The sequence below is a fragment of the Coffea arabica genome, chromosome 10e (assembly GCF_036785885.1).
Source record: "Coffea arabica cultivar ET-39 chromosome 10e, Coffea Arabica ET-39 HiFi, whole genome shotgun sequence".
Lineage (NCBI taxonomy): Eukaryota > Viridiplantae > Streptophyta > Magnoliopsida > Gentianales > Rubiaceae > Coffea > Coffea arabica.
The window spans coordinates 38,711,495-38,783,583 of record NC_092328.1 but is presented as its reverse complement, the minus strand read 5'-3'; the positions used below and the strand labels follow the sequence as shown (position 1 = coordinate 38,783,583).

At 34.3% G+C, this 72,089-nt stretch overlaps 2 protein-coding genes across 3 annotated transcripts; both read right to left on the bottom strand.

Annotated features, from left to right (window-relative positions):
- Nucleotides 1-42,505: 42,505 nt before the first annotated feature.
- On the bottom strand, nucleotides 42,506-44,484 carry LOC113712355 (uncharacterized). Its single transcript, XM_027235746.2, has 2 exons — nucleotides 43,668-44,484; nucleotides 42,506-43,165 (listed from the first exon to the last, which is right to left on the bottom strand). The coding sequence occupies exons 1-2, from the start codon at nucleotides 44,377-44,379 to the stop codon at nucleotides 42,534-42,536; spliced, it is 1,344 nt and encodes a 447-aa protein (XP_027091547.1). The 5' UTR covers nucleotides 44,380-44,484; the 3' UTR covers nucleotides 42,506-42,533.
- Nucleotides 44,485-48,735: 4,251 nt separating this feature from the next.
- Nucleotides 48,736-66,081, bottom strand: LOC113712354 (oxysterol-binding protein-related protein 1C-like). Of its 2 annotated transcripts, none has more exons than XM_027235743.2 (10): nucleotides 65,008-66,081; nucleotides 64,040-64,396; nucleotides 60,129-60,222; nucleotides 55,428-55,885; nucleotides 54,352-54,507; nucleotides 51,976-52,143; nucleotides 51,754-51,894; nucleotides 50,882-51,112; nucleotides 50,323-50,436; nucleotides 48,736-49,064 (listed from the first exon to the last, which is right to left on the bottom strand). In XM_027235743.2, the coding sequence occupies exons 1-10, from the start codon at nucleotides 65,608-65,610 to the stop codon at nucleotides 48,897-48,899; spliced, it is 2,490 nt and encodes an 829-aa protein (XP_027091544.2). In that variant the 5' UTR covers nucleotides 65,611-66,081; the 3' UTR covers nucleotides 48,736-48,896. The 2 variants fall into 2 exon arrangements, with proteins under 2 accessions (XP_027091544.2, XP_027091545.2); XM_027235744.2 differs by having other exon boundaries at nucleotides 55,437-55,885.
- Nucleotides 66,082-72,089: the final 6,008 nt, after the last annotated feature.

The window sequence follows — 72,089 nt, the reverse complement described above, 5'->3', positions numbered from 1 at the left end:
TCTCCAACTTAGAATTCAGCTGATGGTGCCCAAGGAAGCCTAGAAGAGTGTAAAGAAAGCTTTATGTCACTTCAATGAAGACTTTTTGACTCTCTTAACATCTTTATATTGCAAGAATCATAAGAAAGAGAGAGTAGTAGGCAAGAAGTAGTCTAGAGGTAGGTTTAGAACAAGAACTTGGTCATTTTCTTTTCTCTCATTAGGAGAGAAAGTCTTGTAAGGAGAAACTTGGAGAAATTTTTCATTGTACAACTCATTTTGGTGAAAAAATTGAAGATCGTGGGAGCTTGTTCATCTATTTGACTAAACTTTTCTTATCTTTTTTTACTTGTGATTCAATATGAGTTCATGCAATGAATCTATGAGATTATTTGTTTTATTTCTCATTATGAGTTAAACTTTTAGATCTAGGGAATAGATAAAACTTTTGGTATCATAACATGAGTTGAATGTGATTTATTCTTGTTACCTCTTATATTAACTTGTCCATTTATACATACTTATTACTTATTGTTACTTGATCACCAATAACAAGATTCTAGTTATTGTTACTCAATAAAAATTGGTAATAATGATGAAACAAGATAAATGAAACTTAAGGAGTAGGCTCACGAGAATAAAAGTACACTTAAGTGGATTTTCATACCATTTCATAAAGTTAAATGACTATATTTAGCTCTTTGTCATGAGAATAGGAAAGACTAAACTAGTTTAAATCACTACATCATGAGAATGAATTTTGATAATATTGGAAATGAATCCCCAGTTAAAGAAGAGTAGTAACAAGAGAAAAAATTTATTCACTTGTATTTTTGGACCATAAGTAGATTCTACACCCTAGAACTTAATATTTAGTGATTTTCTCCAAGTATTTCTCTTTATAAGCTTGTTAGTTAAAAAGTAGTAAGTAGTTTTGGTTGCTATTTCTTGCTCTTTTTTTATATCAATCTAAATAATAAGATAAGCTAAGGATCTAGTACTTGTATATTAGCTCCTCGTGGGATTGATCCGAATACACCTTAAACCACTAAGTTGGCATGTATACTTGCAGTAAAATGGGCATATGTTGGAATTAAACTTGCACACATAACTTAACTCATCAAGTTTTTGGCACCGTTGCCGGGGAGCGGTAATATTAGGACCTAGCGAACTTTATTAGTTTAGATATTTTGCTTAAGTTTTGGTGTAATTTATTTGTATAAATGTTTGCTTTTTATTGTGAAAGTGTTAATATAGTTATTTTTCTTCTTGTTTGTAGTGCATGCTTCGAGTTTTAAGAGTTGTTACTCCTTTTGATCTGAAAATTCAAACTGCAATAAGAAGACAAAGAAGGAGTGCATTACAAGCAGAGGAAGAAGCACAACATATAGAGGGAATCTCTATTGAATTGTCTTTCAAAGAAGAAATGATAGAACAAAAAGGAAATAGGCGAGCCCTTAGAAATTTTGCTCTACTGAGAACCCAAGGCTCTCAAACAAGCATCACAAGGCCAATAGTAAATGCCAAAAATTTTGAGCTTAAACTATCTCTCATTCAAATGGCTCAACAATCTCAATTTAAAAGTAATGCATTCCCAAAGAAGAGGTAAACAGTATTTTATATCGTTGTCATAAACTTGAAACCGGGGGTCATTTTAGCATGTCTAAGACCATATTTAAGGTATGGCAATCGGAATTTATTGGCCAACTATGTACGAAAATGTTAGCAAATTTGTAAAAAATTATGATGCATGTCAAAGAATCAGAAATATATTTGAAAAAAATGAAATACCCCTTACTACATTCTTAGAAATTGAATTATTTGTTGTATAGGATATAGATTTTATGGGACTATTTTCTAGTTCTTTTAACAATAAGTACATCTTAATAGCTGTAGATTATATTTCTAAATGGGTGAAAGCAATGGTTTCACCAACTAATGATACTAAAGTTGTACTTAGGTTCCTCAAGAAGAACATTTTTAATCGATTTGGTATACCAAAGGCAATTATGAGCAATGAAGGTAAGCATTTTTATAATAAATAATTTGATTTTTTGTTGCTTAAGTATGGTTGTAGGCACAAGATGTTGCTTCTATATCACCCTCAAGCAAATGAACAACTGGAGTTAGCAAATCAAGAGATCAAATTCGTCTGGGAAAAGACAGTGGTTAAGTCAAGAAAAGATTGGGCAAGGAAATTCAATGATGCTCTTTGGGGGTATTGAACAGTATTTAAGACACTATTAGGGATGTCACCAAATTGTTTAGTTTATGAAAAACTTATCATTTACCTGCAGAGATCGAACATAAGGCTTATTGGGTCATTAAGGTAATTAATATGGATTTTAATCTTGCAGGTGGAAGAAGATTGTTTGAGTTAAGCAAATTAGAAGAACATCGACTAAATGCTTATGAGAATGCTAATATATATAAGGAGAAGATCAAATTTTGGCACGACAACCATATTACCCGAAACGATTTGAGGTGGGCCAAAAGGTGCTTCTATATAATTCACGCTTTAGGTTGTTTTCGGGTAAACTTAAGTCGACATGCTTGGACCTGTTTGAGGTGATTCAAGTGTTTCCCTATGGAGCGGTTGAGATCATGAATGAAAAAAGGGAGAAGTTCAAGGTTAATGGGCAAAGATTGAAACCTTGTTTAACAGGTGAAATTATCCCTAAAGAACTCATTTATCCTTTAGGCGATTCATCTCCAACTTAAGCAAATTCACAAGTAAAGTTGAGCTTAATGACTTTAAACAAAATGTTTGTTGGGAGGCAATCCAATATTTTAGTGTTTTATTCAAATTTAGTGTGATTTTAGGATTTAATTATGTATTGATGTGGTTTTGTTATGTTTGTTTTTGTAGGAAAGTGAAATAGAAGCAAAGGTGGTCAAATGAAGTGAAAAAGGCAAAATTTGATCAAGGATCTCAACACCTCAAATTGAGTAATTGTGATTTTTGATATGTTAAAGGGAGTTAGAATATATGTTTAGATCATTTTACATGTATGTGAATTGGTTATTTTGACAAAAGAATGATCTAGAATATATTTTAAAAAAATGTGGTCATGCGCATAAATTTAAGTAAATAGCAGAAATTCTATACCAAAAATGTAGAAATGAAAATTGCACCCATAAAAATGCGTGCCAAGCTCGCATTTTTGGGCCACGTTTTAGGCAATCTTCAACGGAATTTAGTAAAACGCAGTCAAACTATGACTCTCCTTGTGTTTTACCCCGCATGTTACGCCTGCTCCTTTTAGCAAAAAAAATTGAAAATGTGGGCTAGAAAACACAAGTGACAGCTTGCGTTTTCAGTCTATGCGTTTTAGGTTCTGCAAGCATCTTGAAGAAAATGCATCCAGCAAAACGCGGTCCTCCTCGTATTTTATGGGTCGAGTTTTCCTTCTTTATTTAAAAAAAAAAAAACAGAAAATGCAAACTCATCATCTTCTTCTTCTCCCTACACACACCTATATTTTTCACACACAAATACACAAACTTCACAAAACATCCATATTACCTCATTTCCTTGCAAAAAAATCATCAATCCAACACTTTTGACCTTCATAGAGCCATTTTAACTAATTAAAATTTAAGAAAAACATTCCAAAAATCGGTTTCGAGAAGATTAAAGGTTAGGGTTTCTTAACTCTTGTCTAAACAATTGGGGATCAATTATAGGGTATTTCATAGGATTTTTTGCTCCATTCTCATCACCAAACATTTTTCTACTTAATTGAGGTAAATTTTTTCATCAAATCTTTGTAATTTAAAAGTTGGTACTATTCAATTTCCTAAGCTTTCCAACATCTTCTAATTTGAAATTTTTTATGATGATTATGGATGTTTGTGACTTCCAATATGCTTATTAAGGTTGTTTAAGCATGTTTAAATATTCAAATGTAGCAATTTGATGCTTTACTATTTGTTAAAATTCTACAATTTGCTATATTTGCATAAAATTTAAAAATTAGTTTGGATTGTTATTGAGTCTCTTTGATTGATATTTATGGTTAAAAAATGGTTGGTTCATGATGGTTTAACATGTACATTGCTTTTGGAAAGTAATTTTGATTAATTTTGTGATTTTTGGGGATAATTTTTGGATAATTTCACTTATTCATTGTGACGCCCCGAAAGGATTAGTGTGAGAACCGGAAAATTTTTATATATTTTTGAGATATTATTTTGTTTCCTTATCTATAATTTTATTGTGACGACCCCACCTCCCCCTAAGGCGTACCAAAGGGTTCGGCGGACCGCCTGCCCAACTCTCGCCAGGACTCACTCACTCGTAACACGTGTATACATCCATGGACCATAAGTAACATCGCAATTCAAGTTTAGAATTTACATTGATGAAAATCAAGGTACAAAGCCTCAATATATAAAACATTCTATTCGAGGAATAGCGCGAGTACAGTCAAAAGTCAAAAGTCAAAAACAACTAGACTATGCTAGTCTTTACACGTCTCACGCCTCGCTCGTACCCCCTGTAAGGAAAACAAATAGCGTGGTATGAGCTAAAAGCCCAGTGAGGTTCCAAATAGCAAATTGACCATTATTTATAAGTACAAGTTTTCGATATAGCAAAGTAACGAGCATGAAAAGTTCATAAACGTGAGCAATAACACGTCAAGTAGAAATCTCAAAAGGAGCGAGTGTAAAAGTTTTCAGAAGAAACAATAATCTAATAAACAATAATCATTCCAAAGCATAAGGATACGGATGGCTCTCAGGAGCCAACTTCCCATTTCATCATCAGGAGCTTGATCACGTAATAGTTGACACTCCGTCAACTTTCAAGTAAAGGAACCAATCCAGTAGAGCACCACTTACACTACTCTCCGTCCACCATTCACACCCCCTACTGGGCCCAAAATCCTCAATAAACACGGGTGGTAATACTCGAGTATACCGATTAGTCGAGGAGATATCACTCCACTCGACAAAATAAGAGACCCAGGGTTCGTTACCCAATCGACCAAGCCCTTGCTGGCTCGACTAGAGTAACTCGCCACAGGGTTTCTGGAATTCCAGGAAGTGCGCACATCATAAACAAGTATATCAAGTTGATTGCAATCAATAAACAAGTATATCACGTAAGGGCAAGTGCGATAAAGTACACTCTTGCCCTATCAATTCACGTATATAACATGTACTCATATTGGTCATGTATCAAGTTCAAGTATCTAGTGCAATTCGATATTTGAAAGCACTCACCACAAGATATAGTGCCTTTACTGGTCACTTTCAGGTTATACTCCGGGTTCGGAGTCCAAATCTGCGATAAAACTCAGTTTGAGAACTTTGAAACATGACTAAGATTCGAAACTTAGACGTTTCATTCAATAAAAATCAAGAAATTGGAATTCACTTAGAGAGTAGTCGTGAAACACTTGCTCGCCTTTTTAAACAATAAAACTTTGTAATCTTTATACTTGAAATTGTCATGCGAGTTGAAAGTACAAGGAAAACATGCTTCGAGCAATCATTATTTCATTTCTCAAGGGTACAAGTTCGGCCAAGTCCTTACTTATATACCTCGAAACAAGAAGACTCAAGTACCCTAGATGGTTCAAGTACTATTCATATCAACTCGACCCAAGTCGCAAGTGTATTTTTATAGTCCTCGAGCGTAAATTTGGGCAGCATGCCCTTTGTGTTTACCTAATTTTCCAGCCATTTAGGGTTCATTATTTTTCCTCAGCCAATCCCAAAGTCATATATATCATAAATGCAAGTCAATAGCCGTTCCATAGGCTCATAACATCATAAGAGTAAGAATCAAAGTAGTAACAAGTGCGGAAATACAATCTAGCAAAAGACAGATTTGACGGGCTTTGCGGAAATAACATATCCGAGGCTACGCTTATCGGATTGATACGCAGCTTATACCATTTTGAAACTAAGGCAAAGGCCTACAGCTTTCATGAAGAGCACTTAGTCTAATTTCCAGTGTAACCTGATCAAATTCCCAATCCATATAACCTGGTTTCAACTATTCGGCTAATCAACTGTACTGCATTCAAGTGACCATATCTCAGTCTACCGAGGTCCATTTAAGACGTTCTTGGTGGCGTTACAAAGCTAAGACAGGACACTAAAACTTTTATGTTTTGGACAAAGACTAAAACTGAACAGATTACAGTGAATAAACACCATCAAACAGACTAACTGTCCACGCGGAACTCTGGATTATACCCTAGAACAGCAAGGGTATTTTCGTCTTTTCACAAGCTACATTGCTCCGATTGAGCTGAAATTTTGTAGGCACCTATAAATACCATTCTATACAACTTTCATGTTTTGACCTAAGGCCAATTCGGCCTCTAACATGGAGCTACAAAACCGGACAGAAAAGGGGGAAAATTTTCCAGATTTTGGAATTTTTGGTCTCTAATGGAACTTTCTCAAATTTCTTATTCTAATCACTACCAAACAGCCTTATATAATCTTATATTCAACATATGCAACTGTACAACAAGTGTAAGCAGAAAATTATGAAACCCTAACTTGCTTATTTCATCCAAAATTCATCACAACCACTTGTATACCGTGAAATCAAGCCAAAAGTTAAAGCTGAAAAAAACATCTTAAAGCAAGATTTAAAGGAACAAGGATCATGATCAGATTTATACCTCAAAAACCAGGCTTGAAAGAGTGATACTTCACCCACTTTGAAATTTCTTAGTTCCTCAAGCTTCCCAACTCACACTTAGCACTTTAATCGGTTTGGAAATTTAATTTGTCACTTGGTTGGTTAGAATCAAGAAGAAGGAATTGTTTCTTGCTCTCACTTTCTCTCTCTCTCTTGGTCGACCAGCTGCTGGAAAAATGAAGAGGAAAGTGCAGAAAATTGGTTTAAGAAGGCTAGTTGATCACTTGGCCAAGAAAGTCGCCACCACCACCTTTCATTTTTCTCTTTCTTTTCCTTGCTATTTTTAGTCCACATTTTCGGTCAAGCTAGCTGGAAATTGAGAAGATATTTTGCTCAAATATCAATAAGCTTGTATGGTAAGAAAGTGGTGGTCAAGTGGTGCGTTCAATCGGTAGTGCGCGGGACCCGCTGGTTCGCGCCGTTTTTCTTAAAAACACACATACTAGGATTTTTACTTCATATTCACTAACCTTATATCATTGCCCCTAATCACATATTATTTCTCACTTAAAAGTCACTTTTAATCACCAAATTTGATCCTTGCTCAGTACCGAAAATTCATCCGGCGAAAAATCGCAAAAACCCTAATTTTGCTGCAATCTTGAAACCGAAGAGTGAAACCCTACTTTCTAGGTTTATTTACACTTATTGTAGAATGATTGGGTAGTAGGGCTTTAATAAATAGTAATTTTCAAATAAAAGGAAATTTAAAAAAAAACATGAGGGTTTTACAATTTCAGTGATTAAAATTAGGGTTTCTAGTCTTTTAAAACAAAATAAAGTTTTAAATCAAATCCAAAGAAATACACTTTAGTATCTTCTTTACAAACAACCTCCCAATATTCGGGGTGTCACAATCTCCCCTCCTTAAAAGAATTTCGTCCTCGAAATTCATACATGCACTTCGAATAACGTAGGGTATTTTCCTTATATATTCGTTTCCAACTCTCAGGTCTCACTATAGCCACTAAGTAACTATATAAATATAAATAGCATAAAATAGAATAACGCAAATCATAAACCTCTATAAATCATAAAACAGGGCAATACAACACATTCAATCAAAACAAGTCACATAACTTATAAAGCATTAACCCTAAGTATCGTTCAGGCACTACACTTAATCAAGGCTCGAAACACGTGAATAAGAAGGACCCCAAATCCCATGAATATCTTCAATATATTTCAAGTCCAAACTATTCGCATTCTCCATGCCTTTGCTTTTGCAATCCAAACTTATCCCAATATTACGCGAGATCTCGACTTATCGTAAAAGTGTCACTCTTTGGTATTCGGGGACAAGAATCCGAAAATATGATAATTCACCACTCAAGCTGGCCAGGCTCAAGAGCAAATCACCCGTATTAGAGATTCCTACCCAACATACATATCTAAGGTCCCCAACAATAAACAATTATTTCACACTTAACAAGCCAATCCCCACAGTCCGAGAACCCTCTCCCGGCACGAGCTCAATAGGAGCTCTGATACCATCTGTGACGACCCCACCTCCCCCTAAGGCGTACCAAAGGGTTCGGCGAACCGCCTGCCCAGCTCTCGCCAGGACTCACTCACTCGTAACACGTGTATACATCCATGGACCATAAGTAACATCGCAATTCAAGCTTAGAATTTACATTGATGAAAATCAAGGTACAAAGCCTCAATATATAAAACATTCTATTCGAGGAATAGCGCGAGTACAGTCAAAAGTCAAAAGTAAAAAACAACTAGACTATACTAGTCTTTACACGTCTCACGCCTCGCTCGTACCCCCTGTAAGGAAAACAAATAGCGTGGTATGAGTTAAAAGTCCAGTGAGGTTCCAAATAGCAAATTGACCATTATTTATAAGTACAAGTTTTCGATATAGCAAAGTAACGAGCATGAAAAGTTCATAAACGTGAGCAATAACACGTCAAGTAGAAATCTCAAAAGGAGCGAGTGTAAAAGTTTTCAGAAGAAACAATAATCCAATAAACAATAATCATTCCAAAGCATAAGGATACGGATGGCTCTCAGGAGCCAACTTCCCATTTCATCATCAGGAGCTTGATCACGTAATAGTTGACACTCCGTCAACTTTCAAGTAAAGGAACCAATCCAGTAGAGCACCACTTACACTACTCTCCGTCCACCATTCACACCCCCTACTGGGCCCAAAATCCTCAATAAACACGGGTGGTAATACTCGAGTATACCGATTAGTCGAGGAGATATCACTCCACTCGACAAAACAAGAGACCCAGGGTTCGTTATCCAATCGACCAAGCCCTTGCCGGCTCGACTAGAGTAACTCGCCACAGGGTTTCTGGAATTCCAGGAAGTGCGCACATCATAAACAAGTATATCAAGTCGATTGCAATCAATAAACAAGTATATCACGTAAGGGCAAGTGCGATAAAGTACACTCTTGCCCTATCAATTCACGTATATAACATGTACTCATATTGGTCACGTATCAAGTTCAAGTATCTAGTGCAATTCGATATTTGAAAGCACTCACCACAAGATATAGTGCCTTTACTGGTCACTTTTAGGTTATACTCCGGGTTCGGAGTCCAAATCTGCGATAAAACTCAGTTTGAGAACTTTGAAACATGACTAAGATTCGAAACTTAGACGTTTCATTCAATAAAAATCAAGAAATTGGAATTCACTTGGAGAGTAGTCGTGAAACACTTGCTCGCCTTTTTAAACAGTAAAACTTTGTAATCTTTATACTTGAAATTGTCATGCGAGTTGAAAGTACAAGGAAAACATGCTTCGAGCAATCATTATTTCATTTCTCAAGGGTACAAGTTCGGCCAAGTCCTTACTTATATACCTCGAAACAAGAAGACTCAAGTACCCTAGATGGTTCAAGTACTATTCATATCAACTCGACCCAAGTCGCAAGTGTATTTTTATAGTCCTCGAGCGTAAATTTGGGCAGCATGCCCTTTGTGTTTACCTAATTTTCCAGCCATTTAGGGTTCATTATTTTTTCTCAGCCAATCCCAAAGTCATATATATCATAAATGCAAGTCAATAGCCGTTCCATAGGCTCATAACATCATAAGAGTAAGAATCAAAGTAGTAACAAGTGCGGAAATACAATCTAGCAAAAGACAGATTTGACGGGCTTTGCGGAAATAACATATCCGAGGCTACGCTTATCGGATTGATACGCAGCTTAAACCATTTCGAAGCTAAGGCAAAGGCCTACAGCTTTCATGAAGAGCACTTAGTCTAATTTCCAGTGTAACCTGATCAAATTCCCAATCCATATAACCTGGTTTCAACTATTCGGCTAATCAACCGTACTGCATTCAAGTGACCATATCTCAGTCTACCGAGGTCCGTTTAAGACGTTCTTGGTGGCGTTACAAAGCTAAGACAGGACACTAAAACTTTTATGTTTTGGACAAAGACTAAAAATGAACGGATTACAGTGAATAAACACCATCAAACAGACTAACTGTCCACGCGGAACTCTGGATTATACCCTAGAACAGCAAGGGTATTTTCGTCTTTTCACAAGCTACATTGCTCCGATTGAGCTGAAATTTTGTAGGCACCTATAAATACCATTCTATACAACTTTCATGTTTTGACCTAAGGCCAATTCGGCCTCTAACATAGAGCTACAAAACCGGACAGAAAAGGGGGAAAATTTTCCAGATTCTGGAATTTTTGGTCTCTAATGGAACTTTCTCAAATTTCTTGTTCTAATCACTACCAAACAGCCTTATATAATCTTATATTCAACATATGCAACTGTACAACAAGTGTAGGCAGAAAATTATGAAACCCTAACTTGCTTATTTCATCCAAAATTCATCACAACCACTTGTATACCGTGAAATCAAGCCAAAACTTAAAGCTAAAAAAAACATCTTAAAGCAAGATTTAAAGGAACAAGGATCATGATCAGATTTATACCTCAAAAACCAGGCTTGAAAGAGTGATACTTCACCCCCTTTGAAATTTCTTAGTTCCTCAAGATTCCCAACTCACACTTAGCACTTTAATCGGTTTGGAAATTTAATTTGTCACTTGGTTGGTTAGAATCAAGAAGAAAGAATTGTTTCTTGCTCTCACTTTCTCTCTCTGTCTTGGTCGACCAGCTGCTGGAAAAATGAAGAGGAAAGTGCAGAAAATTGGTTTAAGAAGGCTAGTTGATCACTTGGCCAAGAAAGTCGCCACCACCACCTTTCATTTTTCTCTTTCTTTTCCTTGCTATTTTTAGTCCACATTTTCGGTCAAGCTAGCTGGAAATTGAGAAGATATTTTGCTCAAATATCAATAAGCTTGTATGATAAGAAAGTGGTGGTCAAGTGGTGCGTTCAATCGGTAGTGCGCGGGACCCGCTGGTTCGCGCCGTTTTTCTTAAAAACACACGTACTAGGATTTTTACTTCCTATTCACTAACCTTATATCATTGCCCCTAATCACATATTATTTCTCATTTAAAAGTCACTTTTAATCACCAAATTTGATCCTTGCTCAGTACCGAAAATTCATCCGGCGAAAAATCGTAAAAACCCTAATTTTGCTGCAATCTTGAAACCGAAGAGTGAAACCCTACTTTCTAGGTTTATTTACACTTATTGTGGAATGATTGGGTATTAGGGCTTTAATAAATAGTAATTTCCAAATAAAAGGAAATTTAAAAAAAAAACATGAGGGTTTTACAATTTCAGTGATTAAAATTAGGGTTTCTAGTCTTTTAAAACAAAATAAAGTTTTAAATCAAATCCAAAGAAATACACTTTAGTATCTTCTTTACAAACAACCTCCCAATATTCGGGGTGTCACATTTATGTCTTTCTTCAAAATATTAATTTTCTATACATTTTTATAAAGGAATATAATTTTCAAATCATTTCCTTGATACGAGTTAGTCTACGTTAAGTTTGAAATGTATTATGGACGTGGGACCCGCTAGTGCGGTAAATGCAATATATTTTTGACAACTTGTTGGAGGTTTGTATTAAGTGATATTATTTTACAAGGTGCTAAAAGATTTGTATTAGAGAGACAAAAAGATAAGCTTTAAGCTAAAAGGTGACAAGTGTCACCATTCAATTCATCCTTGGACTTTTGACCAAGATACTTTTACCTTCTAAAGCTAATTTTGGCCAATTTATTTCTTCATTTTTAGCTCCTTTGGCCGGCCCTCTCAACAAGAAAAGAAAAGAAAGCTCTCAACTTGTTTCCTCCATTTCTTGCCTTGATCTCACAAACCAACCGTTAAAACTTTGATTTGCTCCATAAAAACCTTTCTCTTGGTAGGATTAAGGTGAGTGGTGAAGTGGTTTGAGAAGCAAAGGTGCTAAGTTGCTTGTTGTCTTGAGGTTACAAGGTGAGTTGTTAAGAATCTTTCCCTTTAGCTTTGATAATGCTCAATTGGTGGCTTTAGTGGTTTAATATGATGACATAAGGTGTGATTATGGTTTGTTTATGGTTGGAAGTGAAGGTTTGATGGATTTGGATTTATTATTGTTATTTTTCTGTTTTGTATGATGATCATGGTTTAATCATGGTATGATGGCTGGTAATGGTGTAAAATGAAGCTTATATATGTTAGATGAAGTTGGTTGCGGAAAATTTCTGGTTTGATACGAAATTCCAGGTTTAGGATTTGCTTTTGCCCTGTTCTGACTGGATTTATTTGAGCATGTTATAGGCCGAATCAGGCTTAGGTTAAAACATGAAAGTTGTAGAAAATGATATTAACTAGCTGTCTGTAAAATTTCAACTCGATCTGAGCACTGTAACCTATGAAATGACCGAAATACCCTTGACTATCCATGAACCCTGTTTCGCGCCCAGATTTCTGTTTTCGTGGAGTTTCCCATTTTTGACCATGAAATTGCATGATTTGGCTTTGGAGGTCTTCATAAGAAATGTAGGTTTATGTCTTGACTTCGAAACGCCATAAGATTCATTTCAATCCGATAAGTGTAGCTTCAATTATGGATATTGTGCTGAAAGGTGTATTTGATAGTTTATGATGTGTATGTGGTTAATTCGAGATGAATTGGTGTTGCTTGTAGGTTGGAAATGAAGCATTTATGGGGAAATGCTGTTCGAACTTATAGAGTGTATGATTGCTTTGAGTTTGTGATTTAGGGCTTGGATTCAGACAAGGTAAGGATATATGATGGATGGTTCCTGAGCCGTGGAAGTAAGTGATCCTAAACTATTTCCAAAGTACTTGTGAAACGTTTCTTGCATTATGTACTCAATTGCATATCATGCTTGCTTGCATGTGAGTAATTAGGGTTTCTGTGTAACTTAATACTAATATGAGTTTACTATGAAAAATGGGCACTTAGGCGAGGGTGTACTTTATCGCACTCGATCTAAACCCCATTAGTTGCTATTGATACCTGTGAAATATGATTTTTGTGAATTGTTATGGAGCATTTATTGCTTGAACCAGAGCATTTATTGCTTGAACTACGATTTTAGAGCATTTATTGCTTGAACTCGTGACTTGAATTGAGGCTTATGGTCTCTCTATGGGGGATCCTTTAAGAGAAACGAGCTGTGTGGCTCAGGATCTCAATGGTCAACCAGTGATCAAGCTCGACAAATAAGCTGGCTTGGGAGCCACCCGTATCCTTACCATGTGGTGTTACTTTTCTGCTTTTGCTTTGCTCTCACTGTGCAAATGTTGACATGTAAAAATTACATTTTTACCCTGGTTAGTCACTGAGCTTCTAGCTCACCCCAAAAATATTTTATTCCCCTCCACAGGGCTCGTGACGAAGGAAGGCTTGTAGTACTTATTCACGTGACTGGATGGCATATATCTTGTACCGTTTGAATTTGGAATCATTTTATGTATAGTTGGGAATTAGTTTTCGCTTCGCTTATGACATGTAATTATCGGAGAATTTGAGGTAATATTGGAGGTTTATATTGTAATTTAAGTGAGGACCGTAGTGAACGACTGAGTCCCGGCGAGAGTTGGGCAGGCGGTCCGCCGAACCCTCTGGTTCGCCTTAGGGGGAGGTGGGGCTGTCACATTCATGTTTATGACTAAATGTGGATTATTGTTGATCATTAATGATTGCTATAAATTGATTATTGCCAAATTCACTAAGTTAAACATGCTTGCTGCTCATTTTGATAAATTAATGATTTTGACAAATTTTGGACATCTTTAATGTCATGTCTTTTATGTCATAATTTTAGACATTTTTGAATATTTAATTAATTTTTGATGACATAAGGATGTGTACTTGTGGTTATTTGAACCAATTATAATCCATATACATGAATGGAGATTCTATAAAATATCTAAGGATAATATATGTGACAAGATTCTTCTTTTAGGTGTTTTATAAGAATTAATTCTTATATGATGTGTAAAGTGCGTGATTTTTAGCCTGCTGTGTAAGTAGCTTATACTAATTTCTTTTTTAGATACCTTGGCAAGAGAAAAACGGGCTATTATTCGTAAGTTTTCTCCAAGTAGTAAGGAGAATGTAGAGAGGACACCTTCTCTAGTACTCCAACAACAGAGATCGCGAAGGGGCTCATCTAAGTGGCCACCTCCTCCCAATTATGATGTCTAGCGCTTCACTTCTAACAATAATTAGGATTGATTTGAGGAGTGCGAGCATATGAAATTTATCTACGAAATGTATATAGCTCCGGAGATGGATGCATATATCACATTATGGAGGCATTTGATTTATTAGGATGGGCGCCTATTCTTTCTCTTCCTCAGCATATCTATCCAGATTTGATTCGAAAATTTTATGCCAATATCATCAATAAGAAGGGTCATAGTGGAGAAAAGATTCGCTTTTTTGTTTGAGAGTAACATTTGATCATCACTTGAGACACAATTGCTAGAATTTTGGGGTGCAATAATCGTGGACCGATTATCAATTTGAAGAAGGGCTTCACTTCATCGAATAAACATTGGGACCCTTCACATGCCATAGCGATTTGGTCTCCAGTACCAACCATTTTGATCATCTCGGAAAAAGTCCATCCTTACACATGTTTGCGACTATCGACACCACCGTATCATCTATGTCATGACTCATAATGTGATCCCTAAAACGAGTGTTCAAGGTGAAGTTCAACATAGCGATGTTTATTTTTTGGATCACATGTTCCATAACTACGAGTTTCCTTATACTCATATCCTGCTCTCAAATATCATCATTAGCAATATGAGAATGACTGCCCGACGGAGCACTACTTCATATCGCTTGGGATTTCCATGTCTCCTCTCCATAATTTTTGAACGGGAAGGAGTCAATTTGGAGAGCATACCTTGAGTTCTGGTGCGAACGTTGAAGAAATTGAACGTTACTAGTCTTGCCAGCATAGGCATACCCACGGATAATTTTCCTCACCCACAAAGAGAGAAAGGTCACGAGGTGCCGGTCACTCCGAACAAGGCGAAACCGGTCCTTCTACTACTACTCCACCACCCTTGCCACCTTCTTTTTCGCGATCCAACTAACAATGACTTTTTGACATTTTAGGCTGCTATCAAGTTCAGGTCATGGAGCGCCTTGATCGGGTTGATACTCGCCTAGATACCTTTGATGTTTGGGTGCATCGTATGGAGGACCATTTAGGCATTACTCCTCTGCCACATCCTACTCCTACGCACCATGGTGATGAGCAAGAATTCAATGGAACTAGTGGGAATGGTGCCGAGCTGACATCTTGAGCTGCCTTTTCTTTGCTTCTATGTTCTTTTGGGATTTTCTTTTCTTTTTTCCTATGTAGGATGACATTGACTTTCTCTTTTGCATTTGATCTTTTGGCAGTATTAGCAGATGTTTATGTATTTTGTGAAGGTTCGTGAGTCATAATTGATCTAGATCTCAGCCATTGCACTGGGGAGTATTTCTTTCTAACTTTTGTTATTTTTCTTTTTCTACACATTAAGGACAATGTGTATTTTAAATGCGGGGAGGAAAATTTGTGATGTGTGTGGTACTTGTAATTATATTGTTTTAAATGACTTGGACTTGAGATTGCATAATGATTGCATAACTTGGAATTTGTCAAATATTGGGTTTTGTTGGCAGGGAGTTTGTCCATTTATAACGGAAAACTCTGCAGAAATTTTTACAAAATCTTGTCCAAAATTATAAAATTGCCTCAAAATTTTTCAAATTTTCACTTTAATCCAAAAGGCGATTTGTGCCACACCACTAGTAATTTAAATTTCTTCTACTTTTGAGATAAATATATATGACTTGAAATTTTCTTTTCTCATTTGACTTGAAAATAGCTATTATGCGATTAGAATTTTTTACATTTTTTGGAAAGTATATCTTAAAAAGTGGAGAAAATTATACCTACATTTTGCATGTTTGATGAAATTTCTTCTCTTTACTTGATTTTACATAGTTAAGTAACAAATATGATCAGTAATTGCAATACTCTTCTTATGATTATTCTTTTGAGGGAATGATTATTATCTTTGTTCAAAAAAGAAGAAAGAAAGAGAGAATAAGAGTTGTTTTACTCCAATAATTCTTGTGCTTAGTAATTGTAAGTTTTCATCTACAAATATCAACTTTCGCATAAAACAGTACTTGAATTAAAAGTATACAAAACAACTTGAGAATGCGATGTGTTGAGTAATCAGAGATTTTCATCTAAAAATATCGATTTTCACGTCGAAAGGCACTTTCACAACTTGAGTAAATATTTAAATATGTTGTATTGATAAATCCCTCTTTCAATTTGAAAAAGAAGATGATCATAGGTTTAGGAAGCAATTTTATTGACTATAAGAATTACTTGCTTGTGAAATTGGGAAAGGATGAGGAATTGAATTGAACTAGTTAAAATTATGGCATAATTGGCTCTCCTTTACTTGATATTATGAGTACTTGAATTTAATTGAATGATTCCATAATGGTTGTTTACTTTGTTTTGAGGAAATGAATTTGAATTGTGCACATATGTTTAATTTCAAAATTTTGGATCATTGTGGATTTGTATTTCTTTTTGCTTGAAGACAAGCAATAGTTTAAGTGTGAAAAAATTTGATAAGTATGCATTTTGAGTGATTTAATTGTATTTTATTATTTAGTTTTGATGTGTTTTAATTATTTTTATAGCTAATTAGTTAGCTTTTAAGTGAAGTTGACATGTTGCAGCCTAAGTGTGAAAAATTGCATTTATATGGACTAAAATGGTGAAAACTTCATATTTTTATAGGTTTCTGACGAGCACGGGGTATACATATATCAATTAGTTCATCCATAGTCAAGTTTTATATTTATAAATTTCTAAATATCCCACACATGATTTTTCGCAAGTATATGAGTCGAGAGTAAGTATAGGGTATTAAGGATCGAACCCACAAGAAAAATTGGACAACTACCGGTGCTACTAAACCCCCTCTATTATTTAGATGATTAACAAAATTAAAGGAAATAAAACTAAGCTAAAATATGCAAGAAAATAACAAATGAAAACTCCTTAGGTTATGATATCCCTACTCATGCAAGTGTAACTGTTGGATCATTGAATACTACTATCTTGACTAGTTATGACGTAATTTCTTTATGCATGTAAAACCTACTCTCGTAATGAATCAACTATACATATAACTAATCCATACCTACTCTCATGGTTATGAAATAAGTTACAAGTTCATTTCTTCTATGAAATTACATGAAACAAGTCACTAAAACCAAAAAGGTACTCCTCTACTCTCATAAGTGAACTCCCTAGATTTATCACTTTCTTGAACAAGTGCTAAATCTTAATTCTCATTGCAAACTTAACACCTTAAAATTATCACAATAAATAGCCAGTTAATCATGATTAGAAAAGCAAAAGTGATAATAACTTACTCAAAATAATATCATCAAATAACCAAGTAAATGTCACTAACAAGATATAGAAAATTCATCCATAACTCTAGGCATAAACTTTAGCAAAACATGAAAAAGATGAAAACAAGATCCAAAATTGTATTATAGTTAAACATAAATTTAAATACAAAAGAGAAAGTGATAGGAGAGAAGTCACCCTTGTCACGAGCTTCAAGCTCTCTATCTTTGCTCCTTAATTCTTCATCCAAATCTAGTTAGAAGTACAAGAAGGATAATCTATACAAACTATACTAATCAACCTAACTAATGAACTAAGGAAATTCTAGTGAAGATTATATTTTGGTGGAGTTTCTCTAGCCTTCCAAAGTTGTGAAAATGTTCCCGAAAGGCCTCTATTTATAGAGGAATTAAAGCTCCAAATGAGTTGTTTCTAGTTGTCATTTTTGCCTCTTGAAACATCCAAAGGTTGTTTCTACAAGTTTCCATACTTGCTTCCTCAGATACAGCCAGAATTCTTGCAGAAAAATGGGTCAAAAAGCTTGTGTGAAAAAAGCACAAGTTGCAGAGCAAGTTGCAGTCAAAATTGAAAAATATGCTACCTCAAAAATACGACCTGAGGTCGTGTATTGTACCTATTGTTTTGCTCTTTTGCAGGTTTGCTCATTTCTGGTCAAGTCTTCTCTTTGCTCTGTTTTTTGTCCAATTTCAACTGATATTTTCTCGATGATGGAGGCTGAAATAGCTCTTGTATAAAACATGAAATTGTATCCCTTTGAGTTAGCTTTCTAATGCCTCAATAATAATCCAATTTGAAGCTCTGACTGAGAAATGACCAACATACTCTTGACTGATCAATCCCCTGTTTCAACTTTCGACAACAAAATTACACTTCTATATTTCAATATTTTGGCAATGAAAATGACTGAACCGAACTTCAAGGTCTTGACAAAAAATGTAGATCTATCTCTTAAGTTCAAAATGATTTAAGAATGACCTCAATCCAATGCGTGTAGCTTAAGATATAGCCGAAATACCAACAAGTGTCAAAGTTGAAAAACTTACATTTCATCCTTTGAACATTTTACACTTCATGTCTTCTTTAAATCACTTTAAATCATCAACAATCATCCAAATATCTTTGCAATTCACTCCATTTGATGATTGAATCAATAAATCTACAAAAACATGAAGTTTTCACTATTAAAATCCATAGAAATACAATTTTTGATACTTAAACCACAAAATGCAAATCTCACTAGAAACTTAGTTAATTAACTATAAAAGTGAATAAAACATATAAAAAACTAAATAAGAAAACACACTAAAAATACACAAAAGGGAAAAATGCACTTTTCATCCTCTAAGGTTGGATTGATGACCAATTTTGTCCTCAAAATTTCACCAAGAATACATTTCATCCTCAAAGTTCCTGAATTTCGGTCAATTAGGGACAATTGACAAAATAACACTCAATTTGGATGGAAAGCTACATGTGAGAAGCATGCTCTTTTAGAACAAAAAAAAGGGGATAAAACCCGTTCGAAAGTGCAGACACTAATCTTATAACTTTTGAATTCTAAATTATATACCTTTGCTTTATTTTGTTTATGGTCCATATTCAGTAGGAGTCATGCCAAGGACCACTTGTAATGCACTTTTGACAAGTCCATGCCTCTTCTTTTTTGATAGTTTTAGTTGGTTATATTAATTTGGTTACAATATCCAATTTGGTTGCTACTTCGGATTTTTAAAATTTAAAGCGAAACTCTACTAAAATTTTCCTTCTTACCTTATTGACATGTAAATCAGCATGAAGATAAAAATAACTGGTGGTTTTTTATATGTAATGCCTATTTTAGGTTGGAACAGAAAATCATACCTATAAATAACTGGTAGGTATTTCAAATAATGGACGAAAGCGACAAATAGCTGATAGTTTATGGGAAATAAAAGAAGCCCACAAAGAATCCCGTGCATAGCTAGTATTTTTTTCATTTTTAGAGAAGGTAAAAAAAGAAGTAATAAAGAGGTGATAAATTTTGGACAAGATAAATGAAAGGGATAATTTCAGAAACCACAGTGGAGGTTTCTGACAATTTCACTCACCTCCCTTAGTTTCGAATAATTACACTAACCTCTGTTCATGCAGTAAAATGACCATAATATCCTTCACTAATGGATAATTTCTAAAAAAAAGCCTACAACTAAAACTAATCTTTCATTTTAAAACAATGGTTACCACACAGAACAAACTCTTATTCTCTCTCTTTGATCCTTTCTCTTATCTTTGTTCTCCTATATTTCATAGTCCACATTTTTTCTACAGTCACCATCTACACAATCATCTAATACATCCTGAATCCTCATTTATTATGGAAATAGATCCTCTCTCTCTTTTTTTTTTGTTTTCCATGTTTTTAAGTATCATTGAATTAAAATTGCTAAATGACAAGTTGTCAAAGCATATTTGTTGTCAGACTAAATGAGGATGAAAAGAATGGCGGTGATACAGAGTATAAATAAGAAAATAAAAATGATGGCTAAAAAAGAAACATAGATTGAGGAAGATTACACTATTATACCAATTGTGCAAAAAAAAAAAGAATTTTGGGATATAAAAACTATAATCAAATTTGCCTAAAGACATAGAATGTGGTCTCTAATGTTGCTTTTGGTTGCTCCATGTTGGTATTTTTGGTGGGTTAGATTATTTTAGCATCAACAAGATTGCATCCATTTTGATTGAATTTGAATAATGACATTGGTCAATTTAGATGCAAAATTTAGGCAAAAAAAATTGAGGATAAAGATTAGGTTGAATGCAAATATTAATTGTCATAATTGATTTGCATAGAAAGCTTTAGGGATGCAAAGTTGGGCTTTCGAAATTATAAGAATACGAGGATGAAGTTAAAGTGGCTTATTGACTTCGTTAGGGTAGTAGTTTTGCTGATTGCAATAGTTGCAATGTGGAAGAAATTCATGAGCGAAATTTCCCCCCTTCTAACTAACAAAGGGGTATTTTAGGGTTTTTATGATAAATTTAGCATAGTGGCTTATATTGTTACTGAAATACTAATAGTAGAGAAGATAGGTGTAATCTTTTAAATTAGAGGGGACCTACTTGCAATAGTCAGAAACCTCCCCTGAGGTTTTTGAAATTATTCCTAAAATTAAAGTTATAAACAGCTGGTAGTTTCTATACAAGATAAAGAAACAGGCTTTCCTCTATTTTTTCAAATAGGGTTTCCTCTATTATATATTTTTTTGATAGGTAAAAAATAAAAATTAAATTAAATGGGTTGGACTAATTTAATGCGTTTGGATAGATACTCAAATCCAAGTCATCTATAACCCATGAATAAGTGGATGCCGACAATTTATGTCAATCTTCTTGCCAGCAGATGACTGGATTTAGAATGGTGAGGGTGGCTAGGAATTTTTTTAGGACTACAATGAGTAGAGGAGTGGAGAGGACATAAATGAAGCAAGAAAAAGTTTTACCCCTTTTTTGTTGGGTGCAAAGTTGGTTCTAACGGGGCATGCTTCTTGCATGTAGCTTTCTATCCAAATTGAGCGTTATTCCTTCAATTGTCCTTAAATAGCCAAAATTCAGAAACTTTGAGAATGAAATGTATTCTTGGTAAAACTTTAAGGATGAAATTGATCATCAACCCAAACTTTGAGAATGAAAAGTGCATTTTTTTCAATCACAAAATATGCACTTCTCAATTTCAATTATTCAATCATCAAATGGAGTGAATTAAGAAGATAATTGGATGATTGTTGATGATTTGAGGTGATTTAAAGAGAATATGAGGTGCAAAATGATCAAAAGATTTAAATGCAATCAAGTATAACGAAAGGGAATTTGATAGTTTTGACACTGTTGATATTTCAAAAATATCTCGAGTTACAACTATCGGATTGAGGTAATTCTTGAGCGATTTTGAAACTAACACATATCTCTACATTTCTTATGAAGACATTGAAATTCAGTTCGTATGCAGTTCGTGAGTTTTCATAGTCAAAAAGACTAAATACAATCGACTATTTCTGTTGTCAAAAGCTAAAATAGGGTTTTGACAAGTCAAGTGTATTTTGGTCATTTCTCTGTCTACAGAGCTCCATATTGGATGATTCTTGAAGCATTGAAAATCTAACTCAAATGGCTACAACTTTCATGTTTTTCCTAAAGAGCTAGTTTAGCTTCCATCATCGAGAAAATATCAGTTGAAATTGATACAAAAATAGAGCAAAGTTGAAGACTAATCAGAAAAGAGAAAACTTGCAATCAAAGCAAAATGTGCCCACAATACGCGACCTCATGGGTGCATATTCATGGATGCATATTCTTCAAATGAACTTGCGACTTGCACATCAACTTGTTCAGCATTCACATAGCTTTTCCAGCTTATCTCTAGCTCAGAATTCCGGCTGTTGCTGCCCAAGGAAGCCTAAAAGAGTACAAAGGAAGCTTTATGTCACTTCAATGAAGACTTTTTGACTCTCTTAACATCTTTATATTGTAAAAATCATAAGAAAAAGATAGTAAGAAAGAAGTAGTCTAGAGGTAGTTTTAGAACAAGAAATTCTTCATTGTACAACTCATTTTGGTGAAGAAATTGAAGATCTTGAGAGTTTGTTCATCTATTTGGCTAAGCTTTTCTTATCTTTCTTTACTTGTGATTCAATATGAGTTCATGCAATGAATCTATGAACCTATTTGTCTAATTTATCATTATGAGCTCAACTTTTAGATCTAGAGAGTAGATAAAACTTTTGGTACCATAACATGAGTTGAATGTGATTTATTCTTGTTACCTCTTGTATTAACTTGTCCATTTATACATGCTTATTACTTGTTGTTGCTTGATCACCAATAACATGATTTTAGTTATTGTTACTCAATGAAAATTGGTAATAATGATGGAACAAAATAAATGAAACTTAAGGAGTAGGCTCATGAGAGTAGAGGTACACTTAAGTGGATTTTCTTACCATTTCATGAAGTTAAATGACTAGATTTAGTTCTTTGCCATGAGAATAGGAAAGACTAAACTAGTTTAAACCACTATATCATGAGAATGAGTTTTGATAATATTAGAAATGAATTCCTAGTTAAATAAGAGTAGTAACAAGAGGTAAAATTCATTCACTTGTATTTTTGAACCATAAGTGGATTCTACACCCTAGAACTTAATATTTATTGATTTTTCATCAAATATTTCTCTCTATAAGCTTGTTAGTTAAAAAGTAGTAAGTAGTTTTGGTTGCTGTTTTTTGCTCTGTATTGATATTAGTCTAAATAATAAAGTAAGTTAAGGACCTAGTACTTGTATATTAGCTCCTCGTGGGATCGACTCGAATATACCCTAAACTATTAAGTCGGCCTGTATAATTGTAGTAAAATAGGTATATTTGGAAATTAAACTTGCACACATAACTTAAACTCATCAGCACTAAATCACAGTAGGGTAAAAGATAATTTATGTTAGCATGTTAAATCAAGGTTCAAAATTCGAAATTTTCATATTGTTATTTAGTAGTGTTTTAGTCTAAGTTAGGATTTTAGTAATTTTATTGGAGTCAAATTATGGTAGTTTGATTATTTAGGAATTAATATCTTATTAGAAAATTTCTTATGATTGTAAGACTTGTTTATCAAGTCATCTAGTCTATAAATAGGGAGTCATATTATTGTGTTTAGTTGAGAAGAGTGAAGGATGGAGAGTATTGTTCTAATGATGTGATTAATAAATTATTGTTGGTATTATTTCTCTTCTCCCATACATATTTTTATGTGTGTAAATTGCCTTCCAATGTGCATTGATTTTATGAAATATAGCTCCCATATATTTTTTGTGAATTTTTTTGGATTCTACATTTGGTACCAGAGACCTAGGTTCAAAAAATTGATCTTAGGCTACTTGTAGACATTGAAGAATTGATCTGATTGCAAGGGTTAATTGTGGTTTTTTCTACTGTTAGAGTTAGAGCATAAAAATTACTACAAAATAATTAGTTGATTAAGTTAGACCATAAGGTTGGTTATGGAATGTCTAGTTTGTATGGATTGGACCATAAGCTTGGTTTGAAAATTGTCAGATTGATTGATTGCAAACGCAATGACAGAGATCGGCGAAGAATCCTGTCAGTTGAATTGTGATTATAAAAATCACAAAGTGAACTATCAATAAGTTGATATCAAATAGAGCGACGAAAACAGTTTATCCAGAAGCATGGATTATTTTTGCAAGTAAAAAATAAGTTGAGCAATGAGATAAATCTATTCAGGTGCGTGGAATATTGCTGCAGCAAAAATCAAGGGAGATTATTGATCGTGATGATAGTAAACCTGATCCAAGAAAGAGTTTGATTTAAGGAAAGTAATGTTAGCATATTAAATCAAGATTCAAAATTAGAAATTTTCATATTATTATTTAGTAGTGTTTTAGTCTAAGAGTGTGTTTGACAAATTTGAAATCTAAAATCTGAATCCATTAAATTATTAAATTGTTAAATATTAAATCTAATATATTTGAGTGCACATCATATTCAGTGATAAGTGAATAGCTTATCACTTAATTTTGGGAACAAGTTTTGCCTAGAAAATTCAGTGTCACTTAATTAATTCAGATGTTCAATTTTTTGTTATCAAACAGTCTGAATATGTTAAAAGCTGAATTCATTAAATTTAAGTGTTGAATTGGGTTATCAAACAAGGTCTAAGTTAGGTTTTAGTAATTCTATTGGAGTCAAGTTATGGTAGTTTTATTATTTAGGAATTAATATCTTATTAGGTAATTTTCTATGATTGTAGGACTTGTTTATTAAGTCATTTAGTCTGTAAATAAGGAATCATATTATTATGTTTAGTTGAGAAGAGTGAAGGATTGAGAGTCATGTTCTTATGATATGATTAATAGATTATTATTGGTATTATTCCTCTTCTCCCACATATTTTTATGTGTGTAAATTGCCTTCCTATATGCATTGATTTTATGAAATATATCTCCTATATATTTTTAGTGAATTTTTTTGGATTCTACAATTTACCCTAGATTAATGTATGATATTTTGGATCTGGTAAAAAATTGAGACTTTTTGTTCTAACTTTAGAGTCCAAGACTATGATATTAGATTTGAAATTGTTTCTTTATTTGTTTACAAACTTGAATTATTTTATTCAATTCTTAGATATTATTAAGGTACTTGATTCTTTTTCCTATCTTACATAACATGTTTGGTTAAGGGTGGTGCAAAAAGCACAATTGTTGATCTTTGAGGCCTCGGATGGTGAATTGGAAGCCTGTTCCTTGGAAATTAGAAGACTAAGTATTAATTTCAAGTCCGATAGAATGGTAATGTACTGAATAGTTTGTACTTTTCTAGACTAGAGTGGTGATATACCGACATTCCTGAATTCCTTAGCTTTCTCTTGCCTTTTTTCTCGGTTTCAAATTTGAAGCCAAATTGTTGGTGGCTAAAGGCTACTTGGCCTGTAACCGTAATCTGTGAATCTGTGAGCTTCTTGGTGAAGCATTTAGCTTGTAGCTGGAGCTAGTGGATTTTGAGTGATGCAATGTGACTTAGTTAATTTTGAAGTTTACTTTTAGCTCTTTTGGTGTTAATTAGTAAATGTAATCAATGTTGCAGCGTGTGGGCATAATTGTGACTTGTGATTTGTGAAGAACTTAGTTAATTTCAGCTTTCAATTGTGCTGTGTGCAGGTCTGAATTGTGATCTTGTGCAGGTTCTTTAGTTTTAGAATTGTGAATTGTAACCTGGAGGAGATTCCAGCAATTTGGCATATTCGATATTCTGTTGATTTCCTAAAGGAAATCGAAACGAAATGGAATTCAAAAATTTTGAATTTGAAAGCATAATAGGTCAATATTTGTCAGGATCAATATATCTAAAATTTCGAATTTAAACTTCCAAATTATCGATTCTGATTTTGATTTCAATGCACACCCCTAGTTATTGATACAATTGATTGACCGGTGAAAACGAGCTTCACAATATTAGGATATTTACCATAGTTATTGCACAACGGTTAATTAATTAACCAAGATAAGATTTTCTTACAATGATAATTGAGAAAGTCTAAATCCTATAAATTGTTTCTCTTTTTAAGTTCTATTTTATCTGATTTTTTATTTATTAATTTAAATTTATGTGGTAATTTGCATTCCAAATAGACGAGTCCATTAAATATTGGTAATTGGTTAATCTTCTATGTGGGATCTATACATATTTCCCATGTTAGCATAGGGCATGTGTCTTTGCAGGCGTGAAAATAGGGTTTAATCAAATTTCACCAGAAGTTTTTGATAATAAAATATGGTTAATTGTAACTTGGACCCCTCAACTATTCAGCAATCGGTCTTTGCATCTCAAACTTTCAATTTCAGCAATAAATACCTTGAACCTCTAATTTTGGGCAATCCACTAAATTTGACAAGTAAAAAGACCATTTTGCATCCTTGCTCTTCTTAATTATGTCCCGAATTACCCTACCTTTTTAATCCACATAATAAATCCATATAATTTTCATAAATAATTGGCTAACCAAAAAAAGTTTCTGTCTTTAAAAAATAGGGCAATCATGGCCAAGAGCCCCATCATCGTACACTGATACATCTCTCTCCCAGTAGATAGCAGTAGCAAAGCCAAGTCCTTCCCCTGTTCCAGTACCGCCAATCCTGGAGAAGACACAGTAATATGGCCATCCCTCCCTCATTCCGCCTCTTTTGTGCTTTTGGTTTCCTATTTCAGAGAAGATCTTCATAGTCCCGCCGCTAAGAATCAGAAAGAGTATGACGTCAATTTTTTAGCCAAAAAAAAATGGAGGTTGGAGAAGTTTAAATCAAGATCTGTTGTTGGATGGTTGAAATTGAAAAAGAAATGGTCTTAATGAAGCAAATAAAAGAAGTTTTGTCTTTGCTATAGGAAAAGATAGCCATGGGGGGGTCTTAGAGGTTAGAAGTTAAGAGGTTATGGTTGTAGCGGTGGCATGGCTGTTCTGGCGAGATTTGGATATGGGAATTATTTTTATTTGTTTTCTTGTCTCCTAAAGATCTCATTCTCCTTTATTTCTTTATTTGTTATTACTTTGTTTTAATAAGTTTTAAGAAGTTATGGTGATAGCGGTGGTTAAGAGGTTGATGATGATAGTGGTGGTGGGATGATCAAGAGGTTGGTGTTGATAGTGTGATGTTTGGCTAATGAGGGCTGTGAGCTTTGGGTATGGATTATGACTTGATTGCTATTCCCGTTTGATGAATTTTAGGATATTAATTTATGCTTTTTGAAAGGGCTTTTGTTTTGAGGAATATTTGTAGGGTTTAGGAATTGGACTTTATTGAGAAGATGAAAATCAAGGGAGGGTATTTTTGGAGGTTTGGTAGAAATTTGAGGGTAAACAAGTACAATCGCTCTTCTTTTTTTTATCAGGTTTAACTTGATTTATAAATTGTGCAAAAAATTAGAAGTTGAAGGTAGTGGACTGCTGAATTTAAAGTTTGGGATGCAAACTCCAATTGCCGAAACGTTGAGGGGTATAGATTACAATTAACCCAATATAATAAGACAAAAAGAAAAAGCAACAATTATTATAAATTCTATAAATCTATCACCAATTAGTCAAATTAATAAACTTTAAGCTTGAATCTAAATTAACCTTAAAGTTCAAAAATGTGAAATTAATCTTGGATCTAGTAAAAAATTAAGGCTATTTGTTCTAATTTTAGAGTCCAAAAATATGAGATTATGGAATCAATTACATAGAGTGATATTTGATAGTAATCCAAAGGGTGCATTTCATGTATCACAATTTTTTATCACGTATAAAGAAGATCCATTTACAAGTTATATCTCAATCTTATATTTTTCTGGGAGGAGAATTACAACACACTACATAATTACAGCTACTATATATAGAGTTTTGTAAAATTTAAATGGTGTAAACTGATTCAACTTTTTTTTATATAGAAAAGAGAAATTTTATTAATTTGAGATAATGCCCGCATCAAGTGTGATAACAATAAAATCTAGAGGAAAGTCCCTTCATATACAATCATCAGAAAGAGAACAAGCATATTTAGGAAAACAATGTGCAGCATTGTTCAACTTTCTAGGCACCCATGTTGCTTCCCAGGTTGCAAAACTTTATATGTTTATGAGAATATCATCCTATAGGGGTGGCAATTCGGGTCCAAATCAGGTTGGCAGGTCGGGTTCGGGTCAACCCGTCAGAAAATCTATTGACCCGAACCCGAACCGCCAACCCGTGACGGGTCAGGTATGCTGACCCGAACTCGAAAATTTCAGGTTGACGGGTTGGCGGGTCGACCCGAAATGACCCGAAACTTAATTTTAATTTATTAATTTATCACTGTAATTTCTAATAAAATCAATTTCTCACAAAACTAATTACATAATCAAGTAATAAAAATTTAAATAAATAATTCCAAACCAAATCTAAAATAAATTAAACACCGTAAAAGTGTTTTATCCCAAACAAAATATAAAATAAATTAAAACAATATAAAAGTAAAAAATAATATAATATATTATTTGTCCAAATATAATAATTTCAACTTCACACAAATTAAATAAATTCATTTAGGATTAAGTAATTAATGCCTTTGAAAAAAAGAATAACTTAGTTTAGTTAGATAAAATTATTTTTATGTTTATTAAATTATTTTTAATTCGTAAATGGGTCATATCAGGTCATATCAGGTCACCACGGGTTGACCCGAAATCGACCTGTTTTCTTTTCGGGTCCATCGGGTCCAACCCGATTCTGACCCGAATTCCCGAAACCTCAACCCAAACCCATTAATTTCGTGTTAGGTTCGTGTCGTGTTTTCAGGTCGTGTCGAAAATTGCCACCCCTAATCATCCACAAGCTGTTACATTCGTATCCATACTTTGAATCATTTTAATAACTTTCTGACAGTCACCTTCAAGAATAATCATGTGCAAAAGAAGTTGCAACAACAGCTTGACCGCAGCCTTTGCAGCATAAGATTCATCAACCTTTGGAGCAAAAATTCCTGAAATTCGTTTTGCTAATCCTGCCACGAAATTACCCTCATCATCGCTAATAATAACTCCAATACCTGATATGCTACCACTAGCGAAGACAGCCTCATCAAAGTTAGGTTTAACATAACTCGTGGGAGGTCTTTTCCTTTGGGACAAATCAATTTGTCGACTTATAGATGTATGCTCAATAGTCATTGGATTCTTGTTTGCTTCCTGAAATTGATTCAAAAAACATAACGAGAAGGATACCAAATTGAACGGGTCCTTGTAAAATCCATCAAATATAGCCCCGTTACAATATTCAATAAATTCCAAAGTATAATGGCAACTAATTTCATTTCTTCCTTCTTCAACTTTATAAGGATATTAGACAATGATGATGCCATATTACAAGCTGAATTTAATATGATTTTACTGAATAAAAAATTCGATGCCCATAATTGAATAGCTACTGGATACTTTAAAAAAAGATGATTCATATCATCAGTTGGAGATTGACACAGGGCACAAGAGGGATTAAGCAAAACTCTTGGCAGTTGAGTTTGGCATCCGTAGGTAGAATATCATTGCAAACCCACCACAAAAAAATCTTGATCTTACTTGGCGAAGTTAAGTTCCATAACCAAGTCCAGATTCCCTTTGCCAATCCGTTGCTTCCAGAAGCTATGTTTTGCCAATTACCAGATTGATGCTTGATTAAATGATAAGCACTTTGAACAGAGAAAAATCCATTTATTCTAAAATGCCATATGAGTTTATCTTGATTATGAGTATCCATATAAGCTTCATTAAATAAGCACTTCAAACAGAGAAAAATCCACTTTTTGTAAAATGCCATATGAGTTTATCTTGATTATGACTATCACCAATTGGAATACACTTAATTAATTCTATCTCATCTGGCCAAAATGACTCCTGTAAAAGATCTTGTTTCCAAGTTCTTCTATTGCTCTCAATCAGGTAATCTACTGTAGTATTTTCAGGCAACCTATCCGAATGAGATACAATCCTAAAAGTTATAGGCCAAGGTAGCCATCAATCTTTCCTAATCTAGATACTGCTTCCATTTCCAACCCTCCACCTACTTCCTGAGATCAAATATTCACGTACTTCATATATCCCTCTCCAAATAAATGAGGGTCGAGAACCTAAGCCTGCTAGAAAGAAATCAGAGTTGGGAAAATATTTGACTTTTAAAATCTAATGTAAAAGGGAAAAAGGTTGTGTGGCAATCCTCCAAGCCCAAAGTTGTTTGAATCCCATTCCCCTTTCTTCTTTCTTTGTGCCAAGCTTATCCTAACTTATCCAACGAGTAGACCTTTCCTTATCACCATCACCCTCACCAAAATTTAGTCCCCACTGATTGAATGACTAATCATAAGGAATCTGGAAATTTGAAACATGGCATTAAATAAGTAGGAGTAGCTTGAACCAAAAGCCTTGATTATTTCCTTTCCTGCCTTTGAAAGCCGATTCTCATGCCAACCACTAATTTTTGGCCAAATTCTGTGCCGAATAGATGCAAATACTTCACTTTTGGAATGGCCAATAATCATGGGAAGACCAAGATATTTGTCACGTGCATGAACCTCCCTGATATTGAGAAAACGAGTAATATTGTTCTTCACCCCTGAATCAGTTTTGGTGCTCAAGATAATGGTAGATTTATCCAAGTTGATTTCTTCACCCATGGCAACTTTATAGCTTTGTAATATAAAGCTTATGTATTGGGCTTCTTGGAGAGTTGCTTTGCCAAATAATAGCATGTCATCTGCAAACAGTAGATGTGAAATTATCGGACCATTGCACCCCATTTGAACTGCTGAAATATTGCCACAAAGCACAACTTCCTGCAACAAGCAAGAAAAGGCTTCTAAACAAATTAAAGTATAGGGAAATCGGATCTCCCTGCCTGATGCCATGTTAAGGTCATAGATGGCCAAATTTATTACCATTAAGTAAAAATGACTAGGAAACTGTGGAGATACAATGAAAAATCAGATTAACAAATCTAGGAGAAAAACCTAATGCTAACATCATGCCTCTCAAAAAAGATCATTCAACCCTATCAAAAGCTTTGTTCATGTCTAACTTAATAGACATGGATCCTTCCTTGCCAGAATTTTTGCTCTTGAGAGAACGATTCACTTCATAAGCAATTAAAATATTATCAATAGCAAGACGACTTGGGATAAAAGCTGATTGAAAAGGTGAAAGGAATTTTGAGAGAAGTTTATTGAACCTATTAGCAATAACTTTGAATGCTAATCTATAGATGACATTACATAAATTAATAGGACGAAATTGAGAAATATTGGACGGGCACTGACACTTTGGAATAAGAACAATATATGTGTAATTAAAAGAATCATCAAAACCCTCACTATTTAGAAATTGAAGTACACTATGAATGACATCTTTCCCAACAATATGAGGCGATGATATCTTCTAAGATGGCTGTGAAGTGGAAATAATATTACCAGAATGGTCTAAGATGATGTCTTTTAAATCTCCGTATGAATGACACCATTTGCCCTATTTATTCAGAAGTCCCTCAATCTGATTGTGACGCTTTCTCTGAGATGCCCAAGCATGACTCCATCAATGGGTAGAGAGAGAATTGCTCTCGTCTTATATATTCTTATCATGTTATGGAGCTTGTTCGAGATTTTGATTTTGGGTGGAGCCACATAGACTCAAGTATGAGCAATTACCCCCACTTAATTTTTAGAAAACTCTATGTATCGTGTATATTATAGGAATTTATCTTATATACACTAATAACATATATACTATTACCCTTGAACACATGCTATCTATTCAAAAAATGATATTCAAATTTAAATTGGAATTAAATGACATATGTCTAAGGGTAAAAATGTATACATTATCAGTGTATACAAAATTAATTCATATTACAGTAGATTATTTTATTCCATAAAAAATATATAAATTTGGTGTCATGTAGAGAAACTACTGCATATAATCAAAATCAAGTCAAAGATTTATGTACTAAAGCGTACCCATTTGTAGTCATTGCAAAAGAGGTCTTGGAGCAGTCCTTTTTGTTTACTGCATAACAAACTAGTAAATCAATTTTAGTCGGAGTCCAATCTCAAAGTTTGACTCCCCCTCTTCCCCCTCCAACACCGTCCTTTTTGTGCACATTCAAGTTATCCCATTGATAGATTTATTGCAATTAACTCAAACAAGCCTGAAGTTTCCTCTGCACAAACGGACATTCGCCATGAGCCGTTCACTCCTTTTAGGTTTTGATTATATAATCACTTATTAGCTTAGCACTACAGCAACGAAAATTACAATGAAGTTTCTTTTGTATGAACAAACATTCACTAATCGGTAAAATACTTCGCTTGTAACTAATAAGTCACGGATTTGGCTCATAAAAAGAGAATAAGTAAAGAACCACTTGTAGATCCTTTTTTTAAAAAAAAAAATATTGCTTTCTTTCCAATTTTTTTACCAACATTAATAGCCAGTTGGTAGAGGGTCAAGCAGCCCAAATAGACCCAGTGACCTTGACCCAGCATTGCAAGAAAAACAAGCAACACATGATCGTGTCCACAAAGATCAGAACCTAAACAAGTAAATGGGTCCGTCTGGGCCTGCTAAGGTCCCCTACATCCATGTTGCCCCTGTCACAGATTTAACTTTATCCTCATGCTACGTAGCTTTCTTCAGCAATCATTAGAACACATTTCTCACTTCTTTTCATTTCAAGCATGGTTTCCGTTTACTACTTTTGATGCACAGAACTGAAAAGTATAATCATTCTAATAAATAGGTTAACATGCAATTTGCCGATATAGTTTATCTCGTATTAATCCTTACTAAGCTAACAATTTGATTGAACCATACGTTCAATCTATGTGAAAACATCAGGTTAGACGCCTAGATACCGTAATGGCTTAGCATTTTTTACCTGATCATAGGATGTTAGTAACATTTGACAACATGATAATTATACTCTAAACTCCGTGTAGACGATTTTGGTTAATTTTTCCTGCATTGAGAGTGTTAAATTTTACACTAACAGATTTAGATGTACAATTATATAGCATGCACCTAGCTGGCTCGCAAATGGGGAAAAATTACTTGGCTAATATGAAAAATATGACTTTTTGTAATATGTGATAATCATAACGAAAAAAAAAAGAGGATGTACCCATTGTATAATTCTGAGGTTATCATTCACCATCGAACTGTGTATATTTAGCATTAAAATTTAAATTTTTGCAAACAAGATAACACGAGGCTCATGAAGAACCCAAAAAAGATTAATTCAAGAGCTCGTGTTTCTCTTTAATGGTTGATCTTCAATAGTCGTTGCTGGAACGTGATGCATATATTTAGAAAGCAAATTGCATAGGGATAGTTTTGGGAAAATTTTTATCTTTTCATTTTTTTTTGTGTGTGTCTACTTCAGTTATTTAAAAGGCTACGTTGTGTTCCAATTGATAATAGAGGAATTAACGATTGAGATAAGATTTTCCAAAGGGCTACTTTGTCATTATATGGAGGTCTCTCCTTTTGAGTTATTTTATATTCTTTTGAATTTCTGAGAAGAAAAAGTTTAACCTTTCAACATATAACCAACCACCAAGTTGTTAATAAGAAAAAAAGTTAACTAATATTCTGTTAAGTAATTCATAACTACCTCTCCAACAAAAAATTATGATATATGCAGAGTTAATCTTATATACCCTGACAATATATACACTATCACAGTTGGATGTTTGACAGCTATACACAATTTAAATTTCAATTTAAAATTCAAATTAATTGTCAAGTATCCAAGGGTTATTATCACTTTATCCCCTTCAATTATATCACTACTATCAGTTTACCCCATAACGTTATTTTTTAATCACTTCACCCCTATAAGTAATTTAACTCAACATGTTAAGAAATTTTGGACAAAAATACCGTTTGATTCTATAGCATTACTACATTGTTATTACTACTTTGTTCCTTTAAATTATAGTGATATATAATCATTTTAATTCCTAACATTATTTTCTAAGCATTTTACTTCATCGTTAATCTAACTAGTATGATAAAAAAAATTTAAATATATTTACCCTTATATATATATAATTAAAAATAAAAAGTTGAAATGATTATTCTTCTTTTTTTCACTTTAAGAGATCCAAAAATATAAAAATAAAAGAGTTTTCTCAAATTTCTTTTTTCACACTTATTAATACTAGGAAAAGAAAAAGAGATAGGAAAGAACGAGACAGAAAATTAGATTTTGCAAAGAAAAAATAAAAAAAAGTCTAACATTATCGTATTAATTTAAAGTTATTCGGATTAGGATTGAAATCTGGTAATAAACAATAAAGTAAAATAATTTTAAAATAATAAAAGTATATTTAATTCTTTCTTATTTGTATTTTTTAAAAAAGAATTGAGCTCTCTCTCTCTCTATCTCTCTCTCCCCCTCTCCCTTCCCCTCCCGATCTTTCTATATTTTTTTAATATTAATAAGATTGCCAAGAAGAAAAAGATTAATACTTTGACTTTTTTTTCTTGATACTAAAGCGGAGAAGAGCCACTCTAAATATTTTATTATTTTTATTATACAAAAAGGAGGGTACTTTTTTCTAAAGTTTTTTAACTTGCTAAATTGGTTTAATGGTGGGATAAATTACCTAAAAAATAATGTTAGTCTTGACTGTTATTGCTAAATTGGATTAATTAACAAATTTCGTTAAGTTTGACTGTTAGTCTTGGGGGTAAAGTGACTAAAAGATAATGTTAAGCGGGAAATTGATAGCGACGCCAAAAATTAAGGGAGTAAAGTTATAATAATCCAGTATACAATGATAATAATATATATATTGTCAGATTAATTCATATCTATAATTCAAACATACAAAGGGCTCTTGAAGTTTTGCCACTTGTCAGGCCCAATCCATGAGCCTAACAGATGAGGTGTGGGACCACACAAAAAAATGGTACCCCCGTCAGGTGTGCCAAGACAACTGATTTGTTATTACACACAAATGCGTTATAATGGATGACAAAATAGTTATTTTCAGCCTAGCCAGTATATCTCAGAGTATTAAATTCTTCATGTTGTATATGACTTAATGACATGGTTGTAACTAATTTACTATTAATTTGGTAAAAGAATTATCTGTTGATTGGAGGAAGTTTTCTTTACTTGTTAAGATAGTAGTTCTGCTGCTAAGTTTTTTACAAGACACCGATCCAATCAAAAGTAGATTATATTTGCATAATTAGGTACTTATTGTGTCATCGACTTCAATCTTAATCGACCTCATTTTGCATTACCCTAATAATACAAAAAAAAAAATCTATAACATACACAGTATACTGGGAGGCTTTAAATTTAGGACGTTTAATTTACAAGTTCTTCCACCTTACCATGTAATCCAACTCTTCTTCCAAACAATCTACTGATTAATTATACCATTTTAACCTCTACTTCATTTAATTAATAGTACTTAACTACTCAAGTATACACGGCAATCTATTCTGGTATATACAGAAATTTTAGACCTTCCAAGACTTTTCAAAGGAGAATTAAGTGTTGATACAATAGGATTACCCTCAATTAGATATTGTAAACATTGATTTTTTTTAATTATGTTTTTTCGTGTATTTTGTAAGTAAGGTTTATGTTTCCCTTTATTTTATTTGATATTAATAAAATTTAGAAGTGACGTCCCTCCCCTATGTATAAGATTTGCCAAAAAAAAAAAATTCTTAATTAATACCTAACAACATTCGCTCTCTCACACACAGAGAAAGGGTAAATATAATAACGCTTAACCAAGACTATATAATGATTTTCATCCTTGAACAACTTCAAAAGCATCCAGCCTTTACTGGGTCCGGGTCAAAGAAAAAAAAAAGAATGTAAGAAAAAGGAAGAAATAGGCCTCTCCCTTGTTCATGAATGTCTATGTTAGATCCACCACCTATTCTTTCAGATAATTTGGTTTCGTCCATTGTTATGAGAATGATGCAAGATAAGCAATAATTGTATCTAAACATGTTCTTTCTCGTCTAGGTTTTTCAAATTGCCCAATTGGAGAATGGTGGGAATTAGAATGGAGGGATGGCAATTTAACCATTTAGTAAAATGTTTTTGTCATTGTATCAACAGATAACTATCATAATTGGCAAAAAAAAAAACAATTATAATCGGAAAATAGAAATTTAAAAATTTTTCCAGATTAACAATAATCACTTAAAAGGATTATAAACAGATTCAAAAAAAAAAAAAAAAAGATTTTGCATGTGGTTTCGTACATGCTGTCTCATAGCCGTCATATATTCGTATGAATTTATTTCTTGCACCTTCTAGTAAATATTTCTGAAATACAGGCATTTTTATAGAAAAGAGGATTTTTGTTAATTAATAAGAAACTCTTGACCGCTAAAAAACTTCTTTTAATTATCCACAAGTGCCATTGACAGAAGAAAGAAGAGAAATGTGGCGGATAAGTAAAAAGCAAACGCATATTGGAGGTTAATGAGTCATAACTAAGGTCAGGGGAAATTAGCCAAAAAGGGCACACAGAGAATTGTATTTGATAAAGAAGAATAAATTAGGTCTATTTATTAGAAACACAAAACATGCAAATTACATAAGCATAAGCTAATGACTTTGGCACTCAATACATATATATAGGTGGGGTTGCACTTCATGTTTATCTGCCATCAGGACAGTAATGTATCTCAATTATACTGGACGATTTTCAGTAATCATTGAATGAAATATGTTTTATTATCAAAAATAGGTGGGGTTGCACTTGATGATGTGGCACTTCATTCGTATCTTCCTTTTTTTTTAGTTCAAGGAAGATTCCAAATCTTACAATGAGAAAGGAACAGTGCCCGCAATTTAAATCTATTACTAGAGCATAATGTTAAAATTATAAACTCTAGCACCTTCGATTACCTAAATTTTGAAAATCTAGGCAAAGTTAAATAACCAATACTTAACTATTAAATTGAATGGATCGATCTGTTTTCTTTTCTGAAAAAAAAAAATTGAATGAATCGATCTAGGCCCCTAATTAATACATACAACGACTAGATTGCTATCTAGATTCCTTTCCTGGGAACAATTTATTAAACATTTTATCTAAAATCAAGAACATTTTCAGAGTTTGCAAACTTCTATAATAAACAGAGGTGTGGTGACTTTAAGTTTCTCAAGTTTCAATACCAATGGACAAATAGTCCCATGCTATGTTGCCTTAACTTTAATCAAACAGGTCATAATGTCCAAATCATGAGCAAAATATGCCGCCATTAGTTGCACTAAAACACGAGTACAAACAAAAATGGAATCCACTTTATAAGCTTGGAATGAAACCCAGCACAGAGATCAAGAACTCATGCGCGACCATCAATCCAGGCTACAAAACAAAATCACAGAGCATAAAACGTACAGCACTTAGTAGGTTGAAAGCAATAGAAAGTCAGGAATTTTCTGAAGCCACGTACAGTTGAGTAAGTTGAAGAACGTCAGAGATATAGATGCACTACGCTAAGGTGTAAAAAGTGCTATGTCGACATAATACATGTAAAATTGTTGAGGTTATTTGAGTTGGTCAAAGTTTGAATAACTTGTGAAATAGTATTTAGATTGAATCTTTCTTTTATTAACTATTATGAGCTGTACATTGGATGTGCGTAGTACTGATTAAAAAGGTACGGTTTTATTAGAATTTAGTGTAAAAATATGAATTATAAAAAGGAAACATGGTAATTCATACTGTTGAAAATTATCTAATTGAGCAAATTGCAATTTTTGTGCGATATGTTTGGACGAAAGCAAATCTAGTCCTAAATATTTCAATTTTCAAGTATATTTAATCCAATTGACTAGTTTTGGCAAATTGTTAGCGGAATTTGATCACGACAACAGCAGATGTTGGCAGCAAAAATTTTTAAAAAAAATTAAAAAAAAAGAAAGAAAAGAAAAGATGTTGGTGGCCATGATCTGTAATTAAGAGGCACTAATTAGTCGCATGCACAGTAATCATGTAGCTAGAGTAAAGACTAATTACTGTGCACACAATTAATTAGTGCCCTTTAATTACATATTATGGTCATCAACATCTTTTTCTTTTTCTTTTGTTTCAAAATTTAGCTGTTGAGACGTGTTGTTGATGTGATTGAATTTCGCTAATAATTTGGCAAAACCATTCAATTGGACTAAATGTGCTTAAAATTAAAACATTTAGGACTAAATTTGCTTTTTTCAAACTTCAAGGACTAAAACCACCGATGTCCCAAACATTTAGACTAAAACTGCAATTTTCTCTTATTTAATAACCAACATGAATCATAGGGATAAGGCTCAGATGAGCATCAGTGATTCATTTTTCATTTTGGCCTGATTGATGAAAACTTAAAAAGTGACATTGTGCACTATAAATGAACTTTCTATTTTAATTATTTTCCTTCTAAAAAAGAAAAAAAAGGGCATAAGGTCACATCATATCAATAGAAAGAGGAAATTAAGTGTTACATAATTAGGTGTTAACTGGAACAGGCATAGTTTATACTATATATAAGTTTCTCTTATTCCCTCCTTAAGAAGAATAGGACATGTCATGTAATTTTGTAGTGTCTGTGAAAGGAAAGGTATGGATGAGCATGGAGAGGGGAAGCCAGAGAAAGGTACAAATTTTGTCCCTTGTTTATACTTTTTGTTTTTTTCGTTCTGTCCTTGTTTTGCACTTCATATTGCTCACTAGAATTTATTATTGAAATGGTTACATGATATAAGTACAAGATTGACCGTCGAAATTGATTGGTTAATTGATAAAGCATAACCTAAATAAAAATAAGAAAATGTACTCTAAAGTTTAAACTGATCCTTAAGGTTGGACCAGTGATAATAATCACATTTTTCCACTTTATATGTCTGCACTCACCAATTAACATTTCACTAAGTACTCCTAATCAATAAAAATAAAAAAAAAAAATCCAAATGGTGCCCTAGTTACTCTTGGACACATGCTTTCCAATTAAATGCTTCTCATTAAAAAGGACATATAGATTGCGCCAAATCTTGAATTTCCTTTACTTACAACTATATTTAATAGGATTTTTGTAACAAATTTCTAATGAACATTTTTCACTACATCTAATATGCACCCAATTTAGCATATATATATATATATATATATATATATATACACGCACACACATTTATTGTATCCTGTATTTCGACATTTTTTTAAAATTAACAATATTCTTACCAACAAATTAACTCGTAAGGTCCCTCTTAATGAGTGCGGTGGACACTCGTTAGTCAAATCCTATTTAATAATCAAAGGCTGCACATGCATCATGTGCTATTGAAGTCTTGGTAGCGTGTTATTTCTCATCAAACTCACAATGTATAGGAGGTGGCAAGAAAAAGAGAAAAGAACTACAACGACTGAAAGAAATTTATTTAATGCATGTAAATGGTAGTTTTTTTAGGAAGTCATTACTAAAACAAATTTTGGATAAATGTGTATGTAAAATAAAATTGTAGTTGAAAAATGGTTTTGGAAGACTCCATCCAAATGCAGCACCTAGCATGTGCAATCTAGCTATCAATGTAGCACCACATAGTCGTTCGATTCAGCCCAACCTTGTCTCAGAAGAAGGCCTCAACGCCACATGGTTTGTTTGTTGACGACAATTATTGATTCTTTAGATTATTTCAGATTTTAATTTGGTTGGTTAATGAATGATACAGCAGCCAGTTGTACGAATTTAACAATACAAAAAAAAAAAAAAAGAGAGAGAGAAAAAAAAAGTACAGTCTTTAATAAATTAATGTGTATATTGGCAAACAATAAAGTATAATTTATTTTGAAAAGCGAGACCCTTAGTCCTCTATCCATGGCTCTTCATTTTAGGGATTTATTCTGACTGAACCAATCTTTTACATAGGGTAGAACTAAAAAAGAAGCATAGCACACCTTTGCATGTAAATAATATAATTACACACATTAATTGACATCATAATAATTGACATCCCATCAAAGTTTTTAAACTTATAGTTAGTGCCATCCCTTTTATTTTCTGATATGTAATATCAAATTCTCCAATTTTCAATAAAAGCAGAACAGAGGTTAACAAAGTGAATATAACATTCGTAAATTATGCAGAGAGAGCTGCAATTGACATTTTTCCAAAAACAAATAATAAAAAATAAAAAAGGGTCAATGGCAAAGAAGTGAAAAGTAAGGGCAGTTTCAAATGCTGTGGGGGTAGCTGCATCTGTCATTGGCAAACCTCATCAGACAATTAGTGCAATAGATCCAAGCGGGGCAAGGGGCTACCTCTCAAATACAAGGTATGAATTGTGTGTTTTACTATTTTAAACCATTTTGTAAAATATGTAAATGCTATGAAAATATCTTGTGAATTCATACCTGACGTCATAAATGATGTACATCCTGTTAATTGGACCTGATATTTTTCAAAAATTTAAAATTTAGACCAAAATTAGCCACCAAAAGTTTGGGACAATTGTACTCTTTCACCCAAAAGAAAAAAGGAATTACATAGGCAATATATACAAAAGGTACGTACATATAATACATACATGTGCGTTTCAAGTAACTGATTTCTAGGGGGAAAACTATAAATTATTTGGTGTAAAAATCAATAGATTGAGGGTTAAATACTAAAAAGTCTCATGAGTTTAGTGAATATTCAATTTACCTATCTGTGATTTAGAAATCTATAACTTAGCCCCTTCTGATTTGAAGAATTTTGAAATTTAGAGGGAAAATGTTAAAACTAACTATGTTTATGAATAACGCGCATCGCTTATGTGTTGTGATTGTAAAATGTTATGTATAACACTAAATTATGACTTGGTACGCCTATTATACTGCTCATACTAAAAACTCCCCTATGGTTTAGCAATGTTCAACTAACTCCTCTAGTTTCAGAACCTATAATGTAACCCCTCATTGTTAGTAAGTTTTTCAATTTACAATAGAAATCATCAAAACTAAACATGTGTTTGATAAGAATTTGTCAGGAAAAAAGTATTTTTAACACACAAATATGACTTGATTTGTGCATATATCCATTAACATTTAGAAATAAAAAAAAAGAAGACAAAGTGTAGTCTATCATTGGTCAAAACTTGAGAAAGAGAAAGCGATAAATGCGGAGAGACATATGTTTGTTTGCATAACTCATGGATTGGCTAAAATTTTTTATTAGCATTATAAATATGTTTTCTAATCTCCTTTTTATATTATATAAATCTAAATGACAAAAAGTGCTATAGTGTTACTGCAAAAAAATTCAAATAACCTTTTTCTCCAAGCATGTTGATTTTGCTTGCTCCTTTTGGGTGTGTGTGAATTGGAAAAGAAATAAAAAATTAAATTTTTAAAATTGATATTGTAAGTTAGTTTATAGTGATTTAATTATCTATTTTGTTATTATAGTGAAAGGAAAAACACACAAAATGTTTTCTAGGTCTCTGGGAAATATTCTTCAAGTAATTGAGGGGGGGGGGGGCTTGAATTGGGGATTTGAAACAGTAGTTCAGACTTTGTGGTTGTCAAAGGAAGTCTTTGGACAGGAGATTATTTGCCCAAATATATTTGCTTACATCACCATTACAATTTCCAATACACCTTTTTATCTTTTCAATTATCTTTTTATCTCACATATATCACATCACAAAAAATGCTACAGTAAAAATATCTCAAATAATTTACAATCCAAACACACTATTCGAAAAAGCAATTAGTGTGAATTTCAAAAGATTATAAACTATGAGGCGCTAGATTGCATAGATTTCTCAACCATAAAAATGTAAGTTGAACATTGACTAAATCACACAAAGGTCTTTGGTACTTAACCTGTTTATTGCATGGGTGCAATGGTGACATTTTGCTTGTCAATGTTAAATTTGACAATTTCAGTCACTATCTCAAAAAATTACAAATTATGAGGGGTTAAATTGCAAGTTTTTAGGCCATAGGAAGTACAGTAACTTGAACATTTGCTAAAGCATATGGTGGCTTTTTTTTTTTATTTAACCCATAGATTAATTGATCGGCCTTTCTTTTTTGTCTTTTAGTGACGGGTTATGAAAATAATCAGTTCCTCAACCAGAAAGGGAAACTTCACAAATTCATCAAAATCTCTTCATTATGACCTGAAACATATTGAACCGTGTAACATCTGATAAAAGTGGACTTATGGCAGGTAAAATTTGTTAATAATGCATGTTAATTATATGCTATAGCCTATGGGAATTTGTGTAGATAAATATTACACTGCTGCATTAAACGCATTGAATATTTCATTCATGTACGCCAAATTTTATACGAGTACAAATATATTATATTATTATACATCAAATCTTATAACAAATTTATCTATGATACTTTTTTTTGCCACAACGATAACATTTTTATAATATAATCTATCATATTCTACAAGAAGAAAGATTCTAAAGAAACCTGTGTAAATCTCTTATTCTTATAACCTAATTTATCATATTCTACAGAGAGGGAAAGTCTAAAGAACTTGTGTAAGTGGCTACCAGGGTCTATCCTATTTTACAAGAAGGAAGAGTCTATTACAGGTACAGAGATCTAATTAAATCAAAGGAGTGTTCTGGCACTTTCCTTGAATTTTTTTTAAAGCAAATAGTGTTCGAACCCCATACCCGCAGTCCAAAGAGGAATTTAATCCCTTTTTTATGACCACTGAGCTAAAGCGCAAGATTCTATTGCTGGTCCCTTTTTGGTGGCCATTAAGCCAAAGCACAAGGGTTCTATTGTACTCAACAGAACCAAACTCTAATCGTACTTGTCCAAAGTGCTTTAAAAGGAAATTTATACAACGCCCTTATCAATTGCATTTTCACATTAATTTGACTTGTTATACGATAAATCCTAGGTTAGAGTTGCATATTACAATTCCCATAAGGAAATTAGCAAAAACAACTAAATAAAAGCATACTAAAATCCTCTGTAAATTACAACAAAACAAGGCAATATAGCCTTAGGATTAAAAACATACAATTCATCTAAATTAGAATAAACTCCAGCAGCTCCAGCCACAGAATCATACTCCTCAAGACTTCCCTCCAAGTTCCTCTTTACTCTTCCAGCAATGACCCTACAAACCAGCATTGCTCTCTTGTCATCCTCTAGCACAACCCTTGCATTGTCATGGGCTTTTCCGCTTGTTGCAGTCGTCAGAATAGCTTTTCCGGTGACCCCTCCGGCCAAAGAAAATTCTCCGGTGACCTTAAAACCATTTTTAATTATACTACAGACATTACAGTTTGGGATTGAGTTGCACAGGTTTGATGAGCCATTTAGTCCTAGTGAGCACATAAAAGTGGTGCAATGGAACCTCAGGAGTTCATTGCCATCTGCAATGCAGCGTGGATGTTTTTTTGTGTGCTTGGTAGCCTTGTCTTTGATGGAATCTCTGTATTCTTCAAATCTGCTGACTGTTTTGGAAGTATTGTGCACTTTCAGAATCCTGTCTATTTTGCACACTGGGGTCTGTTTCTTTAGCCAGCTTGATTGAAATATGATCTCCACAATGTTCTTGCTTGTGTCTTCAGGTCCCAATTCAGACACTGTTGGATGTTAATTAGCCAAAATATGAGAAGAATAAAGTTAAAAAGCCTAATATCACCTCAATTTTTCGGCCGTCATTTCGCAATTTCCTTTTATAATTAGCTTCTCTCTTAAGTTGCAAAAGAAATACCATAAAGTGCTATGCACAGATGATAGGAAATGTAGTGGAATTTGAACTTAGAGTGAAAATCAAGATAGGAATTTAAATGTTGAGTAAAGTAATGATAGACAATGTGTGGGGAAAAGAGAAAAAGAGTTGAGTCCTACAGTAATTCATCCTTCCCTAAAGCTATTATTGTATTAAAAAATTGGAATGGTACAGTCAGCTTGAGACATGGGTCATGAATTACTAGGTGTTGAAATTAACAAATGCAAAAACTTAGGAAAAGTTTGACCAGAAATTGAGATGACAAATGCTACTACTTATTGTTATCATAATCACTGTCTCTACTAATTAGTTGAGTAATGATGGTAGGATTAAAAAATTGAGTGGAAAATTACCTGCATGCCTCACAGCTTGATGAAGCTCCAAATTTTCAGCTTTCATGAAGATTTCACCACATTCTGGACATGAACAAATTGTAGATCTTAAAGAAGGGTCTCTAGTCATCCCAAGAACAGGATCAACCACCATTCTACACTCATAGCAGCTGGAAAATTTCCTGAAAGGCATTCCTCTGAAAGATCCAGTAATTAAAGGAGAATTAGTAGTAGAAGCAGCAGACATTGAAGAAGAAGATGATGAAGCAGAAACCACAGCCCCATTGAGATCATTGAGAGTAACTTTAATTGATCTGCAAGAAACATTTTCAGTGTTGAATGAGCCCCCCATTGATGATGAAGCCCTTTTCTTTAGATCCTCAGGTGACACAGGTTCAGGCCTATGCATGACTTTTGTATTGCTACATAGTGAGCCTGAACACTTTATTTTCTTGCACTTTTTGTGGTTTTCCTCCATATCTGGCATTTGTTTTTCCTGCTTCCCTTGTTCTTCCTTTTGCTGTTTCTTCTCTTCTGAATTCTTCTTCTGCTGCTGCTGCTCCGCCTTTTGTAGTTGCTGCTGCTGCATTTGTGCTTGAAGGTGTTTGCAGGTGAAGAGGCTTCTCACGACAGCCCATGAATGTGGTTTCTCTTTTTGCTCAGGACTTCTCTTCCGATTAATCTCCTTCTTGTTCTCTTTTGTTTGTTTCCTGGTATTTCTGCTTTTAGCCATTATTGAAAAGGAAGTGTAAAGATTGCTATATGGGCTGAAAACTAAGAAATTTGAGTATGATAAATCTTAGTTATATAACTTCGGCAATGAGAAAATATGATGGGAATCTAGAGGTGGAGTGTATTTAATTTAGAAACATAAATAGGTGAGAAGGTGGAGTAAAAGGTGGTGTGGTGTCCCCTCTATCTCAGATCTATCCCGGACCCAGAGCTGTCTCTGTACATGGATCCTGGACTGGGTTTTTGTGGGCCTGACCCATTTTATAACTCGTAATATCTACATCAATGTCCACAATGAAATTATAGAAATATATATTTTGATTAATTTTTATATATACTCATAGTGTTTACAACATCATGAATAAATTCTATATATGATGAATTTGAATTTGAAATCAAAATTTTGTATATATGATATGCATTCAAACATAATAGTATACACATTATTATTGTATATAAAATTAGCCCTATATTGTTTTAATAAAATAATTCCAGCATGAAATTTGCATCAAAGATCCCATAAAAAAATTAGAGATATCTACCGTAAATGTTCTTATTTAGGAAGTGGAATGTAATTGGGGAAAGCATTAAAATCTAGTCGAGATTGTAATCTGTAACTTTCCTATTTTGCCTTTTATAAAGTCTTCGGATCTTATATTGGATTAAGTTTCACACATGTATAAATCGCTTTCTAGTTAGAAGTGTTGTTGTGAGATGCAACAAAAAGTAGAGACCACGTTATCTGTTTGAAATTGCTACCAATTGAAAATTCTCAAAATATTTGGATTGGTCATTTTTTCAAATACAATACTATAGTAATACACAAATAAAATAACTCAAAAAAATCTCATTCATACAATATTTCAAATATTTCAAAAAATATTTATAGCAAAAGTTTTTTATATACGTTGCTACAGTAAAATTTTTTAAAAATATCCCAAAAAATAGCTAATCCAAACAGAGCATTAGACTAAGGGAGTATTTGAAAAACACCCCACCTAATCCATATAGTAATACTACTGTAAAAAACTAGTTTTTGGAGCGTATAGATAATATCATTCCAAAATTATCCTTTTATTGTGTTCCCTTAATTGTTTATGACAAACCAATTTGAAATCTCTCAATATTTGAAAATATACCAATTTACTTCTTTAATGGAAGATTATAAGTTTTTATTATCTACCTAGACAAAATAAGTTATCCTTGCATTCGCGTAAGTAAATAAAATCTTGCTTCCATAGCCAACAAGCATGTAAAGGAGTAGTATTCTTTGTTTCAATTTTTCTAATTGTACCTACCTCTTCTAGCAGCTATTAATAAAGAATAAGGGTGGCACTTTAAAAAAAAATAAGTTTTTATTAGGGTTGGGAGATCCTTTAACAAAATTTAGTTTATAATTAGACAAAAGATATTAAAAATTTAAACTTACGAATAATTTACAAAGCACATAAAAATCATTCATAATATTGTATAAACGAAACAACTTCTTTTAGCATCTTGAGAGCATTACAAATTAAATTTTTTAGCCATCTCAAATAATTTATATATACAATTTTAAACACTTTTCCTTTCTTAAATTTCCAAACCATCGATGTGGATAAAAGAATGAAAATGCTAAATAATTTCTTAAATTCACTCAAAATAGCTTAGATAAAAGGAAAGATTTCTTTATTTGGTAACCTAAAAAGCACATAATTAGGATGTCAAAAAAATAAAAGTGGACCCAACTTTAAAGTTTTAAAATAGGAAAAATCGTTCAAAACATCCCTTGCATTTTGCAAAATAACTTTTTTCGTCCCTCACTTTTAAAAGTGTAATTTTACGTCCTTTATAAATTCACATTGATCAAATTTGGTCCCTACCTAGTTTTCCGACTAGTTTTTAATCAGAATCCACCATGTATCAAAGTAATCTACACTTCCACCAAATTGCAACACTTTAGTAGAAAAAATCTACACTTCCACCAAAATAATCAACCCCCTATTAGAGTACCAAAATAATTGAACCCTAAAAATTACAAAAAATAAAAATTCTTTTTCTAGTTTGAAAACATTTTAAATAAATTTTTCTTTTTTGTACTTAAAAAAAATTCTTTTTTGTAATAGTGAGGTAACCAATGTGCAATGCTTGGATGGATCTATGTTTTCTTTCTTAAAATGAGTATTTTAATAGTATATTTTGAATTGGTTTTAAAATGTTACAAAATTTGAAGATAAGGGAGCCAAGTGATATTTTTGAAATTTCAAGAGTGCTAGATGACATTGTTAGAAATCTCAAGAGAGGGTTAGATATCCCAATTTAGGGAATAATTACGCAAACATACCCTAAGATAACTAACAAGTACTGTCAGATCCCTTGTGGTTTGAGAAATTTCATATGTTTCCCTTATTCGACATTTTAAAGTAACAATATGAAATTGATAGCCAAGCAAAAGTAATGCTTGCACAAAAGTGGTCTTTTTTTTTTCTCAATTTGTTGAATTGGAATTAAGCAATTCTGATATTTTTAGAATCATTCAAGCAAAGGTTTCATGAAATCAACTAACTTCCTTATTTTGAACGTAGGATGGTAGTTATGATTTGATGTCTACAAAAAGTATCATTCTTTAGTACATTAGATGGATAAACAAAATTGATCACCATGTAGATATTTATTCTCATTAAAACTAAGCAGAATGCATCTACCAGAAAGGGGAAAAAAGCAGCAAAGTGTCACCAATATCATTTTGGTACTAACAAACCCATTCAATTTTTAGCCATAAAATAGAAATATAATTTGAGTTTCATATTGATTTCAAGAACTTCAATAACTATTTAGAACTATTAAATAGAAATGAATGCCAAAACGTAATGAAGATGATTAAATCATCAAGGAATTTGATATGTTTAACATTTAACCAACATTTTTTGTGGGAAGTTAAATTTGTTGGCCCAACAGCTCAAAAAATATGCATTCCTTCAAAATGATACAATTTAAAATCACCAAACCAAATTATTGTTTTTTTTTTTTTTAACTGGGAGGTCTTAAACCCAAAACCTAAAGGTGTTCAAATTTCGGAAAATTTTGAAAAACCAACCAATCCAATATATATTGGATTTCAGATTTTTCATAAAATCAAAATATATCCAATTTTAATGTTTGGTAAAATACTTCAAGAACAGATATTTAAAATACACTACTGTACCCATTACTGGCAGAATTTCCAAACTTATATATATATATATAGACACACACACATATTAGTTATATCCATACATATTACTAAATACTAATTACTAACTAATAATTATTGAATTACTAACTAGTGAGTAGTAGCTACATGTTACTACCAACAAACTTATTGATTAGTTTAACTATTACTATTGAGTACTAACTACTAATGACTTAATAATTAGTATTTGTTTCTTAAGACTAGTTCGAGTACTTGAGAATTTTGAGATTTTGGACTATTAGCAAAGACCGCAAAAATAATTGAAATATTGTTTTGGTGCAATAAATTTTTTAGAAAAAAATTGAAATATTTTAGCTTGTTATTGGCATTTTGAATTTCGGATACTATCGAATTATCGATTCTCCACCTGAAATCCAATTACCAATACCCAAATTACCAAACTAAAGTTTGGACTGTAATCAAATATTCATCTTGACAAATTGATTGTCAAATTCTCAAAAAAAAAATTTACCGAATTCCCCATTACAAGTCGATGGACAACCCTACATAGGACCTCCTAATTACAATTTCTCCCATCATATGAGAAAATATGAAACTCAAATTCATGATCCACACGATATTAGATCTTTTATAAACATCAACATCAATTACCAGACCATAGTCTCATCAGCAATGCAAGACAATTTCTCATGAAAAAACATTTAAAATTTTCCTGGAAATTTGAGAATTTCCCTGCTTATAACTTGTAACGCAAGACTGAATCATTCATGTAAAATCCAGAAGAAGAAGAAGGGAAAAAAATAACAACAACTACCCTTGTATCCCGAAAAAATCTGATTTTCAGAAGCAGGTTAGCAAGTCGGTTACGTTTAGCACCACGGTTGATGTTCCTGCACGCATTAAGAGGAGTATGCGATAAATTTACCGTCACCATCACTTGTGCCCCACTTTCGGGTTGCTGTAGAAATGTCAAATTCCAAAACTGTTGTTCCATGTGTAAGTACATGTGGCAGAACTGTGTGGAATCGTTTCACCAAGAAAATCAAAGCCATTCATATTTACATCACGAAAGATGGGGGAGTAAAATTTAAAAAAAAAAAAATCATATGCTGAGTCGCCAGGATATGAAGAAAAAGTTAGAAAAGGAATAAATGCTAAAGTAGAGAAAAGGAATAAATGCTAAAGTAGAGAAAAGTCGAAAGAACCTTTTATTCAGGAAGCATTTGATCTACACTAAATGGTTTGTCAATGACGTCCCTGGCCCCGGACAACAATCACCGGCTGCCTAAACCAATATTTCTGTCGTAAATGAAAGAAAAAAGGAATCCAAAATTTTTGAAGCTTCCTCAGTCTAATATGTGGTCAGACGCAATGTGACCAAAAATATCACGGCATGAATCCCACTTCGCCTCTTCCCTTGCTTCCCAATACCCACCAATGTAGCGGTAAGAATCACATCCTTTGTCATAAGCAAACCACCGTGGTTTCCAACCCCTCTCTTGCATTTTACGGGCCTGTAGAGTATAGATAAGTATATTATTACCGCATCAACACACAACCCCTGAAGCCAACATCATCAACTATAATGAAGCTCGGTTCTTGGCACATCAGAAATAGCCCCGTTTAGATACCTAATTCAGGACAACCTCTAACTAGAAAGCAGTTCGAACATATGCTACACAAAATTATATTTCAGTTGAGCAACATCTTGTAATATATAACTTTCATTTATTCTCCCAAACACAAATATCAATCCACTGGAGAGCAATAAGAAGCACATAATCCAAATTTTCCTTAAAACGTTGTTGGCAAATCATTTTTCCCAAGATCCCCACATTCTTTTGAAGGAAAGAGGCAAAGCAACATAGAAGCTCTGACGCTCCAAAAACAAATAGTTGCAAGATCCCCATGTTCGTAACTTCAATCATGGGAATAGCAAGAAAGAAATCGGAACAGCAAACTAATCTTTGAAAGTTCTAGAAAAATTTACCAAAGAGCTTAACTTAAAAAAGCACAGAGAATTCAAAACCAGACCTTCATGGGAATCATGCAGAATCCAAAAACAGCAGATCTTTACAGAATTCAAACATGAGGTCGTGTGCGTGTACAGATCTGTTGGAGTGCATGGGAGAAATTCTGAAAACTAATTGCAAAACTAAAGGATATATTTTCTACATCCTACTTCACAATAGACAAATTTTCTAACAATCAATGAAAGATCCCATGCCACAATAATCCCAACCTATTTTAATGCAAGTCATACATATTTAGGTTGACTTTGTTGTCAGGCCATATTGATTTATCTAGTTATGTTTATCAATAAAAAAAAATACCCTAATAATTTTCAAAAAGGGGAAGGAGAACCCGAAATCTACAATGCATAGTAAAGAAAATTCATGCAGACAGATAGGAGGAGGGGAGAGAGAGAGAGATAGTGGGACCCCCAGCAGAATTGCGTGCTTTGTGCTCTCAACTTTCTACCTACTGGCATTCCAAAAATTCCAATTTGCCAAAATTCAAATAATAAGTACACCAACCATTCGCCTCCTTGATTCCAACAGCATTGTACCAATAATTGCTGGTAGGTCAAAATTCTACAAACTGGAGTGTCAAAAGTCTACATATGCTCTCAAAATATACTTACAGGTGGGTCAAAATGTAAAAAATGCACAAACCACTAGCCCTTCTGTCTCCAAATTGTAAGCAAAATTAAGTGCTCCAGTCGCAAAATCATTACAAAATCTATTTTTGTTGCAAAGCCATTACAGTTACCTGTCTTTGTCGCTGCTCCAGTCGCAGCTTTTCTGCATTCGCCTGTTCGTACAGCCCATTTTCCAAGCACCTTTGATCAGGTCTCAACCTTGAATCGGTCGGTGGTAGCCTTTCCTGCAAATGACATTAAGTTGATTGACTGCATGCCAAAAAAAATGCAATGGCCCTCAGCAAATATGCAAAAGTAAACCATCTTTTTTCATGCCAATATGCAGATACATCAATTTGTGGGGGCAGGAATGAGATATTGATAGTAATATAGTAACACAGAAGAAATCAGAATGGATAAAGAGCCACTAAGAACCAAAAACTTAAAAACAATTGAAACATCATAATGACCCATCCACATGTTTAAACAAAAAAATCTGCACCAGAACCTGATCAAGAAATCATTCATAGTGGCAATAACAAATTTTGCTATTCAGAGTCAAAAAGAAGATACACCACAAGCATCCAGTAACTACATGAAAACTTTCCCCAGTATAAAATAGCATCGTTCCAATAGAATAATAAACACTCAAACCAAATGAAGAATAGAAGTGTGTCTCTTTAACTACACCTTCAGTCCCGGGGTAAGTTCGTTCAATGTCATGGCAAAACGGGTAAAATTATATCTTGTTTGGAACTTAGGAGGTTTGCTCCGCTTCCAAAGTAAATGTGCTTCTGACAGAGATTCAGCTCCTTTTCCTCTAGAAGAACACTCTCCATTCACATAATGCATGCTCTCATCCCACTTCCCAAAGAGGGTTGCAACTGTCTTTCCACTCCTATCCTGGACTATTCCTTGTACCTGCAAAAGGCTAAGCATCATTAATGCCATAACATTATAAAAGTGTAAGTCAAATACTCATCAAAAGAAGCCATACAAAGATTCTAAATGCACATTTTCTCTCTATCAACTTTCCTAGCTGTATGACACAATGTATGATGAACCTTCTTCCTATCAGATACTTCCAAAATGACTTGTAATTTTCAAGCGGCAGGCGAAGTAGACATTATTCCCATTCCAAATGCCAAAGACTAGGTAGACGCATGAATCTCTTCAACAGAACATGTTGACATGTCTTCTATTGGCATATGACAAAGCATGCAAGCCAAAAAACACAGGCATGATCCTTCTTTACAGATAGAAAAAAATCAATCCCACCTAGAGAAGGGTCCAGTAGACCTCAGAACAAAGTACTAAAAACCACCATATTCCTGTTTCCACAAGACAAAGGCAGCATGCACCACAAGAGGAAATGATACATTTTCCCCACATTATTATTTTTTTTAACAGTTTAAAGAGAGTCTCAAAATTATGAAAGGATATCATAACTTGAAAGAATTTCTTTCATCAATCGATTTTGCTCTTTGGTTAAAAGAACATGCAAAAATTAGATAAAATGTGTGACTTTCCTATGTTTTGAGAGAAACAGAGGGAGAGTGAACCTGATGAGGATTGCGGTCTATGATAGACTGCTCCTTGAATTTCAGTTTACATGAATAATCACGGTTTCCTTGAATTCGCATGGTACCATAGTGATCACAATATAGTTTTCCCAAAATAAGATTGTAAATGGATGTTGTTACCTGTTACACAGAGAGATCCAGATATACATCAAACATGACAAACAAGTAAAAGCATCACTAGTCATAACCCAGGAATTGCACCTTACTCCATTGAAATACTTCTCCATCATCAAATTCCAGAGTTAAAACACCAACAGGTTCTAGTTGTATAGAGCGACCCCAGAATTTGCTTTTCAAATTGCTATCACCATAAAACTTCCATCCAGTACCCTCGCAGTGACAAGCTACAATCATAGGATGATGACTGACCTGATTCAAATGAAACCCAACCTCATGATGATAGTACACTAGCAAACTTTTAAAAATCACAATGAAGGCAAAGAGTTAAGTATTTCTACCCAAACTACTACCAAAAGCTAGCAGAGTGGAAAATAGAGAAGAATTCAATGAATGTGCAATCCAATGAAACACATCAGGTAGCATTGTAGTACACAAGACAAACTTCCAAGCAGCAAACAAATACATTCCCATTTGGTATGTACTGTCAGTGCAACCTTATGTAACATAAGTAAGACCATAAAGAGAACAAGATAAAATCATCTCATCACACACTGGATCCCACTAAAACACCACATGCTTTAAGTATATAGATAACAGTCAATCATAGAGAAAATGAACAATGATCCCCAAAGTTTGGAATATGGATATTCTGATAAATACAAACTTTACCAGAGTCCCTTAAGCAGTACAAAGAAAGGTAATCCGAAATTCAAAAGAATTTCATAAATTCCTTAGAATGCTTAAAATATATTCAGACATTAATATCAATACATGTATAATTGCACATAATCAGTTTGACCAGAAAGACAAGTTAAAGGATGATATAAAAGATCCCCATTACTGAAACTATTGAATTATAAAATGAACAAGACTAAACACAATGCAGTAAAAAATTTAATGACCATAAATGCATCTGGCAGACTAAAAGTCAAAAAAGGGATCTGAGGTACTGAGTACAAGCAATACCAGCCAGCAAGGAATTAGTAAGAGAGCTGTAGTGCAGAGCTGAGGAAGATGATGAATGAACAGCACATACTATAAGATGATGAATGAAACTCACTGATTGTGACTAACCAACAATAGAGCCCACAAGAACTTAAGCATATATACATAATATATATACACACATACACAACGTGCTTGGTTTTCAGTGGTCTCCACAAACCTGCTCAATCATCCAGCTGGTCACCTTTTGGGCTCCCTTGTCCTTTAGGGCATGGGCTAGGCTATCTAGTGGTCTTTTTTTTTCTGGTAAAAAAGGCTAATCAAGGATGTCCTATGCTCTGACATCCTTGAGGAGATCCCTCATTCTCAGCATGCAATACACTTCCCCTTCGATATGCATTCCTAAGCAAAAGCTGTGAGAGCATAGGAGCTATATGACTACAAGTAAAGCAACATCTCCCTCAAAGTTTAATACAAAGTCTTCTCCATGAGCCCCTAAATACTGTACAGGGCTGGTGGGCCCCATGGAATAACAGATAGGCATGGTTATTGTTCAGATGGAGGACACCCTAGGGTGACAATTGGCCAATATGATGAGCCCCACAGCTTCACCTAGTCCACAAGAAGCCCTAGGTCAGCCTCCGGCCAACAGGTCAAACCCTTGGGGAACCCCCAGCTCCCACTAGCCCAAACAATCACCATTCCACAATGTGGCTAGGGAAGCACCCTTGCTGTCCTTGTCCTACAGGTGCATCCCACAATTACAAGACCTCCTTCCCAGATTGGTGGGTGGGTCTTGCATTGTGGCAGGGCTCAAAAGGTCAGTCTTCCACTAGGATAGTGGAACTTTCTCTGTACCTTCACTTCCTCCACTTATGTGGAGCCCCAAGGTCCCACTTTACTGGCATTTCTTGCAATGCAAAATGAGTCAGTGGGCTAAGGGGATAATGATCCTATCTCTGGCTAGGGCTGGCAAGCACTATAGATTATGAAGTACTACAACAGACTATGCCCCTTTAGCAGGAGCACTTCAACAGCCTGGTGATACTTCATCTTAAATGAAGCTTATGGTGGCCAAATCCATGGATTGTTTGTAAGCACTAAGATGCACACAACCAGCAGGGGTTAGGGATATGTATCGTCCTTTTAGGTTTCACATACCCTGTAAAAGAATGGTACTTCACTTTCCAGCAATCACCTCCATTTTTTTCATGATATGACTTAGTATTCCACACCATAAAGTTCCACATTTATACCTTGTAGTTGGTGCTGTAATGGTAATTATAGCAGGAAGCAATGCTACTACAGACAGCATGGGAGCTTTCTCAATACCACTATACGTTTTAATCAAGCCCTTCTCCCTAGAAGATACTGGAGCATATCCTTGTGTTACTTTAAGTATACCAGAGGGAGTCAGAGAAAATAAAACTGGAGTTTCCAGAAAGAAGAAAACAGGATAAATTACTGAAAATGGAAAAAAATTTGTACATTGCATTAAAGAATAGAATTCACCTTCTCTGAGAAAAACCGGAGCCCTTTGTCAGGATAATCAGCCTCATAAGTCTCCCCTAATAGTGGATTAAATGGTTTGCAACTTCTTCCTTCAGTACACGCATACCCAGATACTGCAAATGCTGCTACATTTAAAATCCTCATAAGGCTATTACCCTATCATGTCATATGTTGGTAACAAGTCAGAAACTAGAAGAACAATGGTAAGTGCATCTCCAAATATGTCGTGAAAAATATAAAGAGAATGCTTGTTATGCCCTATTGCAAACTCTGTCTTGATGCTATGTATTTAATTTGTAAAACACAGATTATACAACAGAGAACCTAAACATGAACCACATAAAAATGACAACAAAGGTTAAGAACAATAAAAGGCTGAATATAAATGAAATACGCTAGACGATTAACTAAACAACCATTCAGATCCAAGGCCTCAGTTACACAATCAAATAGTCCAGCATTAATAATATCCAAAAAAGTATTGTTACACGTACATAACCATGGTTACCGACATCTTCTCTAGCTAGTCAGACTTTCAAGATGACCCTCATAAGGCAACACACAAGAGGATCTGTTCATTACCACAAAAATTCCAATCAAGGACCTTTTCCATGCTTAATACTGTTGTTGGAAACTAGGAAATCATTCTATATGGCCACAAATGATCAAATTTTGGAACCAATATCTCCCAAGTTCTTCAAATATCCATCTCATTTTGCACTTGGGATTGCTAAACTCCTACATGCACTCCCCAGCAACGTGAACACATTAACATGCCTCACAATTAAGATGATTACAGTCTTCAACTGAAGTACCTTAGAGCTGTCATATCAGCTAGTTTGATGACAATTTGCAATTTACAAAATACTCCATTATATGTTAACTTTAGGCAAGCCAAAGCATATCTTGAAAAACACAGATCATACAGAAGAAAAAAAGTCCAAAAATTAATATGATGTACTCAACCAACAAGTCAAGCTCATATCGACTGAGATCAATGGAAACTGAAGGTATTGACTATCAAGCATGAGCACGGGAAGGAAATTTCAAACAGAAAGCACTAATTTTCCTCTTACTATGCATACCCTTTTCCCCCATTCATAAGCACGATCAATTAGATATGAATACTCCAAATCCTCAAAGCACTTTTGCAAAGAAGACAGAGGTTCATTGAAGTAGACAGGAAGACAAACTCTTGTGAGGTCCTTCCCAATGTTGTCTTTAATCATCGACCATAAGCTCACACTTTTCTCGGTTTCAACAGGATCAGGTAATTTTTTGCGACGCTTTATGTAGGGAAAGTTAGCACCAGCGGATTTAATAGCAGGATCGACACCATCATCAGATTCAAAAGCATAAAGTTCATCTTCACCAGATGAGAAAGATGATGTGCGAAAATCAGATCCATTGCTCTTGAAGGAACTTGAAGACAAGAAGTCCCTTGTGTCAAAGAAGGTGTTATCTTCTTCATCTGTATCCTCTTCTGCAGCATCAACTCTTTCAGTATCATCTTCAGATTCACTGGCACTGGCCTCTGGAAAAAAAGCATCATATACTTTTAGCAATTTATGGTTAATAATCCCACTAAGAATAAACTATTACCCTCCAATCTTGACACTGCTTTTAAGAAGTTATACATACAACAGGCCAAAGTAGGCTACAAGGCTATGGCCTTCATGCTGTGTAAGTTGAGAGACAGCGATAAAGTGAGTGTCGAGGAGGTAGTCATACAAGAACACAGAAACAAATTATCCATGTAACAGAAAAAACACATTTGCTAATGCAATTGGTAAATCTTCTGTCTATAAGCAAAAGAACAAATAATAGTCAAATATAAGATTGGCTCAGAATCACTAAAATGACGCTTAACCATACTATGCATACTGTAACAGAAAGAAAGCTGTCAAAACAGGGCTCGATTAAGCACATAAGGAGATTATCCTATCATTTAGTAAAGTTGATCCTAAGTAAAAAGAAAACCTATTATAAAAGAAAAGCCTGAATTCTATTACTTCGTATGTGATTTCAGAAATCTCTGTTCTAGAGAATTCTATTACTCGAACACCATTGATGTCCAATAGCTCTAAAAGTAACCGCTGAATTTGCTAGTACCTCGTCCTTTGAGTATAACAGAGCAAATGATGGTATAGCAATGAACATCAGGATGATTCCAGGAAATATGATCCAAAGAATCATGATAGTAGTTCCATGCACAATCCTATGCGAAATTGACTATGTTTTATACTACAAATGCCATAAAGTGCGAACCAAGATCTATGTTATGAAAACTAAAAGCAAAATGATGGACAAAAACACAGCGTGATGTGAGTCTTTTATTCCTTGGATAATACGTGTTGCTGTATCTTGAGATCCTAATTGCTATGGTTCAAGGTGCATCACAAGGAGCTATTGAAAGGAATAGCCTAGAACAATAATTTTTTTGTTTCATTCTTGGACTACTCTGCTTCCCCATTGCCCCTCCCAACATCCCCCCCCCCCCCCAAAAAAAAAAAGACACCTCCCTCACTGCATACTTCGCATATATTAAGTCGTCATTAATCTGCCTCTTAAAGGCAGAAAGAAAAAAGATTTGCAGGCAGAGAGGAGATCAAAACCCCAAAAAAGGCCTAATGAATCTATTCCTGCAACTTCCCCGGGAGAGGCTGATAAGAAGCAGCTAAGAATCAGCAGCTATTGAAGCCCCCATATGTTGAAGGACTACAGGTAGTGCTTCATCTTCTATCTTAATAGTAGCGGTCAATGGGAAGAAGAGTAGCTATAAAAGAAAAAGACCTAGGTCCTTTTGCCGATTCGCTAAACAAGAGATCAATTCACAAAGCAGGCTACTCAAATGTGATAATAGATTCTAAGTTCTGAGAAAGTATACTGAAAGCACATTCTCCTATTCAGGTTAGGGAAGGAGTTGTACTAGCTATGCCATCTAATTGAGAAAAGGAGATCAATTAAACCAAGCAAGTCTGGCAGGCATTGATTGAACCTCCATCCGGAGATTCAGCAGTACGAGCAAGTCGGAAGAAAGCAGACAGTCCACTGAACAGTTGGTTCTGTGTAAAGATGGTGAACAGCAATGGTACTCATTTTGAGACCATCTTAAAGACCTGCTAGCCACAACTTCATACCAACCTCAACATCCGACAGTTGCCAACAATCTACCCCATCCTGGAAAGGAGATCAGATAGCTAACTAACGCCACCTATTCCTCTCGCTTAAATGCTTTGTAAGTCAGTAGCAGGCATCCTACCCAGTTCTAATTGACTAAGATTATGCTCCTCCAAGGAGCAAGCTTGCTTTAACCAACTCCCTTTTTGATAAGAAGTCAGAAAACCCCAACCCAACACTCATTATATTCGAATGAAGGATGAATAGTGCCCAAACCTATTCCTATCAAAATGTGAGAATTTACTAAACAAGTAAACAAACCTTTTCTATCTTTTTTCTTTGTCAAAATTTTTCTATCCTACTAGTAGAGCACTAAAGAGGATGCCTTTTATTGCTCATCACCAACAAAGCATTCGGTTTGTTTTATGTAGCCTCAGCAGCATTCTTTGTTATCACGGGGGTCTAACACTTCAAGTGCTATCCGAATCTATTAAAGATCAGATATCTTGGAACTGGAAGATTTATTAATCAAATACCATGTCCTGCAATATTTTAACTTCAAAAGCAAAAGATACCAAGCCATCAAATGATAGACAGAATGAACAAAGTTCCGTGGACATGAAAACTAACAAAATGCTGCAATAAAGCTAATGTCAGCCTCACCAGATGAAAGCTTTGCAATTTTTGAAAGGTTCCTTTCTACTTTTAAACAGGCTGTGAAGCAGCAGCTACATAAATAAAGAAAAATGATTTCCGCACACCCTTAAAATCATTTGTTAATGGAAGATAGCTTCATGGTCATTTATAGGTCTGGGATCATAAACTTGGAAGTATTTACAAAGCCATTCCCCTTATCACAGTGGGTATAATAAAATGGATGCACTACCTTAAGTGGACTCCACTTGGTAGCTTGTAAGCAAATGGAACTTCAACTTAATTTATGCATGTGTATTGAATCAAATCCCAAATGACACCTGAGAACTCTTTCCGTTTAAGAATCTTTACTTCTATCTTGTTACATTACCTTTTTCTCTTTCATATAAGTTATTTAAAATAGCTTTTTGACGACATATCTCTTAAAATTATTATATGCAGCCAAAAAAAAGAATTCTTCAATTCAATGTTTTACTTATATGTTAAGCTCCACCAGAAGCGGGCAACAGATCCATCGAAGGGCCTTTTCCCATATGTACAAGATGCCTTTCTCCAAAACAGAAGGCTTTCAGAAGTTATATCGAGGGAAAACAGGACCCACCCACCCCCCTCCGCCACAGGGCTGCGGGATGGAGAAATCAAAAACATTAGTACTACAATATAAGATGATGAACCATAAGGGGGCAATCAGAGTATAAAATGCTTCATATAAAAGACTTCAGCTAACAAGAACCAGGAAAATGCACCATGCACCAATATCGTCCACCATGTTTAAAATAATTTGTATCACTCTATCTAAGAACCCTTATTTATCTAGAACATCCAAGAGGACAACAGTAGCAACTCCACAACTTGATGCTAATGTATCACTGTACTATATCAAACACTGACTGTTATGTTTCATCCAGTCTAGCATTTCCACAACCAAAAGCATGATACTCTAGGTAACACAACCTCAACTCACAGAACACTATTCCACCCCATCCAATGCACAAGTTCATGAGCTGATAACAAACGTTTCTATTCTCATTTCACTCTCCCTTATATTTTGTGTACCTACATCTAAAAACGTTTTCAAGAAAACTCAGCTGCACTCCAGATCCAATCTCATAATAGTGATTTTAAATCGATCAACTTCTCGAAAAAATTAACATAGAAGGTCCAACTCCTAATTTACTATTTCTTTCATCATTTTATTATCACTTGTTACACTCTATACGAAGTTCTTAAATCATAAGAATCTATATAGAACAATGCCACATGATAACTATTTTAAGTGGTGAAAACCAGAGTCTGCATATGCCCTCCTCTACACAGCAGCAATAAGGTACACTTATCTAGAAAGTAATACACAGGTAAAATATTTACTCTTGAAATTAATAAAAGAAAATTGAAATTAGTTTCGACAGATAATTTACAAACTTATCTGCATTGTATATTGGTGATTAAAATGCATAAAAGGTAGTCTTCTGAAAGTTCAAAATGTACAGCATGAGTGTTATACCAAACAATTTGTTCCTGACTTAGATATAATTAATTCATACACATGCATTCAACTCTTCCATTAGTTATTGCAATAATAAACATGTATCACATACTGGTCCAACAATGCAAGATCAGAAGCAAACATGCCCAAGATTAGCTACAGTATCAATCGTGTTTACTCTCATGTTTGTATTATCAACTATTTTAGAAGAGTAGACAAGGATGATTGCAAGCAATTCCTTACTGGAACTCAAGTCCACATTACTATTGCCTAGTAAAATGGTCTATTATAATGAAACTCAATTCTGACAATATAAAGGAGAAATAAAGCACTTAATTAATCAGTCAAAACTAATAATAACTATTTATCTTCTTTTGTGAGTATTAAGAATTTAGCCAAGAGAGCTGGTAAAGAAAGAAAATATTAAAATAAGGGAACCCACAAAAGTGCCTGACTACAAAATCATATAAGATCCGCGAAGCAATGCAATGAAAGATAAATCTGTGATTATGCTTACCACTATATTTGTCTTGCCTTGATCTGCTAAATGCCCCTTTCAATTGTCTTTGACTCTCATCGACTACTGTGTTTTCCAGATCAACCTTTTCTGTCTAAAACAACCAGAACAGGGGCACTATCTTAGGACAAGAACAGACAATCTCATACAATAAGGAAACTAAAGGCACAAGCTCCATATTGTTGGAAACATTGACATACTAGGACAACTGACTATTGAGCATACACAAGTCAAGCACATGAACCTAGGTTGCTAAAAACAACCGAGGGAGTAAAAAATCCATATTCAGATAAATCCCAATTTATAGCTTCACTAAACCAAAGATGAAAACCAAACTCCAACTAAAGATAAATCCATGTTCCTTAACATCAGTCTCAAAAGGCATCCACAGGAGACAAGTACATGGAGACTTGACGAAGCTTACCAACATATGTGTAGTACATCTACACTGCTTTCAACTAGGAAAAAGGGATCCTACATGTAACAAAGCCAAGAGAAATTCTAAAGAACACAAACCTAAGACAAACCAGGAAAAGAAAACTTCTCATCAATTGTTGAGACCAAAGGATTTTTCATGGTTCAACTTTTATACATAAATTGCCCTACCATGCAGGACATACTTTAAACCCTAATGAGAGACTAGACTAAACGCACTTTTCTTTTTCTTTTATTTCAGATGCCAAAGTGAGTACCATGCTATTTATACCATTAAGCCACCAAACTGCAGCTGTTTAAAAAGGTTACCACACATAATATATGCACAAATTTCCAAGAACCCATTATGGTGTACAACACATGAAGTCATTGCATACGATTTCATAACCAATTCCAAGAATCCATTATATTGCAGAGTTGCAGTCAGATCCATTTCTTCTACCATGTGTGACCACTTCACCTTATTGAGCTTATGGCTCTTATAGTTCATTTAAGTGCCCCTTTCAAGAGCTCAAGGATGCATTTGCCAATTTAGTTGGATGCCCTTCCAGCTACACAACACTAAAGATAGAAATGATATACCAGATCACTTGTGAAAAGCTATACTTTATTGCCCAGACACAGTGGACAAATTGGACCTAAAGTCAAAACAACTATGTCAAGAGAACTCAAACAAGACTATCTATTGACATTCTTCAGTTAACACAAGAAGATTTTCATGGGTTTAGTTGCCTAGAACTCCTTCAGCGAAATTCCTTTCTGGTATCCATAAGACATGTAACTTTCCAACTCCATCAGAATACCCAGGTCAGAAGATAAGACTGCAGGTTTCAAAAAATTTCAGCAGTAACAGAAATTTTGTTAATGAGTGCTTCAAGAGGCTGATTTGCAAGCGTCCAAAATTACTAAATCCTAAGAGACATGTACAATCAACTCCAGAATCAGTCGTAAAGTGAAGAACGGCACATCACCAGGTAAAAAGCTACAGAAAAACCATGAAAAGTGGACACACTTGGACCAACTGCTGACAATGAAAGTCAGTAAGCTAAAAAAATGTCATGAATTCTGCTGCTTGCACATGCTTGATTAATATTTCTACCACCATACTAGATTCCCAAACCTGCAGAGCCACAGTTACTTCACCACAAGCACCATGCGTAATGAGCAATTTTCAACTTCAGTGCTTCTGTATGTGCAGATTGAACCAAGGAAAAAAGAATGTCCACACAAACATCGTGAAGCCATAACCACTAGGACATGTTATTGCACTGCAGCAACACCATCACCATTGTCCAATCAATTACACCAGTATTACCATCTTTTTACAAGCACAAATAGATCATCTACTTTCAAGATTGCTAGAAGTGACTGAAAAATTTAGACTGCTTAGAATCATCTGTGTTGCAACCTAATTCAAGATTCTCGGTCCTAATAAATTGGGTGGACACGCATTGACGAATCAAATGTGTAGATGAGAGAAAAGAAAAGAGTAACCGGTAATTGGCAATTGCACAAAAGCATGTCGTAAACTGTGCCCTATCACTTTAGCAACAAAGGGGCAGGAAGCACATAAGAGTACAAGTCATTTCAGTATGTGTTAGAACCAAGACAGATATTAAAAAGACTGCACACCAGAATGTAGCAAATAAAACAGTTTATTTCATCTTGGAGATGCCACTCGTACATTAGAAGCACATAAAAGAAACAAAGCTTCATCCAGATAAAATTTTTTTAAGATAAAATTTTTTTATCGCTCAATTCTAACACAACTGATTTTTCCCATGTTGGCTGCTGCCTGAATAATTTTATTTTGCAGGCACTTTGTAAAGAAATATAACCGAGTCGCGCTAATTCTGGGCAGCAACTCATCTATGTAGCACTTGCCAACCCTTTTTAAAAAGAAAAGTTAGAAGGAACTCTAGGATTCTTTGGCATAAAGTGAAAATATGCATAGACATGGAAAGTGGCATCATAGCACCCAGGCATCTACTTCTCAATTAACTTTTTTGCATTTTTATCTTAAAAACTTGCAGGTCACATAAATTAAGACTTATAAAATACCACTGCTGAAAAGTAAAAAGTACTCCCCTTCTCCAATTCTCTCCCTGTACTCTTTTCTTCAGAACTAGCCCAAGAGCTGTTCAGAACTAGCCTCATGAGACAAACTTTCTTTATTCTACCCGCGTTTTAACCCTTTTCAATTCCTGTGTTATTAATTCACCTTTCTTATTAATCAAAATTCTTTTAAGAATTGCTTTCCAGCATGACTTGATTGCTATTAAAGTAGTTTCCAAATGCAAAGCACATACACCACAAAAGTTCTGGATATCAAGCTTCATAGATAAAAGGGCTACCAACTATGCCAGCTATACTATAGGAGTTACTCGCATACACACAATAAATATTGCAGATCCTGTTGAAGAAGCGAAAACACAACTTCAAATAAACATTATCGAAAATCACTAGAGAACTTTATTTACATGACATTTCACATCTTTATCCTTGAAAGAAACTTGTCCACACAAGAAAATGTCAAAACTATTTTGCGAAATATTGAAGCCACGTTGAGATATAAAATTGCACCAATAGGTATGTAGAACAGCAGAGCAAATAATAATTTGCTTGAGGAAGTTAAGGATGCACTATTGACTTATCAGCACTAAAATGTATTGGCAAAACATATGCTACATTATGTTCTACTCGAGAAATTATGAAGACAGAATGCAACTGTTCAAAACTGCAGCAGTTGATTCTCAACATTCTACCAGGGACGGTACTATTGCAGATCAACCTAACAATCCCAGTATTCAATTGCAGCAACTCTGCCAAAACAGAACAGAAGGCTAAATCTACACCACAAGAAAAAAATTTCAGGGATAGCCCTCAAACTCAGTAGGATAAACTGGAACAGCGTTCCGAGATTTGCGATAATTAGTTCCCAAAGACTCGTTAAATAAGAAGAAAGTCATTATATATGAATCTTCCTAAAGGCTTCTGGCAATGTAAATCAGAGCAGATGAAATTACCCTCTTGGTTAAGAAAATAAAAGAGGCTAAATAGGTAGCATAACATTAACTTTAGACTCTATAACCACACGGCATATAGCAACTGGCAGACAAAGCACAGATAACAGGATATAAACTACATAAAAGGCAAATCATTCAGATGGCAATATAATTCCAAACAAAAAAAAAGAGCAATTTATTTCAGTCGTTTCAATCACTTCAAATGATTGTGTCAACATATACAAAAATGCCAGGACAAATCCGGGATCAAAACTACCTATACAAAAGAACTGGGAAACTATACTACAAAGCTTAAAAAGGGGGAAATAAAGTTAGGAAAGAAAAGAGAGATCATCGAGCGGTTTAGGTGGATAAGAAGGCACTTTGGCCTCTAAAATCCTGCAAAGAAGAAACTGAAGCTGGACTCTGAAATTCATTAGGAAGACATTTTCTAGTAATCATAACTTGTACCTCTAACTGCCGCAGCGTATCAATGAGGAGCCAGTGCTTCTGCTTCAGAAGCATCAATTGATTCTGCAGAGAAGCAAACTCGTCTTTCATAATTTGTTCACTTTCCTCAATAGTATCCTTGCTTGCGCCTGCTTCCAATAATCTTTGCCTCAACTTTTCTGTTGAAACAGCCACATTGTCGATAGAAGCCATTAATTCACTGTTGGACATTCTAGGGAACATGTCCTTCACAGCTTGCAATGCTTCCATCCAAGCCATTCGATCTTCTCTAGTTTCAGCTCTCAAATGCAGCCTCTTTGTTCCAGTAAAAATAGAAAATCTTCTATCATCTGATCTGCTCTCTCGAATAGAGGAAACCTAGAGAAAACCTTTCAAATTTAATTGAGACCAATATGGCCAAATCTAGATATCACCACTACAAGCCCTAAAAAAAATATCAAATAGCAACTACTTCAACATGAACCGACCCTAAGTCATATTCAATTCAAAACCAAAAAATAAACCCTTACAGAAAAAGTTAATCTGATACAAAGTTCAGCATAGTTCTCATTTGTAATAAACACACAAGACAAAAGCTTTGATCCTCATTCTTTTTACTCTGCATATTTTCCACAGAGAGTCCAGTCTATTCTTCCTGAACCCTTCCTTTTTTCTTTGTGAGTTTCGGGAATATCCCCATTCATAGGTCCAAAAAAATACAAATTTAAAAGAATGAGAGAGCAGAACTTTTACTTATCCCCATTAAATCCTCCAAGAAATCATTTTATTTTCATTATCTCATTATTCAACAGATATCAATAGCAATATCAAGCTGAGAGAGCCCAATTTACACAAAAATTCTACATTTAAAAGTAAACTAGATTCAAAAACTATTATTAACTTCTCAAAAAAAGAACAATTTTCTTTTAATTATCCCATCAAAATTAAATCAATATCGATAGCAAATATCAAAAATCATGATCACAAACCTTGAGATGGACTTCACCAACAGGCTTGCGAGTCTTCTGTTGTGATGATGCCGACGATGATAATCCATTCCGCCTGGAGATCCTCTTAAACGACTCTTCCCCAATCAATCTAGCGCCTTTCTCGCTCTCTTGACTCACAACAATCTTATCAGGCCCATGGATCTTGTAATACGACAACACGCCATCTTGCAAAACAAACCACCGCGGCCGCCATCCTTTCCCGTAATTCACCCACTTGTACAAAATTCCCGAAATGCCATGTCCTACAATATCATTTATCTTCGCTGCTCCGCTCGTGCTCCCACTCGCCGCCGCAGCTGCCGCAGTCAATTGAGCAATCTCCCTCCTCGACGGCGGTTGCGACGCCCTCGACAGCCGCGGCGGAGAAAAATATCGACTCGTAGTCTGATCATTATTATTCCTATTATCCCCGTTAATATTACTATTATTTACCTTGCTCTGTTTAATCGGATAATGATTATTATTATTATTATTATTATGATCAGAGGAAGAAGACGCCCGAGGAGGCGGCGGCGACGGTAGCGCCGGTGGCGGAGTCATCGGGTCTGGAATAGTAGAAGAAACGCAACAAAATGGATGCATAGAACAATCGGAAGAGGAAGGGGGGAAAAGGCAAAAAGAAAATTTACAAAACTAAATCAATAAAATTCTGAGAAATACTTTCTAGAGATGAAGATGAGAAATTCATTGGAATATGCCAGAACCCGGATTTTGCGGGAAATGGACAAAATTAATGGGAAAAATTAAATTGACAAAAAATTGGGCGGTTAAACTTACGATTAGTTATAATGCTGATGATTAAGAATTTAATTTTTGGCTAAATGAGGAAAAATGCAATGAGGATGTGATCAGATGGAGAGATTAGAGGCGAAGATTAAGGTGAGGGAAAACGCGGATTCGGTGAGAAAAGATCAATTATTATTGCTATAATTGTTTAAGTAGTAGGGGAAAAAAATTGGGAGAATTTTGGAGGAGTAATTGCGAGGAAAGTACATAGGAAAAAGGGGAAGGAAAGAAAGTTGAGGGGGACAAACGTTTCAAATACAATTAGGGGCGGTTACGGTTAAAGACTGGCAAGAAGAGTTGAGGCCGGCTTTGTGAGTTTTTGGTGTGCGGAGAAAATGACGTGTGGGAGGAGGAGGGAATAAAACGTGGCAGTCTAGGATGGTTATGGGGCTATGAGTGCTTATTTGATTTTTTTTTTTTATCTTTTTGTTTGAAAAGTGGGTTGACCTCGATATCTAGATTTCAAATTGAAATTTGAAAGGGAAAATGTTTAAAACGTGCTTCATATTTTATAAAATAATTTATTTAGTCTCTCAATTTTTAAAATATAAATTTACGTCCCTTACAAATTCATGTTAGTCAAATTTAGTTTCTACCTAAGTTTCCAACTAGTTTTTGGAAGGAGAAGGGAATAAAACGTGGCAAGTTCGGATGGTTGTGGGGCTATGAGTGATTGTTTCAATATTTTTTTTTCTTTTTGTTTGAAAAGTGGATTGATCTCGATATCTAGGTTTCAAATTGAGATCGGAATAAATTTGAAGGGAAAAATACATTGTATTTTTTTATGCGATATATGTAAGATAAAAGAGTAATTGAAAAATATATTTATGATACAAGTAAATAAATTTATGTAAATAATTTGCTATCCAAACACACGTACGATTTTGGTTCCCAAAATTTGGCATAGAAGCGATTTTAATCTTTAAAATTTAAACCAAAGTAAATTTGATTTTAATAGATACATGAATATTACACCCTAAAATTAAGATTTTCCTATTAGTTTTTTCCTTCTAGTTCTTTAAAGCTAATATTGAGTATTAAAATTCCTTAAAATTCAATCACTAATTTGATTCTCTTTTTTTTTTTTTTGCACTATTGAGTCTTCCATTCTTTATGCATGGCAACATGTTGGATTTTTTAAATTTTTTCAAATGGGAGAATTCAAATTCAGGACCTCCTATTTAATATCCCTTTCACCTTACCACCCAACCCAATCTTCCCACAATATATTGGACTTAAATTGCAACCATAAACAGTATTGCATATAATTAAATTTCACAGATTCAAGACTATTATTGGACCTAATAGGTTTAAAAGAATAATTTAAAACCAATTATGTTGTGTCTACTATACAATAAAGTTACATAAGATGACCTTTGTTTCATATTTTATCCTCATGTTAATTATTCAATTTTCTTTTGAATTTACCTCGCTATAAAGAGCAAATCGCGCGAAATGTCACTAAACTATTGCAATGTGTCAATTTTGGTCACTAAACTTTTTTATTAGTCAAACATGTCACTAAACTAATAAATCTATACCATTTAGCTCACTCCATCTATTTATGCCGTTAGGAGACACGGAAAATAATTTTTGAGGGGTAATTTCATCTGCATAACTTTTTGTGGCAATAAAGCGATAAGAGTGGGGTGAGTAGGGTTTAGAATGTTGGCAAAATTTTTGACAAAAAAAACAATTGATGAGAAAAGTTGCCACATTAATCCAGCAAAATCAAAGTAATGAGTGAGGAGAATCAAAGAACCAACCAACGACGAACATTAGTAGTGTAGCATAGGTGATCAATGGCAGCGAAGTGGGTAAAAAGGCAAAGGGATGAGTTCATTGATCCGTACACACTATATGATAAGAAATTTTACAATCCCACGCTTGTAGATTTGGATAATGTTTGATTAATTGTGTTGTATGTGTTATGAGTATAATGAAGTATTTAGCCAAAGTGTTTATTGGGTTTAGGATTTGCTGATCTGATCGGATTGTTTGGAAAAGGACATAAGAACAAGTGAATTCCCCTTTTGTCGTAGTAGATGGTTGCAAGGGGTCCTACAACAACCCTCTGTCTGATAATTTACTCATTAAAAAAAAAAAACTTTTGTGGTAGTTGTCTGATTCGGGTTAATTAACAATTTGGGGTTAAGTATTTTTATAGGAAGAACAACGTGTATGACAATAAAAAATGGTGAGTAACAAGAATCATGTTGTTTGCCTTTGTTGTTGTTGCAGTTCCTGATAAACCTACATTTTCCATTAAACTCCACCATGGTGCTAAAATTGAGGGAAACAAATACAAGAGTTATGTGGGTGGACAGATTGATTATTTCAATTTTTGCCATGTTGATTTTATGTTGATTCATGAAATAAATGAAATGGTTCAAAAGTGTGGGCATAATGATATTATGTTATATTATTATATTGATCCTAGAGGGGATGTGAACCATGGATTGATGGAACTTCAAACCGATGAAGACATTAGATAATTCTGTGGTTAGGTTTATGAGTACGAGTTGATGGAAGTATACTGTCATCATATAACAGTTAAGGAAATATATGAGTTGCATTAGAAAAAGCAACAAAAGGAGTCCTCAAAAACAAAGAGTTCAGTTGTAATGGAGGAGATCTTGGATGATGGTGAAGTCCTTACACAACAGACAGCAGCACCTCGTAGATGAAAAAAAGAAGCTAAAGCTGGTAAATCAGTTGTTACTTTGGAGTGGAAGCATGATCATGCTGAGGATGAAGATTCACACCAAGAATTAGTTCGGAGATGTGACCAAGTCAACAACAATAGTAATACAAGTACTTGTGCTAGTAGTAGTGCTAGTAATGAAGCTAATAGAGATAACCAAACTATTGGGGGAGGTGACCAATCTATTCGTGATTCAGCCTATGATGATTTGCATTAGTATGAGCCACAAATGCAGAGCCAAGTTGATAATGACCCAACTCCATCAAGTCAGAATAGAAGGGATCATGGCAGTTCCAGTAATAGAAGAAAAAGAGATAGCAAGAAATCTCATACCTCGGAGACCCTTTTCTAGTTCTGCTAAAAAAGCGAGAAATGAAGCTGCAGCAACTGAATGTGCATCAAATGGAGGTGCAGCATTTCAAGGTGAAACAAATGAAGGTGCAACAACTCAAAATAGAAAGGAGCACAACCCACTCTTAGATGATCAGGTTGAAGTGGAATTAAATAGTGATCCAGATTGGGAAAATGAAGATGTTCTAGTGAGATACACTAGTTTCAATGCTACTAGGGATGGAATAGATCCCTATTTTCATGTTGGGCAAAATTTTGGAACCAAAAAATAGTACAGAGATGCTGTCAGAAAATATGCAATTATGAGTGGAAAACCTATATACATGTATACCAGCAACAAAACAAGAATGAGAGCTAAATGTGCAGATCCATGCAAGTGGTATATTTATGCTAGCCACATACCTACTTTGGGTACCCAAAACTTTGTAGTTAAGCAAATTTATGATATCCACACCAATTGTAGCCATGCCTGGAGAAACAAAGACATGACATCCAATTGGGTAGCCAACAAGTTTGAAAAGTTTATTAGATCTAATATGAACATGCCTATTAGGCAATTGCTACAAAATTTGATGAGCAATATAGCTGCGAGATCACAAGAAACAAAAGTTACAAAGCACTTGCAATGATTGAGACTACTATCAAAGGGTTTCTCAGCCTGTATGCTGATGTTGGGAGGTACGTAGTAGAACTACAGAAAACACACCCCAACACTGATGCAATCCTAGGATCAACTTGAGCTTAATAATGATTTAAGCCAAAGGAAGAGTACAAGCTTAATTCTCGAAGCTATCTATGTTTAATGCTTTAGACGTTTGTTTAATTAATTTTCCAGAATTGTTAGTTGTTAATTTGGGTTGGTTTAAGTGTTAGCTGAGTCGATATTTAGACGAAAATAAAGCAGTTAAGGTCTTGTGACCTTAAGTCTAGTCGATTAGAGTTTTAAGGGAAGTAGTCATTTGTTTTCAAATTTAATTAGGAATCTTGTGTCTTGTAGAAGGTTATAAATACATTCAGCCTTGAATGTTTCTGGCATCTATATGAATAAAAGTGATATTTTCCAACCAACTATTGGCGTGAAGAGAGAGAGTTCTCTCTTGGCTTCTTAGAAACAACTCCTTGAATACTTTAGAGTTTCTTGAGTGTTCAAGTTTTGACTTATCAATTCAAGATCACGTGGAATTGTGGTGCCTTCTATCTCATAAATTTGGTTTTTTAATTCGGATTGTTACGGGTTGAGATGATATCAATATGTTCATGACTTCTAAAATTAATTAGGGTCAAGTTTTCCGCTGCCAAACCGTAGGTATTAATCGTCTAGGTCCTTGGCTTGTGAAATACAGGTTTCGTCTCTGACGGGCTTCGTATCAAACACCACCATAGACATTAAGTATTCCCCAAGATCTGATCCTCAAAATAATCCCAAGTTCATGAGATTCTATTGCTGTATAGGACCATTGAAAAAGGGAACTGTCACACTAAGGGAGCATATCCTGACTAGTTGTTGACTACTATTGGACCATATCCGAATAATGGTTAGTGGCCATTAGCCTGGATAGTTCTTGAAATGGAGGCTCGAGAGCAATGGCATTGGTTTTTGAGTTTACTGATTCATGATCTAGAAATACCTTATACCAATAGTGAATACACTTTTGTTTTAGACCATAAGGTTAGGAGTGTTGTACTTTATCATTATAGTATGTATTTTAAAGTAATATTTTTCTAGGTAACTAAAATTAGAACTCTTTTGTAGGGTCTTGTTAGTGCCTTGCTTGAGCTATTACCAAAATTTGGCCATAGAAATTGTGTACAACATATGTACAGAAACTTCAAGAAAAAGCACTCTAGTGAAGCGCTTAAAAAGAAATTTTGGAGCATTGCAACAGCATCAACAGTGGAGTTCTATGAGGCAGTAGTGGAAGAGTTGAGAGCATATGACCAGCAAACTCACGCATGGGTCAAGAGAGCTATACCACCTCATTACTAGTGCAAGGCTCTTTTTTTTCCACTTCATGTGAGGTTTGACATGCTAGTTAATAATTTATGAAAGACGTTTAATTCTCATATATTGAATGCTAGAGAATTGCTAGTGATTGAGATAGTTGAGTGAATTAGACCGTTTATAATGGAGAGGATATCAAATAGGGTGCTGCATTGGATGAGAAAAAGTAGTGGTCCTGCAGGGCTAGCAATAAAAGGCTTTGATTGAGGAAAGGAAAAAGTTTTCTAGCAAATGGAAGCCAATATCAAATGGTAAAATGGGGTATCAAGTTAATGGACTTAGGAGGGAACAATTTGTTGTGTACTTAGGAGACCGAACATGTACATGCAAGTTGTGGCAAACTAGTGGGCTCTCCTGCTGCCATACAATTTGTGCCATCCTAAAAATTGGTAGGGATCCAAATGACTATGCTAATCAGTCTTATAGTAGATATCTATTCTTTCAAATATATGAGAATGTTATGTATCCAATTAGTGGGAAGTCTCTATGGCCCCAGAGTGATACTCCCATATTAGATCATCCACTTGCATGTGTCCAACCTAGTAGGCCCAAAAAAAGCAAGAAGAAAAGATAGTTCTGAAAATAGAAGTGGTGTTCATGTTGGAAGGGACAATGTGCAAAAATTAAGAAAGCATGTGATCATGCATTGTAAAAGATGTGGTCAAGCTAGCTACAATACTGCTACCTGCAAAAATGTTCTAGATAATGGAGGTGAAGGCTGCAGTCAACTTGCTCCAGCTCTTAAACGTGCTAGAAAGGCTTGTAAAAGTACCAAAAATGTGTCAAGTATAGCACCAATTCATTTTGCTCATAAAAAAGTTGAAAGAGACCCTACAAGTGGTGTCAATTCTCAGCAACATGCAGTTGAAGAGCAAGGCCAATTTTATATCCAACATGCTATGGAGCCATCAAAATTGCAGAAACAACTAACTTATAACGTTGATAGTGTTGATGCCACAAATAGTACGAAAAAGCAGAAGATTAGGAAGACTAAGACACCTGTGGGTGTTCAATTTATTTTCAATTTTGTCTTTAATTTTACTATGGCAAATAGCTACTATAACTATGTTCCAGGTGAGGAGAGTTAGGCCTGTCAATGATGCCGACCAGTCCACTACAAGAGCCCACAAATAGTCTCTCCATTAAAAAAGGAAACTGTTTGAAATAGACAAGATAAGGATCAACACCAATTATGAGTACTTGGGCAAAGAACCCCTT

Coding starts and splice junctions, on each gene's coding strand:
- LOC113712355 (XM_027235746.2), bottom strand. CDS start 44,379: ATGGCTAAAAGCAGAAATACCAGGAAACAAACAAAAGAGAACAAGAAG. Junction 43,166..43,667: donor TCAAGCTGTGAGGCATGCAG/GTAATTTTCCAC, acceptor AACATCCAACAG/TGTCTGAATTGGGACCTGAA.
- LOC113712354 (XM_027235743.2), bottom strand. CDS start 65,610: ATGCATCCATTTTGTTGCGTTTCTTCTACTATTCCAGACCCGATGACT. Junction 51,113..51,753: donor TAGACCGCAATCCTCATCAG/GTTCACTCTCCC, acceptor AGCCTTTTGCAG/GTACAAGGAATAGTCCAGGA. Junction 49,065..50,322: donor TGGAGCAGCGACAAAGACAG/GTAACTGTAATG, acceptor TATACTCTACAG/GCCCGTAAAATGCAAGAGAG.